Here is a 72,089-nt window from a genome sequence, read left to right as displayed (position 1 = left end):
CTGGCACGGTTCTTCTTCAATAAGACAAGAATTTTTAAATATCAATTATACTGACGTGATAAAGGAAAATTAGAAATACTATAACTGTGCAAGAAAACCAAAATTACACTCTAATACAAGAACACAAGCCAGATGCTTTGTTGACTGAACCTGTAATGAAGCATTATTCAGGACACACAATAATAAGAAAATAAGAACAGTAGTTAGTTACCTTAATTTATATTGACGAAAAACACTCAGATCATTACAATATCTGCATTGGAACAACATCTGCTATCTCTCCCATCAATAACTGCATAAAACATGGAACAACACTCTGCACTACCACATCTCATCCCACTTCAGCTACAAGCTGTGTCCACCACAACTACTCGGCAAGAACTCTCGGCAAGAACTGTCTGCCGCTACCTCTCAACACGCACTGCCAGTGGAGGCGGCGAAAGAATACTCTCTCTGGCGCGATTTTTGGCGCTGTGGCTCAGTGTAGCCACCTTTCAACACACACACGACCCACAGCATCGCCCTCCTGAAGTCCACATAATTTAGGATTTTTATTAACTGAAGCCGTCAACGTACTAAGCTCTGATGTCCCCCCCCCCCCCTTTCCTGGGGAACGTCTCACACCAGACGAATGTAACCCCTATGTTTGCGTGGTAGAGTAATGGTGGTGTACGCGTACGTGGAGAACTTGTTTGCGCAGCAATCGCCGACGTAGTGTAGCTGAGGCGAAATAAGGGGAACCAGCCCGCATTCGCCGAGGCAGATGGAAAACCGCCTAAAAATCATCCACAGACTGGCCGGCTCACTGGAACTCGACACAAGTCCGCCAGGCGGATTCGTGCCGGGGACCAGACGCTCCTTTCCAATCCGGAAAGCCGTGCGTGAGACCGCACGGCTAACCGGGCGGGCACATTTATTGGTACTGGAAACCACATACAGCAGACTTACTACTGCTTATCGCATTATGAACTAGACATCAAAGCTTAGTACAATGACTGCTTCACTTAATAAAAATCCTACGTTTTGTGGACTTCATGAGGGCGATGTTGTGGGTCATGTGTGTGTGTGTGTGTGTGTGTGTGTGTGTGTGTGTGTGTGTGTGTGTGAGTGCCTGAGAAAGTGCTTGGATTTACCGCTGGTAATAGAAAAACAACGTTATGGAAGGTGACTGGTTGCAATAATTTCTGAAAACTTATATTTGTTTCAAATTCATAACAGATAAAAGTTTTACTAGATTTTTAATTCAGTTGGTCGCGACTGGGTTGTTCTGAAAAGTGTAGAAGTGATCCTACTATTCACGTGGGGGAGTTGATGTAGCTATAGTGAGGGTCTTCAAAGGAACTACTCAGTCGATACATGCAGCCTACCACCAGCCACTTCCAACCATGCCTTTCAGCAGTGATCCATTTAGCTATTAGAGTCTGTAAATGTTGAACTTGGGCAGCGCCAACACTGAGCTACCAAGCGACGAGTATGCATTAATTACACTGATGACATCGCGAGTTGCCAGTGAGTGAGGATGAATGGAAACAGGCTCAGCTGCTCACTTGGAGCTTGCACGCTGATAGCTACGGCACGAAGCGAATGTACTACAATGAGGTGTGGTGTGTGTGTGTGTGTGTGTGTGTGTGTGTGCGTGTGTGTGTGTGTGTGTGTGTGTGTGTGTGTGTGTGTACGCAGCTTCTCTAATTCCCTAACGTCAAGAGAAACATAGATTTCATTTCAGCTGTAAATCTGTATGACATTAGTCCACAGCTCTTTAAGCTGACCTTTTTGTAACATCTTGATTTTTCATTTGCAACACAACTCAATGAAAAAATAAATAACAAAATCAGTAAGAAGCAAATCGAAATCCTTGTATGCAGCGTAGGTCCAGTCGAAACTGACTTACGTCTGAATGGAGGGAATCTGAAGCAAGTCACCAGCTTTAGAAATCTGGGCAGTAGAATAACAGAGGACGTTAGATAAATGATGTTAGCACAAGCTTAAACAGCATCCAACAAGAAGAAGCTACTAACATGGAAAAATATTAATTTAAACGCCATCGTACTGGAGAAGAGTCCAGAAGATTTCATGGACAGAGAGAATGACCAACTAAGAAGTTTTCAACAACATAGGAGAGAAAAGATCATTGGGTGGGACCAGTAAGGAACGATGGGATCGACGGGTTGTACAACTATACAGACATTGACCCTTCATTATGAAATTACTAGAAGGAAAAATTCCTGGATAGAATGCACTAGCAATGCCAAGACTTCAGTGCATCAGGCAGATAAAACAAATTCTGAACTTGACAACATACTCAAAACTGAAGAGAGTAGAGGGAGGTTTCCTGCCGTATGAGACAATAACACCAAAAGTGATTCATTACGTACTTACCTCTTAGAATAGATGAAAGCGGATACAGCAGTTTCGGGTTCCACTATGTGCTCGCAGTGCTGAGAGAAAATATTACTTACTGTTCTTCTAGTATCATATCTGAATACTGGTTTGCTTCTGCTCTCCACGTTAGTCTCTCCTGTAGAATCCGCATCATCTCTGCATAACAACTGCAATCTACGTCAACTTAAACCTGCTTACTGTAGTCATACCTGTACTCTACCTCAAAAAATTGTAATGCGCATACTTTCCTCCATAATCAAATTTACTATTCCTTTATACCTCAGGACGTCTCCTATTCACCATTCCATTTTTACTTTACTTGTGGCATAAAGTTCTGTTCTTCCTGTTTCGATGTATCAGGCCTACTTATTGATCAGTTACTCAATCTATTCGTCTAATCTTCAGCACCGTTCTCTAGCACCCCATTTAAAATGCTTCTGTTCTCCTCTTGTGTGTCCTGGTTTATCGTCCACTTTTTTAAATCCAAATAGGACAGCTCTACAGACAAATACATTTAGAAAATAAGAAACGCTTTTCTTGATATTGCCAGTCTGCATTTTACATCTAGAAAAAAAAAAATTAAATACAATGTGTGCTTTTCCTCTTTCTTTTTGGAACCACTGTTTGTCTCGTGTAATTCTCTACCTGTTTGGTATGTCAGCTGATCCCTTCTCCGTTTGAAAATTACGAGTTACATCCAAAAACGGGGCACCCCAAAGGGCCACCATGTTGATAACATATCCTTACGGGTTTTCCCCTTCTCCCATCTCTCAATACTTTACTTTAAATTTCTGTTTTTGTTTTAGAAATTTGGTCCAATGGCTATCGACCACCCCATGTATTATACTTAAAGTGTCAACTTGAGCTGTTGAACTGTTTTCTTTAAAAGGGTTCGTAAAGTACTCATTGCGAATTACATCTGTTGTTGGTCATTGATGCACCGTAGAATTGCTCTGGTGGATATACCGCACAAGGAGCTGTTGTTTAGAACTTACATGTTCTAAACCCTGAGCTGGCATCAGTGTGTTCTCAGCGACATACGTACCACTCTGCTGCTTTTTGTCTCTCGCAGATGTAGCGCACATTGCTTATTTGCATTTGGCTGAAAATATGACTCGTGGTTTGTCGTGCACTAGACTTCCATACTAATAATGGATGCCATTGACTGATATGTAATCGAGGAAACCAAATGTATTGCCCTGGATAGAAAAAAAGCTGTACAAACTCTCATTTCTTCAAACGTGCTCATCATCGCTCCAGCAACATATATTACACAAAAATGGCATAATTCAAAATTCCCCATCCTCTGTCTAAAGTACTGCTTAGCTCAGCTTCCCACTAAATCGAAACGTGAGGGAAGACTGACTTCCTAACACACTAAATTTCAATACTAGAATGTCGACAATCTGCGTGCCTCCCTCGGCTGAATACGTCTCTGTAGCATGCTAGTAATTGCTTTATAAACTTTTTACTTTTCAGGTAATCAAAACTAAAATTAATGTAGGAAATTTATAAGGAAATTTACCCTCGGTTCACATATTGGCGTCGTGTAAGTTAATATCTCTTCTCGAAGTTTTCCATTCTGTGCTCAAACTACATATGCGTTTCGCTGTCTCGTTGTTAGCTGCACCTGATCTTCCTAATAAGACCGATGTCGCCCACTCCACTACGCTCTGCTTCCGTAATAGCTGCTGCAACAGATTAAATGATTACCTATGGGAACGACCACTCGCTGCAGACCTTCTCCTGTACTATACTCGTAAGACTTTATAACTCGTGGTTATTACTTACAACAGAGCTTTCCTCGTACTTTCTACTTTTTTTAAACAGTTGGTTTCCTGGTGAAAGTTTGTTGAGTGTTGACTACACTTGCATCTACCTGCACCTGTTCCTTAGTTAACTGATGTAGCAAGGCAAGATCTGTTGTTGGTGCTAATGATGTAACTGTCAGACTCGGTCCTCTTTCTGTGGCCCCTGTTCCATGCTACCACTTCCCACCTGTCTTCACCCTTTTCCCCCCTTAATCTCATCAGTTCTTCCCTATCCGCCGCCCGGGTGGCCGAGCGGTTCTAGGCGCTACAGTCTGGAACCGCGCGACTGCTACGGTCGCAGGTTCGAATCCTGTCACGGGCATGGATGTGTGTGATGTCCTTAGGTTAGTTAGGTTTAAGTAGTTCTAAGTTCTAGGGGACTGATGACCTCAGAAGTTAACTCCCATAGTGCTCAGAGCCATTTGAAACATCTGAACCCTAGCACTATCCAGTTCGGCCTTAAGGGCTCTAATCCTCCCTTCCCGTTCTACTGTTTTCCTATCATTTGAACGTACTCTGCAATACCACGGAAGAGGCCCATAGACCCATTTACTTCCCCAATTCCCATGCCACTACATTCCCCCCCCCCCCCCCCTAAAAAATATTGTTGATACTGTTCAGATTATGATGTATGAAGTTTTGAAAATAATTACAGTTGGTAGAATTAATGCAATTTCTACATCAAAGATTACAAAAATTACTTCACCAATGTAACCAAATGTCACAACAGCTGCGTAGAACTCTAATCATGGCAACAGTTAGCTGTTCAACTATTTGCTGCGCAACTGGCCGTCGTCGTCTCCCAACAGCAATTCCAAATCGTGAGTTAATTCGAACTTCCGAATCATATTCTTCAACACCGGTGCGGAACGAGGACGTCTCCGTATTCCTTTGATGTGTCGTTACTCGCGAAGAGCAACAGAGTTGCTCCCGTTGTTTTGACAAAACAGCTTACGAGTAAAGCCCTGCTCCCGTATTCCAGACCCATGCTCACTGTCTCCAACTGTAAGGCTGGATCCAACCTGCGTGCATCGTCGCGTTAATGTTGGTGACGTTACACACTGTCAAAAACCCTCGTGCTTTCCCACTGGACCGAACCGCAGTAGTGGCAAACATTAAATTTAGTATTGAAGAACTAGCTATGTTTGCCGTTGCCTTGGATGACGAGGAAAGAGAGCAGAAATTGGCCAGGAGATTAAGACGAACGTGGGTTAAGAAAATGCTTTCGAAGAGAATGCACGAAGAAGAATTTCACACACTGTGTAGAGAACTGGAAGAAAAGGAACCCACATTTTACAAATACCTTCGAGTATAATTTTTTAATTTACTGCCTCTGTTAAGCTGGAGTATCAAGAAAGGAGATGCAAACATGCGACAGGCAAGTTCTCCACGAGGAAAACTGATGGATTGTTTGAGGTGAGTCTGATGTTTCAGCTTACCAGTCCCCGTATGGGCTTCCAGTTCGGTACCTTTATGTGTTTTATAGAACATAATTTCTATTTTAAGCAGCGCGCTATCAAAAAACTGATCTATTAACATTGGCAATTTGTCAATTGTAAGTTTAAGCCCCTAACTAGAATCGGCTTTATAAATAGCTGTTTGCAGTGTTTAACATACCATAAATACGTGATATAAGACAGCAGTACATCAGTGATGATGATATGTAGGTTATATCTGCTGCAGTTCGTCCTGCATAAACTTTTCCGCTGTAATAATAAAGTTTGAAATAGTTTTCGAAGCTTAAGTTGCATTATTTACAATTCCTCAATATTTTGTTGCAATGTATAAGCTCTTACGATATAGAGTATTTTCAAGATTCTTATGTAGACCTGTATGAGTTGGTGGACAATATAGTCTGACTTCAGTGTTGGTTCATATCCTATTCAAAGAAAGCTACCTTCAAAGAAAGTTGTATCCCTTGACTCAGCACACTTCCATTAGTGAATATACAAGGTTCTTGAACAATATTAACACATGTTAGTCCCCGAGTTAGCTAAGATAGTGCTTTGCGTAGTATGAACGCTTGGAAGCATGTTTTTTTCGCACCCCAGCTACTCATGTCATATCCAGTTACTGATTATGCTTACCGTAACTAAAAATTATTTGACAGTCAATTCAGTGACAACAATTTCAATTTACATATTGCAAAAAATACTGTCTAACTGATTTAACATATTCCACGTGATCATTCTATTACAAATTCTTATTTACATTAACACCAAGAAGTTGGACAAATTACGCAATAATAAGTTCTCTATTTGTATTAATTTATTTTCACGTAGTCCCTGCACTGTATTTCTTGACCTAAAATTTAGGCCTATAATTTGCAATTTTATGCATTTTATTTTCAAAATAATTCAGACTCTGTGTGTGGATTTTACACTTATTTATTGCTGTTGATTGTGTCTGAATGTATTTTACATGGCATGTAATACAGTCAATATAGTCAATATAGGAGCAGTAAGAGGCAAAGTACCACTCCTTGTTTCGGCAAAGACAGGCCATTACACATGTTGCATCATCCCGTTTTTCTGCATAAGCTTATAAAGTCGCAGAATTCTGTCAAATTGACCAAAAATTAATGACTGGAGATTATATTAGTTTGTTCGTTTTTCAGTAAGTAATTTCAGATGTCATTTATTATTTATGTTAATTCTCCTTTCCTTTCTTAGAGGGTCCTGACTACAGGGGCTTCTTCGCAGACAACTGCCTCCAGCTTTTGGCTAGGACACTCTACAGTGCACAGGACTGACTATGAAGTGTGCCAAGCAATTATTGATACCACGCTCAATACTGTAATTCCTCCACCCACAAGAAACCAGTGGCTCACAATTGCTGACGAATTTTGGAAATCAAGGAATTTCTCCCTTTGCATAGATACAATTGATGGAAAGGGTAGTTGCACCTCCAAATAGTGGCTCCCTTTTCCACAATTACCACCACACATTTTCTGTGATGTTGCTAGAACTTGTAGATGTAAATTATAAATTCATAGCAGTGGATATGGGACCATACGGCAAAAACAGTGATGGTCAGATTTATGCTTAGTCCAGTCTCGGCAAAGCATTGGAAAGCAACAGCTTATGTGTGCCCACTGACAGAGACCTGTCACCTACAGACACGTTGGCGCCCTTTGTGATTGTGGGACACGAGGCTTCCCACTTAAGAAATATTTGATTAGACTCTTTCCTCGAAAACAGCAAAGTGACAACCCAGAGAAATAAAACTTTAATTGTATGCTTTCTCTAGCCTGGCTAGTTTCAGAGAGTGCTTTAAAAGTTCAGAATATGTTTTAGGAAAATTAATGCACTTGCCGAAAATGTAGAAACAATAACTTTGAGTACATGTATTCTGCATAATTACGTAAAAGGCAATAACCTTATAAACTACCATACTTATGCACCGAATGGAGAACTAAAATTGTATTACCTTGGAAGTCAGGGATAGAACGCTGGTGATGCAGTATTTGGGGTACACCAAAAATTCACAGACTTTTTTTAATTCTCCAAATGACTCAGTTCCACAGAAGTATCATACAATTACTTTTTTATTTACTAAACAGACAAAATACACCGGACACTGCAGTTATTACTACTCTAGAACTGCCAAACAAAACACTTTATTAATGTTTCAGAGCGCTTACATGGAGCTGTATGTAATTTTGGTCCCATGTAGTTTGCATTAACAGGTCATTCTTATGCTGGCAGTTGTGACTTATGTATAGGCTTCATTTAGAAAACAAACACGAGAATCCAAAGAAAGCACGAAAACACATTTACTAGTGTCTCAATAAATGGCGAAATAAGTGATCTGCTGTGATATCACTTGCTTGGTGATAATTGAATATAAACAGATGTAATGGCTCATATCTTTAACTGTAAGTATATTGCTAACTCACCTTTCCCTTGTTGCACGTGTAGAAATAGTTATCAACAGATCTTCAACAAAATTAAAAAAATGTAATTTTCCAGACAGCTGAGTACAACACTTTATTTTTTAAGAATGTTGAGGTAGAAAGAAGTGTGATATAGAATAGCAGTTCAGGTAAAAATTTGCTTCAACAAGTATTACCTGTTTCTAAAACGGAAGATGCTATTTTACTCCTCTATAGGTATTGTTGTTCACTGAGGAAGCACCCCCAAGTATCAGGCTGAAAACCACGTAAGTTTCAAGTACCCCAAATACTGCACTGTCTGATTTTGCGTATACTTTCAATAGTACGTTACTGCACTATAGTACTCCACTTTACTATAACACTATGACACTTCATATTCCTCCCGCACATATTACTGCACGTACCCCATGGGTAACGTTATCTTTTACTGTTTGTGATACCTTAATACAATTTTGTTCCAGATATTCTTCTGACTTAGAATATAATTTTTTTCCCTAAAACATATGAAGAATCATGTCACCCAATACCGCAGTCCTTTGCACAGTAGATGTCCATGAACGGTCATTTGATGGGACAAGGTTATCTTCATTCTAATAAACTGCACTGATAAACTGCATCAATTTTGGTTTTCAGATAGCTTGAAAATATTCCTTTCTTTCGAATAACATGTATTTGATTGTAATACAGGAGACGGAATGCAAATATTTATGTCCAGTACAAAGTCCTTAGCATATTCAAAGATGTATTGTAAATAAATGTTCAATTGTTACTAGATCTTGCCATCTCTCCTCTCAAAACTGCACAAGCTACTAATGGAATCGCATATGAGCGAACGAATTTCCAACTTTTATTTTCATAATAAGACTCGTAGAGCAACACCAGTTAGTACAAAACGTATTAATTACCAAGTACATGTTTTTGTTACTTGTTACGACAGTATCAAGCAGGCTAACAGTAGCCTACCTTCATTGCTGATCGACTGCTTGTAAGTGCTTTAATTTTCTTTTAACATTGTTTCCCACTTCCAAATTTGAGCATAAACTTTCCCCACAAACTGATGTCCCAAGGCATTAAGTTCTTAACTTTTGTCTAATTCTAAATGAGTGCAGAACACGCCACTTCTGTAACTTTTACACTATGTAATCCACCTACATCGAATAAGAAGATATTTTTACAGTGCCAAAGCACCATGCCTCTCTTACCGATAACGAATTCTGCATAAAACAGGCAAACAAACACTTCTTAACTTAGAGTTTAAACTGGAGAGAGACCCCTTACATGCTGACATCTGGCATCAGAATACCTCTTGTAGTCTGAATTTCTGAAAAGTCTCTGTTGACAGGGAAGTAAATCCCTCAACTATGGTCAAAGTTGTTCGACACATTTTGATTGCCTCTCACTTAGTGGGTTTCCAGATCACCTATGTTCTGAAAAACTTTATTTTTTGCTTCTGATTGCCGTAATGGCGAAAATTATGCTGCTGTCTCTGTCATGCTCTAGAAAAACTATTTTAGTCCCGCTGTATCATTTTCTTCATTTTTTTCAGCGAGTATTGCATAGGCAATTTTGGGGCACTTTCTTGTTCACGTTGTTTGCCCATTTTTTCCTACCCTTGGGAGTCCACACAACTGTTTATGAAGTGTTACGTGTAGGACTAGGATTACAGCAGTCATCATCTTCGAATGTCTCCATTTCCTGTACGAATGACACATGTGAATGCGTGTCACGTTCTTTGAAACGTGGCTTCCGAAAGCTCATTTTTTGTTCATATTTCCTCTCTTTTCCTGAAGCGGCAGCCTGCCCACTCTTTGTCTTGTTTCGAATGTCCTTCCTGAACGAAGAGACTCCTAGCAGAGTCTACATTCACTTCCTGTAATCACAAATAAAATATAATTCTCGATTTAATGAAGCAGAATACATGCATTTTCATTTACAAACATTGACAACAGAATAAAAGAACAGTTAATGTCTGTTGTCATAAGACAGTACAAATGTCTACTGGTATACCTCTTTTGACACAAGTACATGGAATTTGAGTTCGTTGGCAACAGTACTCTATCTTCTCAGGTTTCTGGCTGCTTGGGATACCGCTGTATAATAAAGCGTGTAGCTTCAGGCTGGCACATAAACAGTTGAAGTAACTGACAACCAGTGAGTCATGTTCTATTACGTTTCAATTAGAAACTATTTTTGGTTTAGTATTGCTGATACTTCGAGGTGAAAACTGATGATTAGACTCACAGTAATAGATACAAGGTCTCATTCTTGAAACAGCAGTGGTGTTAGCACTTGCACTATAAACTGTCTTGACAAAGCAAATGTAGCTTGCCTGGTGCCGTAGAGCCAACTATATAGTGTATACGAACGGGGAACATCGAACTTATTCCGGTAGTTGTATTTTAATAAGCTATTTCTGTACGCAGTCTTGAGTGAGAATCAGTAACAGCAAATATCTAAACAAATACTACACACAAGTAAACGAATAGCCAAACGACTATGTGGGGTAGGATATTCATATTTGCTTCGGAATGATAAGTATTACACATATACGCGATCGAAATAAAAGTTCACGACTCATGAAATGAGGAAAATAATTGTGAAACTGAAAAGCAGGGAGGCTCTACCATCTAGCCGCTAAGCACTTTCATCCCGTAACAGTAATCGATTTTTCGATTCCACAACATGCTTATTTTATTTTATTCTCTTCACAGCAGTTACAATCATAACTAGCAACCGCACTGTATTTTTTTATTCTGTACTATCTAGCTGCTTCGTTATGGAGGGTGGAGGAGCGGAGTGGGAAACTGTCCCTAAAGGCGGAAGAATCAGCCGTGATCAATGGCATGAGAAAGCAGAAGCCAGTTGAAAACCCTGCATTAAGGACACACAATGTGTATCCACAGGACGAGTGGCCTGTTACTGAAAAAGTGTCATGATGAATTCTCCATTGGCAAAAGATTCAGGAGAAGCTCCTCACTCGGATCTCCGGGAGGGGACTGCCAATAGGGAGGGGACCATGAGAAAAAGACTGAATAATCAACGAAAGGATAACGTTCTATGAGTCGGGGCGCGGAATATGTGGTAGGGGCTATAAAATCTGAAAAGGGAAATACTCAGGCTGAATCTAGATACAGTGGGGTTCATTGAAGTGAAATTGAGGATCACATGGCTTTCTGGGCAAACGAGTGTAGGTTAATATCATCAACTGCAGAAAATGGTATAACAAGAGTAGGATTCATTACGAATAGGAAGATAGAGCAGAGGGTGAGTTACCGTGAACAGTTCAGTGTCAAGGTTGTTTCCATCAGAAATGACCGAAAATCAACACCGGCAACAATAGTTTAGGTATACATGCCGACGTTGCAAGAAGAGGACGAAGAAATAGGGAAATTATTAGAGGATATCGAACGGGTAATTCAGTAAGTAAAGGGAGCTGAAACTGTCATAGCCGTTTGGGATTAGAACGCAGTTGTAGAGGAGGGAGTAGAAGAAAGGGTAACGGGAGAATATGGACTTGGTAGTAGAAACGAGAGAGGAGAAACAGTAATTCAATTCTGCAATAAATATCAGTTAGTAATAGCGAATACTCTGTTCAAGAGTTACAAGAGGAGGAGGTATAATTGGAAACGGCTGGGAGAAAGGGGAAGATTTCAGTTAGATTACATCATGGTTAGGCAGAGGTTCCGAAATCAGATATTGGATTGTAAGCCGTACAAGGGAGCGGATATAGACTAAGATCCCAATTTAGTAATGATGAAGAGTAGGCTGAAACTTAAGAGACTACTGCACTCAGTAAGAGTCAGTGCGCAAAGAAGTGGAATACGGAAGTACTTAGGAATGAAGAGGTAGGCTTGACGTTCACTACGGCTGTAGATACTGCATTAAGGAATAACACAGTGAGCAGTTCAGCTGAAGAAGAATGGACATTTCTAAAGAGGGCAATCACAGAAGCTGGAAAGAGAACTGTAGGTACAAGGAAGGCAACTGCGAACAAACCATGGATAACAGGTGAAATATTTCAGCTGATCTTCGAAAGAAGGAAGTATAAAAATGTTCAGGGAACTTCAGGAATTCAAAAATAAAAGTCAGTTACGAACGAAATACATAGCAAGTGCAGGAAAGCTAAGGCAAAATGGCTGCATGAAAAAGTGAAGAAATCGAAAAGAAAATTATTGTCGGAAGAAAAAATTTGGAAATTTGTGGTAAGGTATTATGGGACCAAACTGCTGAGATCATCGGTACCTAAGCTTACGCACTACTTAATCTAACTTAAACTAACTTACGCTAAGGAAACACACACACCCATGCCCGAGGGAGGACTCGAACCTCCGACATGGGGAGCCGCTCGGACCGTGACAAGGCGCCTTGGAGCGCGTGGCTACTCCGCGCGGCTCGGAACAACAGATTCAGTATATGGAAAAGACAAAACAGTCTCCCGTCAAATTAAAATCAAGGGCGGTAACATTAAGACTTCAATGGGAATTCCACTGTTCAATTGAAGAGGAGAGAGCGGACACATGGAAAGAGTCCATTGAAAGCCTCTATGAGGGAGAAGATTTGTCTGATGACTTGATAGAGGAAGAAACAGGAGTCGAGAGGGAAGAGATAGGGGTTCCAATATTAGAATCAGAATTTAAAAGAGCTTCGGAAGACTTAAGATCAAATAAGGCAGAAGGGATACATAACATACTATCATAATTTATAAAATCATTGGGGCAAGTGACAACAAAACGACTATTCATGTTGGTGTGTAGAATGTACGAGACTGGCGATATGCCATCAGACTTTCGGAAAAAAAATCATCGACGCAATTCCGAAGATAGCAAGAGCCGATAAGTGCAAGAATTATTGCACAATCAGCATAACAGCTCATGTAATCGTGTTACTGACAAAAATAATGTAACGAAGAATGGAAAAGAAAATTGAGGATCTGTTAGACGACTATCAGTCTGGCTTCAGGAGTGGTAAAGGCACCAGATAGTCAACTCTGACGTTGCGGTTGGTAATGGAAGCAAGACTGAAGAAAAATCGAGACTTGTCCATAGGATTTGTCGACCTGGTAAAAGCATTCGACAGTGTAAAATGGTTCAAGATGTTGGAAATTCTGAGAAGAAAGGGGTAAGGTATACGGAAAGGCAGGTGATATACAATATGTACAAGAACCAAGACGGAACAATAAGCCTGGAAGACCAAGAACGAAGTTCTCGGATTAAAAAGGGTGTAAGACGGAGATGTAATCTTTCGTCCCAACTATTAAGTCAACACATCGAAGAAGCAATAAGGGAAATAAAAGAAAGTTCAAGAGTAGGATTAAAATTAAGGATGAAAGATAACATTGTTATCCTCAGTGAAACTGAAGAACTGCAGGATGCGTTGAATGGAATGAACAGTCCAATGAGTAATGGCTTCAAATGGCTCTGAACACTATGGGACTTAACATCTGTGGTCATCAGTCCCCTAGAACTTAGAACTATTTAAACCTAGCTAACCTAAGGACATCACACACATCCATGCCCGAGGCAGGATTCGAACCTGCGACCGTAGTAATCGTGCGGTTCCGGACTGAGTGCCTAGAACCGCCGGCCACCGCGGCCGGCATCCAATGAGTACAGAATATGGATTGGGAGTAAATCGAAGAAAGACCAAAATAATGACAAGTAGCAGAAACGAGAACAGCGAGAAACTTAACATTACAACTGAGGATCACGAAATACACGAAGTTAAGGAATTCTACTACCTAGGCAACAGAATAACCTATGACGGACGGAGCAAGGAGGACATAAAAAGCAAACTAACTAGCGAAAAAAGCATTACTGGCCGAGAGAAGTCGGTTTGTATCAAACACGGGTCTTAACTCGAGAAAGAAATTTCTGAAATGTACGTTCGAACCACAGTGTTGCGTGATAGTGAGGCATGGCCTGTGGGAAAACCGGAACAGAAGACAATCGAAGACATTGAGCTGTAGTGCTACAAAAGTATGTTGAACATTAGGTGGACCGATAAGGTAAGGAATGAGAAGGTTCTCCGCAGAATCGGCGAGGAAAGGAGCACATGGAAAACACTGACAAGAAGAAGGATATCAGGGGATAGCTTCTATAGTGCTGGAGGGAGCTGTAGAGGGTAAAAGCAGAAGAGGAAAACAGAGACTGGAATACATCCAGCAAATAACTGAGGATGTAGGGTGCAACTGCTACTCCAAGATGAAAAGAATAGGACAGAAGAAGAATTCGTAGCGGACCGCATCAACAGTCAGAAGGCTAACGATTATTTCACGTTAACTTTAGTTCCTGGTGAGTATATAAATGCACACAGGTGCGATATTATACATGTAAATTTGTTACACACCAACATTAATATAAACTGCAGTAGGACTACCACATTAATAAAGTGATTAACCTGAGCGACCGAAAACCGTACAGTTTCCTTCCACATTTCTTCTTTCAGCAAAAGTGTAGCTGTACTTTTGCTGCTCATATTATAGAGTTCCACATGCTGGTGAACAAGCTCACTTAACAAGTTCAATTGACATTTATTCGTTCATTTTTAATAGAAAATGTAAGTATAACGAATAGCTCAGCAACGAAAGGCACTTTAAATGCGAAGAACACAGCTGTGAATCATACGCGAGCCGTGCGAACAGCCACAAACTAAACAAAGCTGTAACAGCCAATATTAAGCAGTTGATCGGCAGCGTGATCCTCACCGTCAACGGGAAACTGTTCTTTAGAAGGATACTTACCGACAGGCAAATTGACATTGACGTGACATTGGCCACCGTTTCAACCACGCCATTTGAAAGCATGGGAGAATATTTTGACGTCATTTGACCACACTGCAATTGACGCGACGTTGCTTGCCGTGTGAATCGGGTCTAATGCACACTGATGCTAATGTTTCAACCTTACGTCACCGTATCAATACCGGCGTCTAATGGCAACTCACAACAATAACATTACAAAGGACGCAAATCCTGCAGCGCATAGTCTGTACATCATTCCTATAAAGTTACGTACCCATACGTTAAATAGCTTTTCATCTAGACTGGCTCAAGAAGCGGAAGCTTAATTATAACCATTCTCTCTTCAAGCTGTCAACGTTTTGTGCCTGATCATTTCCATTAATAATAATAATAATAATAATAATAATATATGACCAAACTATATAGTAGCCATTACATGGTTACTGTTGCGCTGAGCTGTCAATTAGTTAGTTTATCTGCTGCGAAATTAATAACGAAGCAATTTCTGGTCAATTGTAAGAATTATCTATAACTTGGAGAAAGCTTTTCGCGAGATACATGTACATGTACATGTACATGTACATGTACATGTACATATCTCAGTTTTACTGTCATAGACATACGGTAACAGTACAAAGTACGAGTTATGTTGATAAACTATTTCAGAAACAAGGAAGGTATCATAAATGCGTTTTTGACTACCACCATATTGTGCTTCACGTTAATTCTAGTGTTTGAGAAAATGTAATTCCTCGAAGAACGTGTCACAGCAATTTATAGCTGTTTCCATTCGTTACTATGTGGGCAAGATATTTTAGTTTTCTGTATTTATGGCTTCTTTTTTTCTTCATTTTTCCGAGAATGTCATCGTCAGTAATTTCATCTGTCCATGACACTTTTCGCATTCTCTCGTACCACCATGTCTCAAGTCATCGCAATAAAAGCCTTGGTCTCAGCTCCATAAAAAACGATGGGAAAATATGTAGAAATATAGAAATCTTTAATTGTGTTTCGATTGAGAGGTGAACGCTCTTGAACACGAGTCATTTTACAAAACACGGATATGGTTTCTGAATACAGATTTTAATTTATAGCGAGTTATCCCATTTATATTCCACAGATATGTCTATTGGTTCACTTGTTCGGTAAGTTTACGATTAAAATTTAGATCAGTGTTTATTAAGTCTTTCTTTGCTGATGACCATTAATTTTGTTTTACCTATGTTCATTTCTGTGCCATAATATTCACTACTTTCGTTGATTCGGGATACAAGACGTTGAAGGCGATATAAGCTGCAAGCAAATATTACAGTATCATCAGCGTAGCGAATATTGTTCAGATTCTCTCCACTGAAGATGTTTCGTTCTTTGGCATTTTCAAGGGCTTCTTCGAAGGAAAGTTCTGAATCAAGACTAAATATTAGTGGCTACAAACTACAGCCCTGTCTCATTCTCTGGCATACTTTTAATGTAACAGATTTCTCTTCTTCTACGCTCACAGCAGCCTATAGACTCCAATATAGATTAATTATGATCCATAGGTCTTCGTCGTGTATCTCACCATCTTGTAATGTTGCACTCTGTCAAAAGCCTTTTGATAATCAATAAAAGAGGCATAGACGTCACCATTCATGTCTCTACACCTATGGAATAAGATTTGAATGCAGAACAGACTGTCTCGAGTACCGACAGCATTTCTGAAGGCAAACGGTGTACGTGCAATGTGTTCTTTAGAAATTTTGTACATTCCTTTGTGAATAATTTTTCGAAGTATTTTCAGGAGATGGTTCATCAAAATTATTGTTCTAACATCACTAGATTCCTTAGCTCATGGTTGTCTTAGGAAGATTACAAACGTTCAAACGGTATGGAATAGGTTTGTCAACCAGTCTGTTCGTTCTTCATCAAACGAATTGTGGAATTCAAAGTGCATCCCATCTGATCCTGCTGTTTTTCCATCTTTGATTGTCCTTACTGATCATCTCATTTCATCTGATATAGTATATGCTCCTCTTTCTCCAGAAAATTCAGGTGGAATTGGTCTGTCGTCTTGAAGAAATTCTTCCCTATAGTTCTTCTAAGCGCGTATTGTTTCCTTTTTGTCGATTATAAGCTTACCATCATTATCTATTAATGTAGACGAAGTTCTTGCACGACAGTCCCAGTCATTTGCTTCAGTTTCTTATAAACATTGAAATTGTCATACTTACTTTGTGAAGTTTCAACGTCTGAGCGTTTTTGCTTCAGTTATTTTTCTGCTTTTGCTTCTGTGATTTTTTTCAGCCTTCTATATTCACCTGAGTTCGCTTTGAAGCTTTTTCTTTGATCCATTATTTGAAATATCAGTCATCCAGTACTAATATAACCTCAGACATTTTGGAGCTAATCCACTTATCCGTAACGAAATACAATACGGGAAAAGCTGCACAAATATCCAGTCAAATCGTGATAATATTTCAAAGTGGTTCAAAGACTGACAACTTGCTTTAAATATCGGACCAAATCTTGATCATTTTTTAAAGTGGTACAAAGATTGGCGACTTGCTTTAAATGTTCCGAAATGTAAAACTATGCGCGTCACGAAACACAAAAACATATTATCCTGTAGCCTCAGTATCAACGAGTCGCAACTGAAATTAGTCATTTCATACAAATACCTCTGTATAATAATGTGTGATGGTATAAAATGTAAAGACCACATAGGCTAAGTCATAGGTAATGCAAATGGCAGATGTTAGTTCATTAGCAGAATACTGAGAAAATGCAAGCAGTGTACAAACTAGATTCCTTACGAAAACTTGTGTGACCCATCCTAGAGCACTGCTCTAGAGTTTGTGGCTCGTACCAAATAGGATTAACAGGTGATATGGAACCTAAACAAATAAGGGCACCACGAATGGTCACAGCGTGGCTATTCATCAAAACAACACTTTCCTATCCTATTATTTTTATTTAAAGTTTTTACATTGGGTCAAGTCACGTTCAGTCTAGCCAAGCAAGTCATTTAAAAGCTACATGAAGGACGAGCTGCCAACGACGAAGTCCTGCTAGGCAGAAACTGCTCTAGCGTCAGGACGCCGACGTGGGAAAGCACGCACCTGTCATAACGGTGCAGTCGCTGCAACCTCTGAACAGACAACTAGATCTATATAATTATATTTAAACAAATTCAGAATTAAGAAGGCAAAATCAGGAAAAGTCTCAGTATTAATAAAAAGACGCCGCAGTGCTACGGAAATCCATAATAAATACAATTTTGTAGTAAAGAATGGGGATCTTTTCGTAAATGCGAACACTTACGAAAGATTACAAAGAGCAATTCAAAACCATAACAGTACCGATCTTAGAATCAGTTGTGTTGGGGCCTCCACAGGTATTGGATGCAACAGGCGGTGTACCTCGGAAACGAATGCAATATTTGAAATGTTTCACTTTAGATGATTCAATCTACAATATCTATGCAAACACAATGAGACATAGAATAATATCATGTCATTTTAGTGGTGTGATAATTACGCTCTATACCTCATAATTTATCGTTGATGTTGAACTGACATCGGCGAAGGATGCAATGAAAAGTTGTGTTGTTGTGGTCTTCAGTCCTGAGACTGGTTTGATGCAGCTCTCCATGCTACTCTATCCTGTGCAAGCTTCTTCATCTCCCAGTACCTACTGCAACCTACATCCTTCAGAATCTGCTTAGTGTATTCATCTCTTGGTCTCCCCCTACGATTTTTACCCTCCACGCTGCCCTCCAATACTAAATTGGTGATCCCTTGATGCCTCAGAACATGTCCTACCAACCGATCCCTTCTTCTGGTCAAGTTGTGCCACAAACTTCTCTTCTCCCCAATGCTATTCAATACTTCCTCATTAGTTATGTGATCTACCCATCTAATCTTCAGCATTCTTCTGTAGCACCACATTTCGAAAGATTCTATTCTCTTCTTGTCCAAACTACTTACTGTCCATGTTTCACTTCCATACATGGCTACACTCCATACAAATACTTTCAGAAATGACTTCCTGACACTTAAATCTATACTCGATGTTAACAAATTTCTCTTCTTCAGAAACGCTTTCCTTGCCATTGCCAGTCTACATTTTATATCCTCTCTACTTCGACCATCATCAGTTATTTTGCTCCCCAAATAGCAAAACTCCTTTACTACTTTAAGTGTCTCATTTCCTAATCTAATTCCCTCAGCATCACCCGACTTAACTCCACTACATTCCATTATCCTCGTTTTGCTTTTGTTGATGTTCATCTTATATCCTCCCTTCAAGATACCATCCATTCCGTTCAACTGCTCTTCCAAGTCCTTTGTTGTCTCTGACAGAATTACAATGTCATCGGCAAACCTCAATGTTTTAATTTCTTCTCCATGGATTTTAATACCTACTCCGAAATTTACTTTTGTTTCCTTTACTGCTTGCTCAATATACAGATTGACTCTTATAACTGCCATCTGGTTTCTGTACAAATTGTAAATAGCCTTTCGCTCCCTGTATTTTACCCCTGCCACCTTTAGAATTTGAAAGAGAGTATTCCAGTGAACATTGTCAAAAGCTTTCTCTAAGTCTACAAATGCTAGAAACGTAGGTTTGCCTTTCCTTAATCTTTCTTCTAAGATAAGTCGTAAGGTCAGTATTGCCTCACGTGTTCCAGTATTTCTACGGAATCCAAACTGATCTTCCCCGAGGTTGGCTTCTACTAGTTTTTCCATTCGACTGTAAAGAATTCGTGTTAGTATTTTGCAGCTGTGGCTTATTAAACTGATTGTTCGGTAATTTTCACATCTGTCAACACCTGCTTTCTTTGGGATTGGAATTATTATATTCTTCTTGAAGTCTGAGGGTATTTCACCTGTCTCATACATCTTGCTCACCAGATGGTAGAGTTTTGTCAGGACTGGCTCTCCCAAGGCCGTCAGTAGTTCCAATGGAATGTTGTCTACTCCGGGGGCCTTGTTTCGACTGAGGTCTTTCAGTGCTCTGTCAAACTCTTCACGCAGTATCGTATCTCCCATTTCATCTTCATCTACATCCTCTTCCATTTCCATAATATTGTCCTCAAGTACATCGCCCTTGTATAGACCCTCTATATACTCCTTCCACCTTTCTGCTTTCCCTTCTTTGCTTAGAACTGGGTTTCCATCTGAGCTCTTGATGTTCATACAAGTGGTTCTCTTATCTCCAAAGGTCTCTTTAATTTTCCTGTAGGCAGTATCTATCTTACCCCTTGTGAGATAAGCCTCTACATCCTTACATTTGTCCTCTAACCATCCCTGCTTAGCCATTTTGCACTTCCTGTCGATCTCATTTTTGAGACGTTTGTATTCCTTTTTGCCTGCTTCATTTACTGCATTTTTATATTTTCTCCTTTCATCAATTAAATTCAATATTTCTTCTGTTACCCAGGGATTTCTACTAGCCCTCGTCTTTTTACCTACTTGATCCTCTGCTGCCTTCACTACTTCATCCCTCAAAGCTACCCATTCTTCTTCTACTGTATTTCTTTCCCCCATTCCTGTCAATTGTTCCCTTATGCTCTCCCTGAAACTCTGTACAACCTCTGGTTCTTTCAGTTTATCCAGGTCCCATCTCCTTAAATTCCCACCTTTTTGCAGTTTCTTCAGTTTTAATCTACAGGTCATAACCAATAGATTGTGGTCAGAGTCCACATCTGCCCCTGGAAATGTCTTACAATTTAAAACCTGGTTCCTAAATCTCTGTCTTACCATTATATAATCTATCTGATACCTTTTAGTATCTCCAGGGTTCTTCCATGTATAAAGTATTGTTTACAAACAGTATCATACATTACTTGTTGTAATATACCCGCTTATCTACCAAAGTCATTCATGTATGTCAAGTGAAAATAATAACAGTTTACGGGACTAAGAAACAAACGCCGCACAGTAAGCGGCAAGATCAGTGCAGCACGGCAGCATCAGCAGAAAGCGCTGAAACGCACATTCAGTACGTAATAATACAGATTGTTTTGTTGTTCCACTTATCGGGCTCTTGAGAGCAAGTAAATTATCGTCGCTTATATATGGTGGTTTAAGGAATGACTGATACAGCGCGTAACCTTGCTAGGCATCAGAAACGTTAGATGCGGCATAACCTAAAGGGACTGAATAACTGCCAACAATGTTATAACGGTTGTTTGACCCTCGGAAAAATGTCACGGAAATGCTGAAAATCTCAACTGGAAGACGCTTGAAAGTAGAGATCAAATACCCCGTGAAATCTTACCTACTAAGTATCAAGATCCAGTATTAAGTGACGAGTCCGCGAATTTACTAAATCCCCCAACGCATTGCTCCCTTAGAGACTGCTAAGACAAGATTACACTACTAGAGTAATAAACCTTTCATTGCACCACTTCCTATTAAAATGAAAGGAAAAATTCGCGACTAAAGTACGGTGCAGCACTCTATCGACCTTAATGCATCGCGTCTACATCTGAACCAAAAGAGGGACTATTCTTCAAGATTAGAGCAGTATTGTATTCATTCATTTGGCTTTGCACTTTGTAATCCGTGTATCAAATGGCTCTGAGCACTATGGGACTTAACTGCTAGGGTCATCAGTCCCCTAGAACTTAGAACTACTTAAACCTAACTAACCTAAGGACATCACAAACACCCATGCCCGAGGCAGGATTCGAACCTGCGACCGTAGCGGACGCGCGGTTCCAGACTGTAGCGCCTAGAACCGCTCGGCCACTCCGGCCGGCAATCCGTGTATTCTTGGAAGGAGCCCGCATCTCGTGGTCGTGCGGTAGCGTTCTCGCTTCCCACGCCCGGGTTCCCGGGTTCGATTCCCGGCGGGGTCAGGGATTTTCTCTGCCTCGTGATGGATGGGTGTTGTGTGATGTCCTTAGGTTAGTTAGGTTTAAGTAGTTCTAAGTTCTAGGGGACTGATGACCATAGATGTTAAGTCCCATAGTGCTCAGAGCCATTTGAACCATATCCTTGGAAGGAATAAGAAGAAAATAAATTCAAACCAAACTTGACACGTTTCTAAACAACATTTAAATTAATTATTACTAAGAGTATTATAATTATATATAAAACTAGTACTCACTGTAGCCTAAGTAATTGTTGTTCTTATTTCTATAGAGAAGTTTCGAAACATGATAAATACGGTACCTTAAGGAACAGCAATGGAAAGTGCCATCGCTGCCAACGGAAAATGTGACAGAGTTTTGAATGATACAGTACGCACCTACATCTACATGACTACTTTGCAATTCAAAATTAAGTTGCTGGCAGAGGGTTCATCGAACCACCTTCAAGCTATTTCTCTGCCGTTCCACTCTCGAACAGCACGCGGGAAAAACAAACACTTAAATCTGTCCGTGCGAGTTCTCATTTATATTGTTTTTATTGAAATGATGATTCCTCCCTGTGCAGGTGGGCGCCAACAAAATATTTTCGTATTTGGAGGAGAAAATTGGTGATTGAAATTCTGTGAAAATATCGTGCTACGGCGAAAAACGCCTTTGTTTAAATTATTGCCACCCGAACTTGCGTATAATATCCATGACACTCTCTCCCCTGTTTCACGACAATACAAAACGAGCTGCCCTTATACGACGTTTCTCGATGTCCTCCGTCAATCATGTCTGATGCGGATCCCACACCTCGCAGTAGTACTTCAGAAGAAGACGGACAAGCATAGTGTAGGCAGTCTCTTCAGTACACCTATTATATTTTCTGAGTGTTCGCCGGCCGCGGTGGTCTCGCGGTTAAGGCGCTCAGTCCGGAACCGCGCGACTGCTACGGTCGCAGGTTCGAATCCTGCCTCGGGCATGGATGTGTGTGATGTCCTTAGGTTAGTTAGGTTTAACTAGTTCTACGTTCTAGGGGACTGATGACCACAGCAGTTAAGTCCCATAGTGCTCAGACCCATTTGAGCCATTCTGAGTGTTCGGACAAAAAATCGCAATCTTTGGATAGCTTTCCGCAGAACATTATCTATGTGATCTTTCCAATTTAAGTGATTAATAGTTGTAACCCCTAAGAATCTAGTTACCTTGACAGCCTTTAGATTTAGGTGCTTTATCTTGTAACAGAAATTTGGCGGATTCCTTTTAGTACTTATGTGGATGACTTCACACTTTTCACTATTTAAAGTTAAAAAAATGGCTCTGAGCACTGTGGGACTTAACTTCTAAGGTCATCAGTCCGCTAGAACTTAGAACTACTTAAACCCAACTAACCTAAGGATTCGGCCGGCCGAAGTGGCCGTGCGGTTAAAGGCGCCGCAGTCTGGAACCGCAAGACCGCTACGGTCGCAGGTTCGAATCCTGCCCCGGGCATGGATGTTTGTGATGTCCTTAGGTTAGTTAGGTTTAACTAGTTCTAAGTTCTAGGGGACTAATGACCTCAGCAGTTGAGTCCCATAGTGCTCAGAGCCATTAGAACCATTTGCACCTAAGGATTCGAACCTGCGATCGTAACGGTCGCGCGGTTCCAGACTGTAGCGCCTAGAACCGCTTTTTGTAAATCTTATTTTGTTCGTTATAGTTCATATACATCTACATCTACGTGACTACTCTGCAATTCACATCTAAGTGCTTGGCAGAGGGTTCATCGAACCACAATCATACTATCTCTCTACCATTCCACTCCCAAACAGCGCGCGGGAAAAACGAACACCTAAACCTTTCTGTTCGAGCTCTGATGTCTCTAATTTTATTTTGATTATCATTCCTACCTATGTAGGTTGGGCTCAACAAAATATTTTCGCATTCGGAAGAGAAAGTTGGTGACTGAAGTTTCGTAAATAGATCTCGCCGCGACGAAAAACGTCTTTGCTTTAATGACTTCCATCCCAACTCGCGTATCATATCTGCCACACTCTCTCCCCTATTACGTGATAATACAAAACGAGCTGCCCTTTTTTGCACCCTTTCGGTGTCATCCGTCAATCCCACCTGGTAAGGATACCACACCGCGCAGCAACATTCTAACAGAGGACGAACGGGTGTAGTGTAAGCTGTCTCTTTAGTGGACTTGTTGCATCTTCTAAGTGTCCTGCCAATGAAACGCAACCTTTGGCTCGCCTTCCGCACAATATTATCTATGTGGTCTTTCCAACTGAAGTTGTTCGTAATTTTAACACCCAGGTACTTAGTTGAATTGACAGCCTTGAGAATTGTACTATTTATCGAGTAATCGAATTCCAACGGATTTCATTTGGAACTCATGTGGATCACCTCACACTTTTCGTTATTTAGCGTCAACTGCCACCTTCCACACCATACAGCAATCTTTTCTAAATCGCTTTGCAACTGATACTGGTCTTCCGATGACCTTACTAGACGGTAAATTACAGCATCATCTGCGAACAACCAAAGAGAACTGCTCAGATTGTCACCCAGGTCATTTATATAGATCAGGAACAGCAGAGGTCCCAGGACGCTTCCCTGGGGGACACTTGATATCACTTCAGTTTTACTCGATGATTTGCCGTCTATTACTACGAATTGCGACCTTCCTGACAGGAAATCACGAATCCAGTCGCACAACTGAGACAATACCCCATAGGCTCTCAGCTTGATTAGAAGTCGCTTGTGAGGAACGGTGTCAAAAGCTTTCCGGAAATTTAGAAATACGGAATCAACCTGAGATCCCCTGTCGATAGCGGCCATTACTTCGTGCGAATAAAGAGCTAGCTGCGTTGCACAAGAACGATGTTTTCTGAAACCATGCTGATTACGTATCAATAGATCGTTCCCTTCGAGGTGATTCATAATGTTTGAATACAGTATATGCTCCAAAACCCTACTGCAAAACCGACGTCAATGATATAGGTCTGTAGTTCGATGGATTACTCCCACTACCCTTCTTAAACACTGGTGCGACCTGCGCAATTTTCCAATCTGTAGGTACAGATCTATCGGTGAGCGAGCGGTTGTATATGATTGCTAAGTAGGGAGCTACTGTATCAGCGTAATCTGAAAGGAACCTAATCGGTATACAATCTGGACCTGAAGACTTGCCTGTATCAAGCGATTTGAGTTGCTTCGCAACCCCTAAGGTATCTACTTCTAAGAAACCCATGCTAGCAGTTGTTCGTGTTTCAAATTCTGGAATATTCCATTCGTCTTCCCTGGTGAAGGAATTTCGGAAAACTGCGTTCAATGACTCCGCTTTAGCGGCACAGTCGTCGGTAACAGTACCATCGGCACTGCGCAGCGAAGGTAATGACTGCGTCTTGCCGCTTGTGTACTTTACATACGACCAGAATTTCTTCGGATTTTCTACCAAATTTCGAACAATGTTTCGTTGTGGAACCTATTAAAGGCATCTCGCATTGAAGTCCGTGCCAAATTTCACGCGTCTGTAAATTTTAGCCAATCTTCGGGATTTCGCGTTCTTCTGAACTTCGAATGCTTTTTCCGTTGCCTCTGCAACAGCTTTCGTTCCTGTTTTGTGTACCATGGGGGATCAGTTCCATCTTTTACCAGTTTATGAGGTACGAATCTCTCAATTGCTGTTGCTACTATATCTTTGAATTTGAGCCACATCTCGTCTACATTTGCATAGTCAGTTCGGAAGGAGTGGAGATTGTCTCTTAGGAAGTCTTCTAGTGACACTTTATCCGCTTTTTTAAATAAAATTGATTTGCGTTTGTTTCTGGAGGATTTGGAAGAAACGGTATTGAGCCTAGCTACAACGACCTTGTGATCACTAATCCCTGTATCAGTCATGATGCTCTCTATTAGCTATGGATTGTTTGTGGCTAGGAGGTCAAGTGTGTTTTCGCAACCATTTACAGTTCGCGTGGGTTCGTGGACTAACTGCTCGAAATAATTTTCGGAGAAAGCATTTAGGACAATCTCGGTGTGGTGTCACCGCCAGACACCACACTTGCTAGGTGGTAGCCTTTAAATCGGCCGCGGTCCGTTAGTATACGTCGGACCCGCGTGTCGCCACTATCAGTGATTGCAGACCGAGCGCCGCCACACGGCAGGCCTAGAGAGACTCCCTAGCATTCGCCCCAGTTGTACAGCCGACTTTGCTAGCGATGGTTCACTGACAAATTACGCTCTCATTTGCCGAGACGATAGTTAGCATAGCCTTCAGCTACGTCATTTGCTACGACCTAGCAAGGCGCCATTACCAGTTACTATTGATGCTGTAAAACATGTACCGTCAAGAGCGATGTTCACCATTTATGGATTAAAGTTAAGTATTCTACCAGTTACCTCCTTTTTTGCTATCCTCATTTCCTTGTCCTGTTCCAGACCTCACGCCAGCCTGCGTGAGCTTAAACGCGTGCCTTTCGGCTTTCTGTCATAGTGGGTTGGCTGTCTTGCCAATCCATAGCACTCGGAAGATGTTTTCTGCCTACCACCGGTTTTGAACAAGTATTTTTGCCAACATATCGAGGGATGGTTGAAGTCCCCACCAACTATAGCCGTATGAGTGGGGTATTTATTTGTTACGAGACTCAAATTTTCTCTGAACTGTTCAGCAACCATATCATCGGAGTCTGGGGGTCGGTAGAAAGAGCCAATTATTAACTTAGTTCGGCTGTTAAGTATAACCTCCACCCATACCAATTCGCACGGAGTATCTACTTCGACTTCACTACACGATAAACCACTACTGACAGACACAAACACTCCACCACCAATTCTGCCTAATCTATCTTTCCTGAACACCATCTGAGACTTCGTAAAAATTTCTGCAGAACTTATTTCAGGCTTTAGCCAGCTTTCTGTACCTATAACGATTTCAGCTTCTGTGCTTTCTATTAGCGCTTGTAGCTCAGGGACTTTCCCAGCACAGCTACAACAATTTACAACGATAATTCCGACTGTTCCTTGATCCAAGCGCGTCCTGTATTTGCCATCCACCCTTTGAGATTGCAGCCCACCCCGTACTTTCCCCAGGCCTTCTAACCTAAAAAACCGCCCAGTCCACGCCACACAGCCTCCGCTACCCGTGTAGCCGCCAGCTGAGTGTAGTGAACTCCTGACCTATTCAGCAGAACCCGAAACCCCACCACCCTATGGCGCAAGTCAAGGAAACTGCAGCCAACATAGTCGCAAAACCGTCTGAGCCTCTGATTCAGACCCTCCACCCAGCTCTGCACCAAAGGTCCGCAGCCGGTTCTGTCAACGATGCTGCAGATGGTGAGCTCTGCCTTCATCTCGTAAGCAAGACCGGCAGCCTTCACCAAATCAGATAGCCACTGGAATCCAGAGAGAATTTCCTCAGATCCAAAGCGACACACGTCATTAGTGCCGACATGTGCCACCTGCAGCTGGCTGCACCCTGTGCTGTTCATGGCATCCGGAAGGACCCTTTCCACATCAGGAATGACTCCACCCGGAATGCCGCCATAACCCTAAGGGGCCCCATTACGCGCCTAACATTGGAGCTCCCAACTACCAATAAGCCCACCCTCTGCGATTGCCCGAACCTTGAAGGCTGAGAATCATCCTCTGAAACAGGGCAGGCAGCTGCATCTGGCTCAGCCAAAGACAGTGCCTGAAACCTGTTTGTCAGACGCACCGGGGAGGCTTTCTGATCAGCCTCTGGGGACGTCTATCGCTGCCTGCCACGCCTTGGAACGACCTCCCAATCAACCACAGGCGAGGGCTCAGCCCCACTGCGGGCAGCAACCAGGGCAACCACAGCGGCAAACCGATCTGGGGACAGACGGGACGAGGTTGACATCCCCGTGATACCCAAGTCCGGCTCCCCACAGTGGTGCCCATTGGCAACAGCCTCAAGCTGCGCGACCGAAGTCAGCGCCGCTTGCAGCTGTGAGCGAAGGGATGCCAACTCAGCCTTCATCCGAACTCAGCAATCACAGTCCCTGTCCATTCTAATCGATGCTGAACAACAGTTACTGAAACACGAGTCCGTGCCTAGATAACTCAAGGGAAACACGCAAAGAATGTATGAACTAATCTGTACAAATGCCTAACGACTGCGCTACAATCTGCCTGAATTTACGATTACAGTAACTAAAACTCGAAATTACACCTCCTATACGAAACTCACACGCAATTTAAGTAAGAATATACGAAGTAAACACTAAAGCGCGATGCTACAACTCTCAAATACTATAATACGCCCGAAATTTATGAATTAAACAATGCAAGTACCCACAAACACGCAAAGAAATTAAGAATTAAACTATGTAACAAATAAGTAAGCTAAGAGTATACGACTTGCTGCTGGCAGCTGCTTATCCAGATAACCGCTGGAATCCAGAGAGAATTTCCTCAGATCAAAAGCGACACACGTCATTAGTGCCGACGGACGTCCCGTCACGCCCGTTGAAGTTCATTATTGAGCCATTCACTCAGTTTTTTTTTATTGCCGAAGGCTCCTAACCCTCTGACCGAACACGCTGAGCTACCGTGTCGGCGCGAACAGCTCGCCCACTCCGGCCGGCATTTAAAGTTAACTGCTACTTTTCACACCATACAGAAATCTTGTCTAAATCATTTTACATTTGGTTTTGATCTTATGATAACTTAACGAGACGGTAAAAGCGGGCATCATCTGCAAACAGTCTAAAAGCGCCGCTCATATTGTCTCCAGAATTACTTATGTAGATTAGAACAGCAAAGGCCCTGTAACACTTCCACGAGGAGGCCAGATATCACTTTTGATGACTTTCCTTCAGTTACTACACCTACTGAAAAGGTATGTTGATGGTGAAAATATTAAGACGGTAAGAAGTAAACAGTCATTAGGAAGAACTGCTGACCTTCCAGATGAATTAGGAAGAGACTTGATAGGCCATAGATTAACGTTGGAAGAAAAAATTTTCGATCCAACGAGAATGCATCTACGATGTCTTACGTTTAAAGTAGCGAAAGATCCAACCAAGAGGAGAAAATGACTGACGACAAATGATACTGCAACTTTTTCTCGTCAACCTGAAGTATCTATGCAGCAGCCTGAGCCGGTCTCAGTGGCCAGAGTTTATAAGCCAAAAAACTGCAAGAAGGTAATTGATGATTTATTTATAATATTACGAAACGTTGCAGACGAAAATAAATTGGTTGCGACACGAATATTCAACGTGAATGAAACTGCACTTTCAACCTTTCAGAAAGCTCAGAAAATTTCAACAGGGAAGGACAAGCGTCAAGTAGGTGGGGTAACAAATGGTGTAAGAGGAAACAAGGCTACGGCAACTTTTTGTAAGAGTGCTGCCGGGATGTATGCGCTGTCCCTGCTTATACACGTATTTAAGATATTGCGGGTTAAATTTGAGCTTCTTCCAGGAAATGAGTTTGCATACTTCGAAAGTGACTGGATCATGAGTGAGATTTTTGTGCTGCATCTCGAACACTTTATAGATGTAAACTGTTGATGGTGTACAGCAATCAGCCACAAATTGGTTTTAGGTTACTTTTTTCAAAAAGTATCGTTACTGGTTTCGAATTTTTCGCAGTTCATCAGACGGTTTTTTCATGCTTTCATCAAAACAAATTAGACATTGGCTTCCTGTCAGTTACCCTAGAGTAAACAATAATTCACCGTTACAAACGTGTAAACAATATGGTTGTGCTACATATTTGCGTTGGAATGCAACTTACGTTAAATATCCACCTGGTGCATTTGTTTTTGCAGCTTTCTTGCTATGAAATACGTTCTCAAGAATGTTTGTATTTTCACAGTCACAAACGTTGCACTGCATTGTTAATCACTTTCGCTCGGTCACAAAACGAATATTCAATGCGCACCACATGTTTTGATTTTACAGTTTCCAAAGTACATGAGTGTCGAAGATGCTGCAATGCAGTGGAACAAAAATACGGCGTTTTTTTGGGGAAGGAAGCGTAAGTGACTGTTATTTTAGATTGAAAAAGTGTTTTACATTAAATATATAGCACTAAATGCAAACATAAACGATAAATACATGGGATTTTATGAATTATAGCACTGCAAACTTATTTTATATAACGACAGAGATACAAATGTGGGCAATAACTGTACGAAATTCTTACTTGCTATCTGAACATCGGTGATGATAATACATTAAAATTTATTAGTGCTTAGTACCATAAATAATATCGACTATTGTAGGTACATACAATATTATCAGATCAGTTACTTGATCTGCAGACAGGTGTATAAATATTATTTACAGTATACTGGAGTACAGAAGTACTTTCCGGGAGTTTTTCAGGAAAAGACTGTTAGCTAATTCAGTCTGCTCATTAAGGATATTATCACCCGAAGTTTTCTGTGTGGACATATTTCCATTTCCTCTAACATATTCACAGTGGCCCCTTTTCCGCTAAATGTAATATTTTCAACTTGCTTTCAATGTTTGTCACTGAATATTTTTTTCTACAATATGGTCTGCAAATGCAGATTTGTTCAAGTTTCCAAGCATTAAGGCACAGAGGTGTTCTTTGTGCCTAATCTCATAACTTCTGTCTGTCTGACCAATGTAGAATTCTGGACACGAATCACATTGGACCTTGTATGTTCCTGATTTACTGTAGGGAGCCTTGGAAAAATTTACATCATGGATTATTTTTTGCTTTAATTTACTATTAGTAAAGAAGCTGATATTAACATTCTTCTTTTTAAGTAACTTAGGAATCTGATATGATATAGGGCCTGTGTGTCGGATAACGGTATATTTTGGATTGGCTTCAGCAGGAGGCTAATTTGTTTTCGATTAAATGCTGTGTGAACTGCTGTTATGTGGAGCTGTGGCTTTTGTTTTTATTTTGTTGTGGAGTTTGTCTATTATTGTAGGATTATAACCATTACTGTGAGAAACTGTTTTGTTTAAACAGGGATATTATTGATTTATCAGCAACAGACATTAGTAAAATGCATAAAAATATTAAATTCACAGTTGAGCATGAAACAATTAAGAGCATAAATTTTCTTCAACTTAAAATCTGTGACATTAACCATAAGCATCAGTCTAGCACATACAGGAAACAGACCACCACAGATGTCAGCACTGACAACTCCTCGTGTCATCCCAGAAAACACAAAATGTCATATTTCTGAGCCACGGTACAACGACTGCAAAAAGTACTTATGAGACACACAGATCAACAAAATGATACCTCTGGTCTGTGTGTGAGAGTTGTGTTAGTACCAAATGGTTCAAATGGCTCTGAGCACTATGGGACTTAACTGCTGTGGTCATCAGTCCCCTAGAACTTAGAACTACTTAAACCTAACTAACCTAAGGACATCACACAACACCCATGCCCGAGGCAGGATTCGAACCTGCGACCGCAGCGGTCGCGTGGTTCCAGACTGTAGCGCCTAGAACCGCTCGGCCACTCCGGCCGGCGTGTTAGTACCATTTCCCGTCATGCATACCTATATGATAGGCTGGCACTGCATCCACTCTTCACCCAACACGCACTTTCCTCACAACACTTAGTATTAACGTATTTTCTTTACTCAACACCTAACAACTTTACCTCTAAGCCCTCTCTACTCTTAGAATCTGACTACGCTACTCCTGTTCTTGGTACTTCTGGCGGCATTTTCACCCAATGACGAATTGGTCTGAAACCACGATCCCATTCGTCTGCATTGATGAATGACAACTGCTCCTGAATTCTCACATCTGAAACATGGAAATATCATAAGTATCCGCTTAGTTGTTGCTTTACATGTAAAAAAAAAAGCCTCCAATTTCCTCTTGTTGTATCGCCACTGTACTAAAATACAAGATATAAATTAGTTCTCCGATGTAGGTTGACCTTCATTCTCACTAATGCTCCCCTTCTTATGGCAGTCCTTTTCCTGGCCGCGCGGGGTAGCTGCGCGATCTAAGGCGTCTTGCCACGGTTCGCGCGGCTCCCCCCGTCGGAGATTGGAGTCCTCCCTCAGGCAAGGGTGTGTTGTGCTTAGCGTAAGTTAGTTTAAGTTAGATTAAGTAGTGTGTAAGCCTAGGGACCGATGACCTCAGCAGTTTGGTCCCATAGGAAATTACCACAAATTTCAAAAAAAATTTCCTTTTCCTGAACCTGAGGTACACCACACGACTCTGGCTCACGCTGTACGTGCTCATGCCTCAATGTGTTTTGGTTACGGCGCTCTCATGGCGCTGGCAAAATACAAAGACATCGAGAAAGGCTTCATCGCATGACTGTCGATGGCCCAGAATCCAAGCAAACTGCGTCTCTGCGCACCTAATGTGTGGGAAGCTGATCCAACTCACCACACCCTAAAATCGAGACAATCATGCGCAGTGGCGTGCCGCAATCTCGTCATCACTAAACAGCGGAAAACTATGTACACTTACCTTTTGGGCAGTGCATAAGATACCGCGGAAAAAGGACAAAAATACTCTCACAGGCCATAGTGGTATTATGGAAAACACTGCTACGAGAATTATACAGCTGAATTCGATAATCATAATGCGATAGTTTCTTGACTAACGTTCTTATACTCATTGGAGCGCGATAATGAACAACGACAGTGAGGTCCAAAGACATAATGGCCATTTATCACACAGGTAAATGCAGGTTGGACCCTGAGCTTAGTTCACTCAGCGTCCAGGGGTTATCATGTCACAGAAAAGGTGTCAGTTAATACGAGGAGCTGTCACTTATGACGAATTTCTATTCAATACTGACTTTGATTTTCCAGCAGGCAGTGAAAGCGTTGATACGATGATGTAATAACCACGTTACTCATTTGACTACGTTCCTCAAGGTGTCGTACCGTAAGCTAATAAATGACAGTTACAAATACAGTACATCAATGACAGAAATTCAGTAAATGGATAATCTAGACTGCGCTACACAAATGCACCTAGAATTTGCTTGTCCTTTCTAGTTCTATATAAAAGTTGATTCTATCATAGCTGTACACCTATTCTACAAATTTTGTGTCTTCATACACGAGGACGTATTAACATGATTATTTTGCTCGTTCCAATAGTTCCTGCTACTTTGTTTTGAGCTGTATCCACAGCAGCCGAGCCTCAATTTCTATTTAATATTTGTGGTACGTTTCCCCTGTGACGGGGTGGCTGGCCTAATCTCGATATGATGATCACGTTGGTTTTCTTGCTGACATCGACTGTTGTTCTTCCTCTTGTTTCTTTACTGCTGTGGTACTTCAGTATCCTGCTGGTACTGCTTTGGGTTTCGCTGTTCTCTTCCGTTTCCGTTTTGTCGTTCGCTGCAATTATTGTTGTAATTGCCTCGTCTATCTCTGTTCTCCCCCGACGGCTATTTACTCCCCCATTTCGTCTGTTGCTTCTTTCTGACGAGCCTTGCCAACTGCGGTCATTGTTTCTGTTCCTCTCTCTTGAGTTTTGTATTCCGTTGACATAGTCTAATTCGCGTAGCACGCTCTTCAGTGATTCAGTGGAATCCTCGCACATTCCGATGAGGAGTTGTTGACAGTGCAGAGGTAATTTGACGTAACAGTGGTTCACAATTTCCTTGGGACTGTACGGACGGTCTAAAAACTGATTCTTCTTAACTAGCGACTCAAAGAACTTCACCAGACTACAGTATCCTGACGCTTCTAAATCTTTGCCTGGCAGTCTTCTGCTTGATTCTTTCTTGCGTGTACCGCGACCAGTATGTGTAAAGGAACGTATCATTGAACTCTTTATATGAGCGGCAGCTCTCAGCAACACTGCGCATACGTTCCGAAACCAATCCCTCCAAAAATCCGCAGATAAAAAATACAGCTTGTATTTCGGCGGCCACGATTCCGATAGCGCACTTTATCGTTCTGAGCTATCTAACTTTTTGCATGTAATGTATTGTTATCTTCTTTGTACATTAGGAAATTTTGAATGGATAAGAAATGTTTGTGGTCGAATTGTTCATTTCCTGCGAACGAATTTTCCCTAGTTTCTACAGCACGCGTCTTCGTAAATCGTTGTCCAAACGATCCTTGGCCACTTTAAGGCCTCCTCTTGCGTCGTCAGATTGACGGAGCAATATTTCGTCTGCCGTTCTGGTTCGATTTGTGCCATACTTTGCGTCACCGGCGGCGCGCGTTCTGAAGTGCGCCCTTTGGCGGCTGGTGTGTTCTCCTGCTGGTGATGTAGCCTCATACTGCCCAGCGAAATGTTGTAACACATGCTCTTCTCTCCTCCCTTCATCATGCAGGAGTGCTGCCTTACCAGACCGTGATTCTAATTGCTCAACCCGCTGACGTGCTTGCTGGACATCTTGCTAGCTCGTTGTGCTGTGAGGTGATCCGAGTCTGCTCTTGTTTAACTTCTGATATTTCTACTGTTTGTTCTCGATCTGTTCAGTGCGCTTCACGTTCTCGCTAATTTTTTCTTGCGTTTCCTGGACGATCCTTCTCCCCGTTTTCGGAGGGCGGCAAGAACGTATCTGGTTTTACACATATCGGTTTTGGTCTCTTTTACTCGTTCTTTAGCTAACAAAGCGCCCTTGCGTGCACCTTGAGCTACTACTCTTGCCGTTCTGGCATCGCATTGTGCCTCGTTAGCCACCTCACGCGCCTCTGTTGACGTTTTCTTGACGCTTTCTACTCTTCTTTGACACCCGCAGTTTCCTTTTGAACCTGCTTTATACTTACAACAAGCTGTTCACCTACCCTCCGTATCTCTTTCGTCTCCTTAGTGATTACGTCCCTCATCTCGTTCGTGGCTATCCTCTCTCTCTCCCCTGTCTTTTCCTCTGCGCTTCCTGCCTCTTCTTCTCCGCTTCCTGCATAAATCGCGTGAGGGCCTCAAACTGAGATCCTCCGCCAACCCCCAGGGCTAGACGAACGCGATTCCATCGCTTTGCTCGTGACTGTGATCCGCCACTCTCACTAACGGCACGTCTTGCCATGACTGCAAATTCTACATGGCGCTCTGCTACGATTCACTTTCGCCCTCATTGTCTGACTGAATTTCCTCCTCGTAATCAGAAAATTCCACATTCGACATATCCGAAAGGTCATTCGACTGAGAATTCTCCGCCATTTTCTCTTGATCAGTGCTACCTGTCTGATGGAAATGGAAATGAGCGTTTGGCGTCATTGGCCGGGAGGCCCCTTACTGGGAGATAATCTGCCTCACGTTACACGTTAACACAACGCCGTCAGGAATAATCAACAAATAACACAGAAATCACAACAAATGAATGAAAATACAAACAAACAACACACACAGATTTACAAATCATCAATGTATTTAGCGCCAGAAGATCTTATGGTTGGGCGAAACTAATTTACCTCAGTGCACCAACTGCAGGTCTTATTACATTCGACGCCACACTGGGAGACCTGCACGCCGGATGGGGATGAAATGATGATTAAGACAACACCACACACACTCCCTGAGTGGAGAAAATCCCCGACCCACCAACCCAGCCGGGAATCGAACCCGGGCTCCTTAGGACGGCAGTCCGTCACGCTGACCATTTTTTTTTTTTTTTTGTAGTCTCATTTTGTTCGTTTTATCTGCTCGGTGCGGACGTCGCAAGACACCCGTTTCAGTTCGTCGTTGATCCATTAACTCAATTTTTTTTATTACATAGGGCAGCTAACCCTCTGACCGAACACGCTGAGTTACCGTGCCGGCACCATTCAGCTATCGGGGCGGACACCTGTCTGACGTTGATCGGTTTGTGACGAGATTCGAATATTCTCACTACTTTGGAGCAAACGTTCCTTGCTTCTAGTCAGCATGCATCCAGGTTTCTGCCCCTGAGATGTTCCTATCGCTCCTTGTCACAGTGCCACACAAATCTACCGTGAAATTTGGTCTGGAGAGCCACAAATTCTAAATCCCTGACAGCATATATCAAATGAAAACACTCCTAATCTACGATAAAATGCAAGAGCCACAGATAATCTGCCTCACGTTACACGTTAACACAACGCCGTCAGGAATAATCAGCAAATAACACAGAAACCACAACAAATGAATGAAAATACAAACAAACAACACACACAGATTTACAAATTATCAATGTATTTAGCGCCAGAAGTTCTTATGGTTAGGCGAAACTGATTTACCTCAGTGCACCAACTGAATTTCAACATGGGAAAACAGAAACACTAGCGGAAATTGCATCTGACGGTCGTAGGAGGTGCCATCAGTTCAGGATCCTGGGAGAGATCGCGAAATTGCCAGACTATACACTGGTCTTGCGCTATGGTTTGAGAGGCTACAGGCCTGACAGCAATCACTTTAACTAGTATGCCTTCCGCTTGACTACCTGGCCCATGCATCTGCTAAATTGATTCGGAATATAAATGGACTTGAATGGTGAAATAATTTAATGAAATGTAGGCCCTGTCATTAAATGGCTCTGAGCACTATGGGACGTAACATCTATGGTCATCAGTGCCCTAGAACCTAGAACTACTTAAACCTAACGACATCACACAACACCCAGTCATCACGAGGCAGAGAAAATCCCTGACCCCGCCGGGAATCGAACCCGGGAACCCGTGCGCGGGAAGCGAGAACGCTACCGCACGACCACGATCTGCGAACGGCCCTGGCATTATTGTAGTCAATTTTTGATATGTGATTAATATATCAACACGGGATTGACATTTATTAAAAATTACGGTACGAGTTTATTGATCATAAACTAGGACAAACAACCCAAGTTAAGCGAGATGACAAATAAGTCATGAACTGTTGGCAACACAAATAGACGCAACAAAGAATTAACACTACACTGGGTGGCGATTGGTTGGGAAAGTCTAAGGTTTGTCTGATTAAACTATTTACTCTGGCTCAAAACATAGATAACGCAATCTGAAATTAACTAACACTGAATAGACTTTGATCGATTTATTCTATACAGAAGTTATACTATGTTGGTGCAGCGGAGAACAAGTGGTGAGGCTGTGATTATGTTTTCTCTAAGAAGCCAGAGCAGCAACACTATATCCCTTTCTTGATGTCTCAGAGCTGTCTCAGGTTACGGTCGTGGTTCAAATGTCTGCAGAACAGCGATGTGCGGCCCCTGAAATTCGTTATCGCGGTCGCGAAATGTGCTAAGTCGCGGCAGGCAGATTCCAGCGTGTGACACTCCTGCTCGCCTGTCGTATCATGGACCAGTTTGACTCACTTATATGGCCGTGCGCACAAGGAGATCAAACGTCAAGGCGGCAGAGCTGAAACGAATAAGATTGCCCTCGGCACAGCGAGTTGTCCGAGATGACTGAGGTCTAAACTGTCAGTACATTAGCTGTACCGACCACAGGCTCCCCAAGATCGACGCTAGTGCAAAGTCACGCTCAGCACATTGAGAGGCACCCACATGCCTTGCTCATACTGTGGCATCAAGCAGTCAGGCCTGCAAGATGAGTGGTCTGCCAAGCGAGTGGATTCATTCTTATTTATCGAGTAACATGAACTCTCGTACTCACAATTAAGTTACAAATTATCCTCCTGTATGATTAATACGCAACGGAAACACGCATCTGACTATCAGTAATTTACAGAACTCTTACTGTACACTACGCACTGGCAATACCACATTTTCTTTTTGTCTTTTATTTAACGGCTTTTGTCAACACGTGGCCACCGCACTGAATATGAATGGCGCACACATTATAAATTCGGGACATTATGGCAACATACAATTCAATGGAAAAGTCCACCAATCTTTTTCTTTTCACTATCTTATTTATTCCGATAAATTCTCTAACCTAAACACACAAATTCTATAACCTACAACAAGAACACATGAGAAATTCCGCCCAGTGGGCATGGCTTTACATTGGTGAATCTCTATATTATGGTCTCGTAATTATTTAACGCTAAAGTGCACTTTCTGGATAGGATGGTGGATCTTTTATTATGTCTCACACTTCGGCTCTCACAATCATCATCACGAAACTTTCCTCCAGACTGAGCGGTACAGAAGGAACAAGCATAACCCACTAATCTTTTGAAGCTACCTTGCTACTCCCTCATGCAAACCACACATACCCAAATTACATGACATACACCACACTACGACATGAAATGCTACACAGAGAATGGTCACAACATTATCACTTTCAGCTTTCCCACTTCAATTAATATTTATCCCAGTTTCACACGACACTGCCCCACTTCGTAATTCTACTTTCCTACTGTGAACTCTGGAGATATATGCACGTCTTCCTGTGCAATGCAAGCCAAGTGGCGTTGCTGGATAGACGGCCGACTCACCTTGATTCTCTCTCAGAGTTTAAATCTAGCGTCACACGGAATCATATCAAGCAAAGTAATATTAAGAACATATTCATCACACACGCGAGTCCTCAACTGATACAATGGACGAGTACTTCTCTTTATCCTTTGTCTCATACACAGATTGAGACTCACACAGTACTCACCACGTGGAAGTACTCGTCTCTAATTTCAAGTCCTGCACACGCCATTACTTAAATATTTCAGCTTATGGTACACACGCTATTTCTTAAATATTTCAACTTATTCTACACACGCTAGTAATTCAGCTTAACTTAAGCACACGGAAGTATTTCAACTTATTGCTACACGTGGTTTCATTGTGACCGTTGGTCACTTCCGAAGATTACTACAATCCCATTAATATTACCTGCCTGACATTTAATTCTCCCCACAAAAGTTCCTGAAATAGAGAAATTATTATTTCAAACTACTCTTAAATATTCCACATGCATACCATGACTCCACTCTTTCTTTATTACGGAGCGAAACTAAAACAGGTGTTAACAGCACAGGATCCAGCGGCAGAGTGCCGAAACATGGCCGTTCTCCAGGTCATCTCCCATCTCTGTCGAGGTGGGGGAAGCACCTTACTACCCTATTGGTCAGCCACATTTCAGGCGCTCAAAGCTCTGGTAAATTTCATCTCTTTGGTTCCACCAAAGGTGGCCAAAGGATCGACTCATAGATGATCATATATTCACATTCACTATCTGCGGTTAGCAGACGACCATACATTCATTCATTTCAAAAGATCTCACCAAACTGGATGTAGGGATTTATTTTGTGGGAATGCGCATATGATAAATTAAATAAATAAATTGTCATTCTTTCCTACATTGGTATCCGGCTTCGCTGTATTAATTGAAATTGAGTTATTTTTTAAAAAAAAGTGTTGTTCTGACAAAAATAATGAAGTATGTTGTACCTATTATCAATGTCGGGCGGTACTGTACCCTTTCAACATGTTTCCCAAGTGCAACCCACTCATACCCTCACTTTCCATTAAATCTCAGTGAACTCCAAAAAAGCACACATGCAACCACCTCCATAAGAGTTTTGTGCCACTGACAAGACTCTATGAGCTCCATGTCTCCCCTGTATCTCATCTGCTCTACCCATCGGCCAGTCATAACCAAAGTTAACAATATCCTTCTCTTTTCTGGAGAAGCACCCAGTCCCTGTCTCGTAAATTCCTGAGCAGAGAGGAGAAGACGTTGTGCTCCCGACTTGTTTTTTTTTGTTTTTTGTTTTTTTTTCACTCATGGCCACTTTACACATCATGTTTTGAGTTTCCATATAGCCCTAAAGTGAACAACACATTTATCACAGAGATCATTATCTGGATGACCCAAACGTTACAGTGTGTCCGACCAGGGGCCTTGGCTAAACTAAGAGAAGTGCTTTTGTGTCTCAACATAGACCATTTCAGAACCACCATAAATGTTGCGTTCCATTCTAAATTTTTTTTGAAGGCCTGAGACTTCCCAAAAACTTGGCAGGCAGGGCAATGACACCAACTGACAGACCCATTGATAGTGTGCAGTCCACGGTGAACAAGGAAACTTGCGAATTTTATCGACCCATTCCTGTTGAGAAACGGAGTTTACGGCACTATCGAAACGCCTTGGCCTGGCGACCTAAAAATTCTCTGGTACCCTTACCTCTGCCATGGGAAGAGGCGCCCAACACGGAGATCCTGGTAGGCACTTTTTCCACCTCTTTCGCCGAAAGCAGTGTCTGCACACCGGTGCGAGAAATTCTTGGGACCAGCATTCTGTCTCCGGTAAGTGTTTCAGGGTGTTCCTTTCCTTAATAGCTGCACGTGGCTTCCATGCCCCAAACGTTCACTGCAAGATTTACTGTTAAATGACAAAACGATCTCCATTTTTATTTGTGTTTTAGTAGGGAGAGGACGCATTCAGATTGTTCTCGAGTGGGGCCAATGAAAAAAGAAATGATTGTTATGAATGTAGTTAGTTTTTTCAAAAATTCAATTTCAGTGTTATCGTGATTTCCTTCGTAGTTTAGTTTAAAAACTAAAGGCCTAGTTGAATACTGTGGATTCCTAAATCGGATCAATTAATATATTTTAAGTACTTTCTAATTAATTGATAAATGCTGCTTTTATTCGCAATATGCAGATGTTCCCATATGCACAAAGTGGTCTAATTTGCCACTCTTCAAATTTTTTGTTGAAGTCCGAATGTTCTTAGGTGGTCCAATATAAGCATTCTTACTCGACAGGGCGCATAGAGGCATTCAAGCAGTAATTCTTCCTGTGCTCTATACGTGAATGGGACGGGAAGAAAGACTAACATGAACCTCACAGCGGTTTGCAGAGTATGGACGTAGATAAAGAGGTAAAAGTTTTCAAGCCTCTTTAAATTTGCAAAATACTTCAGTACTGTTATTTTAGACCAGTGATTACTTGGCACCATTTTCAACAACAAGCGTGTTCTAGGTTGGTGTGATAAAACGCATTGATTCATCTCCTCCTCACAAGGCCACCCCAATGGAAGTGCTGTTGGTCACCCTGGAACTATACTCTTTTGATGTCATCATCATCGTAAGGTGTTCTGTCTATTGGAAAGTTCCTGGCACTATTGTTGTCTCCATCTGGTTTTGTTCTAAGCTAACTGCTTCATAGTGATGTACGAGTGCATTTTCTTTTTAAATTCCGATCGGCCGCAAACGCAAACCACAGTGAATATCAAAAATATTTTATTTGCAAAATTTTGCTACGCCTTCCAGCTACTTCTCCCCATTGTCGCCGCTCCGACTCAGACATCTGTCGTAGCGTGGTACCAACTTTCCAATACCCTCGTCATAGGAGGCAGCCACGTGTGACTTCCACCAATTCCCTAAGCTGGTCTGCTGCTCGCTGTCTGTGCCAAAATGCTGTCCTCGTAGCCAGCGGTTCATGTGAACGAGGAAATGAAAGTGTGAGGGGCCTAAGTCCCGGACATATGGTGCGTGATCAAACACTTCGAATCGAAAACGCTGCAGGTGCGTCTAAGTTGCACCTGCAGTATGTCGCCGAGAATTTTCATGAAGAGGGAAACGAATGACAGTTACGTTATTTAGGCAGTGTGAAACCCGGTGAAATCCCTCAGCATGACTTCACACTTGACGGGAGACATTATTTTCTAGACATTGCGCAAAACATTTGCGCAAAGCTTCACTTGATTTTCACTGTGGGTTTAATTTCGCCACCGATCAGACGCTGAAAAAAAAAATCCCCTCGTATCTTTCCCTTTTCACTTCACCCAAAATTTTTATTCGTCTCCTTCCTATTTTCTTCTGTCCTTCCACTGGATCTTCGAAACTGTTGTCGGAATCCCTTTCCTTCACAATATACGCCCCACCCAGTTGGCTTTCATTTTGTTAACCAGGTTTTAGAGAGTTCCTAGTTCCCTTACCCTTTCTATTGCTTCACTATTCTTCACCTCATTCACCCATTTTATTTTCTCCATTGTCCTACAAATCAACGTCTCGGATACCTCAATTTTGTCTGTTTCTCTCTTATTAAACGCACAGCTTTTACAGCCACACAGAAAAGCACTTCATTCGAAACATTTATCGAATTTTTTCCTTGATTCCATCTCCATTTTGCTACATAATAAGTGTTTCTTTTTCTGAAAAGCTTTCTTTGCCATTTCAGTTTGTGATCTTACTCCCTTCTCGGTCGTTTGGTTATCATGCTCCCCAAATATCTGCACTGTGCCACCTGTATAATTTGACCTTCTGCAGTTTTCATTTTCATACCTTCTTTTCGTATTCTCTCATCATATTAGTTTTCTGTGTGTTAATTTGCATTCCGTACTCTTGCAATCCTTCTTATAATCTGGATGTTGTTCTTTGAAGAGATAACAATTTTTGAAAACTTAGAGATGCTCAATCCGGGGGCGAGTACTGGCTTCGTTGGGGATACATAGATCAAGTGCAACTGATCGCAGGGTACAGGCCGCGTAACAAGTTGGAAGCAAAAAGCTGGCTAGATAGAGTGTGGCATTCTGATGGGAATAGTATTACGACAGATAGAAGTACGCTACTGGCCATTAAAATTGCTACACCACGAAGACGACGTGCTACAGACGCGAAATTTAACCGACAGGAAGAGGATGCGGTGATATGCAAATGATTAGCTTTTCAGAGCATTCACACAAGGTTGGCGCCGGTGGCGACCGCATACAACGTGCTGACATGAGGAAAATTTCCAACTGATTTCTCATACACAAACAGCAGTTGACCGGCGTTGTCTGGTGAAACGTTGTTGTGATGCCTCGTGTAAGGATGAGAAATGTGTACCATCACGTTTCCGACTTTGATAAAGGTCGAATTGTAGCATATCGCGATTGCGGTTTATCGTATCGCGACATTGCTGCTCGCGTTGGTCGAGTTCCGATGACTGTTAGCAGAATATGGAATCGGTGGGTTCAGGAGGGTAGTATGGAACGCCGTGCTGGATCCCAAAGGCGTCGTATCACTAGCAGTCGAGATGACAGGAATCTTATCCGCAAGGCTGTACTGAATCGTGGAGCCGCGTCTCGATCCCTGAGTCAACAGGTAGGGACGTTTGCAAGACAACGACCATCTGCACGAACAGTTCGACGATGTTTGCAGCATCATGGACTATCAGCTCTGAGAGCATGGCTGCGGTTACCCTTGACGCTGCATCACAGACAGGAGCGCCTGCGATGGTGTACTCAACGACGAACCTGGGTGCACGAATGGGAAAACGTCATTTTTTCGGATGAATCCAGGTTCTCTTTACAGCATCATGATGCTCGCATCCATGTTTGGTGACATCGCGGTGAACGCACATTGGAAGCGTGTATTCGTCATCGCCATACTGGCGTATCACCCGGCGTGATGGTATGGGGTGCCATTGATTACACGTCTCGGTCACCTCTTGTTCGCATTGACGGCACTTAGAACAGTAGACGTTACATTTCAGATGTGTTACGACACGTGGCTCTACTCTTCATTCGATCCCTGCGAAACCCTACATTTCAGCAGGATAATGCACGACCGCATGTTTCAGGTCCTGTACAGGCCTTTATGGATACAGAAAATGTTCGACCGCTGCCCTGGCCAGCACATTCTGCAGATCTCTCACCGATTGAAAACGTCTGATCAATGGTGATCGAGCAACCGGCTCGTCACAATACGCCAGTCACTACTCTTGATGAACTGTGGGATCGTGTTGAAGCTACATGGGCAGCTGTACCTGTCCACGCCATCCAAGCTCTGTTTGACTCAATGCCCAGGCGTATCAAGGCCGTTATTACGGCCAAAAAAATGGTTCAAAAGGCTCTGAGCACTATAGGACTTAACATCTGAGGTCATCAGTCCCCTAGAACTTAGAACTACTTAAAAATAACTAACCTAAGGACATCACACACATCCATGCCCGAGGCAGGATTCGAACCTGTGGTCGTAGCTGTCGCGCTGTTCCAGACTGTAGCGCCTAGAACCGCTCGGCCACCCTGGCCGGCGTAAAAATATAATCACATGTCAGTTCTAGTATAATATATTTGTCCAATGAATACCGGTTTATCATCTGCATTTCTTGTTGGTGTAGCAATTGTAATGGCCAGTAGTGTATTTTATATTTTTTCTGAATGTTGGTGAGTGGTACATGTAGCCATCAAGTGGACTAATACGTGTCTTGACAAGTCACAGAGCTTATCTCAGGTACATATACAGAATAAATAGGAGAACAGACAGAAGATGCGTGTTTGGTACAGAAGGAAAGCAAGAGCTCGTAGTGCTGAAGTGTGCCAATCTGTACCCAATTAAAGACTATGAGAGTTACTATAGTCTATGCTATGTAGCATTGGCTTCGGCGCTAGACAGGCTATCAAGTCATTTCTGACAAAAGGAGAATGTGACGTACAAACAAAACAGCCTTGTAGGTAGGCAGCCGAGTAATAAGGAATCGTGATGAAACGAACATTTATTTATCAACACATTCATGCCCGTATCGCAGTGAATTCATACCGGGATGTATCTGCATGGATTAAATTATTCTACATTCGCGATACGTGAATGACTGTATCGGTATACAAATATTCAGTTCATCACGATTCTTTATTGTTTCTCGATCTGACCTACTCACGAATTCATAATTACGTTGTTCTTATTGTCATCATAATTGTTATTTCTGTCTTAAAAAAGTGATTCGTTATGCCGATACTGGCATTCCCGAAATCTGGGAAACAAAGAAAATGATGAGACTGAAATGCAATACGGAGAGACTTCTGCGATACCTCCAAAACGTTTGGGAAACGTGTCGTACTAGAACAGTACTAGTTACAGCTAAGTATGAACCACAATCATGTCCGTGACCCGTGGGTGTATGATTCCCTTGTAAAATGTAAGCACAACAGCGAATTAAATTATTCTACATTCGCGATACGTGAATGACTGTATCGGTATACAAATATTCAGTTCATCACGATTCTTTATTGTTTCTCGATCTGACCTACTCACGAATTCATAATTACGTTGTTCTTATTGTCATCATAATTGTTATTTCTGTCTTAAAAATGTGATTCGTTATGCCGATACTGGCATTCCCGAAATCTGGGAAACAAAGAAAATGATGAGACTGAAATGCAATACGGAGAGACTTCTGCGATACCTCCAAAACGTTTGGGAAACGTGTCGTACTAGAACAGTACTAGTTACAGCTAAGTATGAACCACAATCATGTCCGTGACCCTTGTAAAATGTAAGCACAACAGCGAAATTCGATTTTTGTCTTCTACAAATGGAGTCCCACGTATACGTGATAAATGGGAAATGAGAAACTTACTCAGCTGGTTTGTTTGTCCTACCAGTGCACCCACGAGCCGTCTCGGGTTTGTTGTCGGCAGCAGCTATGGTCAGCCTGCAGATACTCGCCTCTACTTGCCTGGCGGGGTTTCTTTTTATTTTGTTTGGTTTCAGGCAGAGCCCATTTGATTAGATACAATTATTGCACATAATGATACAAATAAGACATTGGTCTGGAGTGTTCTACTTTGCCGGTAAGCTCGCATCTACGTCCAAGTGGGCTAGCCCACAAGTGAGCGACAAAAAGGTGTTCCTGCAATTCTCTAGAATTCCTTGTCATTTATCAAATGTTTTCGAGGTACTTTATTTTCGAAAATCATCTAGGAACCTTGGAAATTGATATACACAGAAATACACTGCTGCAAAAAAAAAAACTTAGTATACCCTCTCAGTGGTTTCCAATTCATTCAAGATTTATTGTTGCAACAATGAATATGGAGTACATGAAATGATTACAATTACAGATCAGTAGCAAAAGCGGTACCAAATAACGACCCATGCTGAAACACCTATATTAACAGGTGGTGTAGCTTCCACGTGAGGCAATGCAGGCGCTGACTTTGGTATCTGGTCGAACCTACAGATGGCGAATACTGTCTTGGGACATGTTATTCCACGCCTGCTCGACCTATTCACGTAGTTCCATAACAGTCGTTTGCTGACGAGTTGCACGAGTTTCTTCTCGTCACATCACATCCCACACGAGCTCGATTGGAGGCAAGTCCGGAGACCGTGCTGGACAGGGAAGTTGCTGCACGTCTTTCGGAGCGCGTTGAGTTTCACGGGCGGTGTGTGGGCGAGTGTTATTCTATTGGAACCACACATACCTTACTGTTGCAAGAACGGCAAAACAGCTGGTCTAACAACATTCTGCATGTACCGAGCGCTGGTTAGCGTCCACTGCAGTAACATCAAAGGTTCAAATGATTCAAATGGCTCTGAGCACTATGGGACTTAACATCTGAGGTCATCAGTCCCCTAGACTTAGAACTACTTAAACCTAACTAACCTAAGGACATCACGCACATCCATGCCCGAGGCAGGATTCGAACCTGCGAACGTTGCGGTCGCACGTTCCCAGCGCCTAGAACCGCTCAGCCACACTGGCCAGCACAACAAAGGTTAACAAGAGTCGTAGCTCATCGCACCCCACATCATAAGGCCTGAGGTGGGGTAAGTGTGTCTTGGACGAATGCACTCTACGAGAAACGCCTACGTCGTACTTGCAAACGACTATCACTTGCGTGTAGGTAGAATATGCTTTCATCACTGAAGACCACGGCGCGCCATTCCATCTTTCAAGTGATCCTCTGACTGCACCAGTCGCGCCGTGTCTGTCGATGCTGTGGTGTGAGTGGAAGAATGGCTAGAGGTGTGCGTGCCTGTAGTCACACTGCTAAAAACCGGTTCGCAACAGTTCGTATTGACACGTCTGGGCTCACAAGCCCTCTGATCTGTGCTACGGTAGCTGTACGATCCGGCACTGGCGCCCTTGCACCAAGACTATCCTGGCGAGTGTTTGCGCTGCGTGAACGTCCAGAATGTCGTCTACGGGTGTGAGAATGCTCACGTGACCAATGATACCAGCACTGTTGCGCAACTGACGCAGCACGTCCAACTAGTGTGGCAATCCAACGTTTGCACCGCACTGACGTTTCTGGCTGTGGGCATTCTCTACATAGACACTCTGGTAGCTGCACCACTACGTTATCTGTTGGCGGAAGACGTTGAAACCATTATCAGTGCAGCTACTATCCCACAGGTGGCATACGCCGTCATCGGATCAAAATCGACTTCGCCTTTCCAGGTGTACTACTTTTTCTTTGTTCCAGCGGTGTATAAGTGCTTTTATTACAGGCAGGTTGTTTGGAAACAGATGGGTCCAACGGAACCAAAATGGTTGAAGTGGCTCTAAGCACTATGGTACTTAACATCTGAGGACATCAGCCCCCTAGACTTAGAACTACTTAGCCCTAACTAACCTAAGGACATCACACACAGCCATGCCCGAGGCAGGATTCGAGCCTGCGACCGTAGCAGCAGCGCGGTTCCGGACTGAAGCGCCTAGAACCGCTCGGCCACAGCGGCCGGCGCCAACGGAACTGTTCACTAAACTGAACGGAAGGATCGAAGAACGACTTCTAAGGAACGCTCTCTCTCCGTTCCCTTCATGTCGGCTTCATTCTCGCCTCGGTCTCGTTCGGTCGGTCTCGTTCTTCGTTCCAGTTTCGCCGTTCCTGGATCCAGGTCCGCCTTTTCCCCTTCCTGCCTCGGTGTCGTTCTTTACCGGTGGTCACTCGTTCCTCGTTCCTGTTCCAACATTCTTCGTTCAGTACTGACTTGCAGCTCGTGTCGTTCATTGCACTCGCCTCTTCTTGCTGAATTTCAAACTGTTCTGGAAATCTCGACTTCTAGTTCGTTGCGTACGCCGTTCAGCTTCCACGACAGAAAGTTTACAGCATTTTCTACATCTACATCTATACTCCGCGAGCCACCTTACGGTGTGTGGCGGAGGGTACTTATTGTACCACTATCTGATCCCCCCTTCCCTGTTCCATTCACGAATTGTGCGTGGGAAGAACGACTGCTTGTAAGTCTCCGTATTTGCTCTAATTTCTCGGATCTTTTCGTTGTGATCATTACGCGAGATATATGTGGGCGGTAGTAATATGTTGCCCATCTCTTCCCGGAATGTGCTCTCTCGTAATTTCGATAATAAACCTCTCCGTATTGCGTAACGCCTTTCTTGAAGTGTCCGCCACTGGAGCTTGTTCAGCATCTCCGTAACGCTCTCGCGCTGACTAAATGTCCCCATGACGAATCGCGCTGCTTTTCGCTGGATCATGTCTATCTCTTCTATTAATCCAACCTGGTAAGGGTCCCATACTGATGAGCAATACTCAAGAATCGGACGAACAAGCGTTTTGTAAGCTACTTCTTTCGTCGATGAGTCACATTTTCTTAGAATTCTTCCTATGAATCTCAACCTGGCGCCTGCTTTTCCCACTATTTGTTTTATGTGATCATTCCACTTCAGATCGCTCCGGATAGTAACTCCTAAGTATTTTACGGTCGTTACCGCTTCCAATGATTTACCACCTATGGCATAATCGTACTGGAATGGATTTCTGCCCCTATGTATGCGCATTATATTACATTTATCTACGTTTAGGGAAAGCTGCCAGCTGTCGCACCATGCATTAATCCTCTGCAGGTCTTCCTGGAGTACGTACGAGTCTTCTGATGTTGCTACTTTCTTGTAGACAACCGTGTCATCTGCAAATAGCCTCACGGAGCTACCGATGTTGTCAACTAAGTCATTTATGTATATTGTAAACAATAAAGGTCCTATCACGCTTCCTTGCGGTACTCCCGAAATTACCTCTACATCTGCAGATTTTGAACCGTTAAGAATGACATGTTGTGTTCTTTCTTCTAGGAAATCCTGAATCCAATCACAAACCTGGTCCGATATTCCGTAAGCTCGTATTTTTTTCACTAAACGTAAGTGCGGAACCGTATCAAATGCCTTCCTGGAGTCCAGGAATACGGCATCAATCTGCTCGCCAGTGTCTACGGCACTGTGAATTTCTTGGGCAAATAGGGCGAGCTGAGTTAATTATTAATATTAAAATTAAAACAAGAAGTCCCTATTCACTAGAAACCGATTTGTGACAAGTCCGGCTGGTCCCGGCGGAGGTTCGAGTCCTCCCTCGGGCATGGGTGTGTGTGTTTGTCCTTAGGATAATTTAGGTTAAGTAGTGTGTAAGCTTAGGGACTGATGACCTTAGCAGTTAAGTCCCATAATATTTCACACACATTTTAACATTTGTGGTATGTCAGTCTGTTCCTTTGAAAACAAAGTGCCCATAATTTTCAGTCTGACTGTTTTCGGATGTTACGAAATAACTTATACATTTGAAATGGGGAAGGGCTGTTCATGGTAATAGTTTTAGTGTTCTAGAGTATGATGAAGTCTACAGATGGACAACTTGCAAATATGTCGGTTATTTTTGACCAAGTAGAAAAATAAATAATGTTTGAAGCCAGCAAAACGAAATGTGTGCACAGGTATATGATTGAATTTTGTATAAAGATAGGCATCATATGCTGACACACAAAATTTGAAGCAAGGCGGAACACGTAATGGATACTGACTAATAGCAAGTGAACGCAGAACCATTGTCTTGAAATATCAAAACGATTTTGCCATTCACCGTGAAACTAATATGAGTTGCTAGCACTTCCTAGCTCAGATCCTGGGTACAGTACTTCTAGTTTTCCTTTTTGACGTTTTTAAATCTCATGCAGCATTACACAATACATAAAAAAAGGAACGAAGAAAGAGTAAAAATGAACGGTTGTGAGAAAGGATGTGTCTCTTGCGCTGTTGGAGAACGTTACCCTTGAAGAAAGGCAGCGACGATGGTTTATGCACGACGGGGCACCACCACCTTTCCCACGGCTCAGGCGGCAGTACATTAGGTAGCTTTTCATGCGCGGTGGGTTAGTCGAGGCGATCCGATAGTATGGCCTCCCCGTTCACTGGACATGACTCAGTCTGATTTCCAAAGATGAACGAATTTCCCCCTCCCCTCCCTGGCTTTTAGTAAAATGTTTCGTGTGTGTTGGAGGGGGGGGGGGGGAGCGGAGGGGGAGGGGGATGGCGGGAGGTCATGAGCCCATGACACACCTCTTTCGCACCTTGGACCCGCGCCAGTGCTCACTGTCAAGTTGTGTGGCCTACATGTTATGCTGAGTGTGTGTATATATGTTTGTGTGTGCGTGTGTGTGTGTGTGTGTGTGTGAGAGAGAGAGAGAGAGAGAGAGAGAGAGAGAGAGAAATCCTGCATAAGAACCGGAAAACGCGGCGAGCTCTAGAGCAGTGTCACACGAATCCACGGCCATTAATTAGCCTAAGTGGTGGCCTGCAAAGAACGCGAGGGAAAGGCAGCGGCCTGGTGAGTAAGCGTCGGAGCCCGACCTGCGCCATGGGCCTTAACAGCGCGCCGCGGCGGCGGCGGCGACGCCATAAAAGTCGAGTCTCTGCGTCGCCAAACAGGTTCCACCGTCTTTCTGCCGGCATTCTTTTAGCTGGCCGCTGCACAGTGGCGAGCCAACGACCTTACTGGGAAAATGTTTTTACCCGGCGGAAATGTAATAATTACGTTACTGGAAGCGCCTTTTGAAATACGCGGGGCCTATTTCGTCCTTTTTCACCCCCAGGAAACGGAGGTAGATAGCATTCTCGTCTTTGAAGCATCTCGTCATAAACTGATATCCACAACTGGTCAAAGCCCGTCTGCTCACTTCCTTAGTCCATCTAGACTGTCGGTCATTGGAACTGCAACACCAGGAAGGTTACCAAATAACGAAATTTGACTTATTTTGCATATACAAGGAGTTCCAAAGAACATCACACACTGAGGTGACAAAAGTCATCGCATACCTCCTAATATAGTGTCGGACCTTCTTTTGTCCGGCATAGTACAGTAACTCGACATGGCATGGACTCAAGAAGCCGTTGGAAGTCCCCTTCAGAAATATTGACCCATGCTGCCTCTGTAGACGTCCATAATCGTCAAAGTGTTGCTGGTGCAAGATTTTGTGCACAAATTACCTCTAGATTACTTCCCATAATTGTCAGATGGGATTCATGTCGGGCGATCTGTTTGGTCAAATCATTCGCTTGGATTGACCAAAATGTTCTTCAACCCACTCCTGAACAAGTGTAACCGTGTGAGATAGCGCATTGTCATCCATAAAGATTCCATCGTTGTTTGCGAATATGAAGTCCATGAATGGATGCAGATGGTCTCCATGTAGTCGAGCGTAACTATTTCTCATCTGACCACGGCACAATTTTCCAAGCTCCTAGACTGCAGGCGATATGCTCACACGACCAGGAGAGGAGCTTCAGGCGATGTCTGCTGTTAGCAAAAGTACTTGCGTCGATCGTCTGCTTCCATAGCCCCTAAAGCCAGATTTCACCGCACTGTCAAACGGATACGTCCTCCATTGATTTCGGCGGTCACGCGTTGTTGCTTGTCTGTTATCATTGACAACTCTACGCAAACGCTGCTGCTCTCGGCCCTTAAACGTTGGCCATTGGGCTCTACGTTGTCCGTGGTGAGAGGTAATACATGAAATGTGGTATTATCGGCACACTCTTGACACTGTGGATCTCGGAATACTGATTTCCCTAACGATTTCCGAAATGGAACGTCCCATGTGCCTAGCTCCAGTTACCATTCCACGTCCAAAGTCTATTAATTCCCGCCATCGGCTAGAATTACCTGTGTACAAACGACGACTCTATCAATGCACTGCCCTTTTATATCTTGTGTGCGCTGTAATCCCGCCATCTGTATTTGTGCATATCGTTGTCCCATGACTTTAGTCACCTCAGTGTGTATTCCTACAGCAAGTATTGATAGTCAAGCTAGAAGAAAAGTTCCTGTAACGATATGTTCTACACTACTGGCCATCAAAATTACTACACCAAGAAGAAATGCAGATGATAAACGGCTATTCATTGGACAAATATATTATACTAGAACTGACATGTGATTACATTTTCACGCAATTTGGGTGCATACATCCTGAGAAATCAGTACCCAGAACAACCACCTCTGGCCGTAATAACGGCCTTGATACGCCTGGGCATTGAGTCAGACAGAGCTTGGATGGCGTGTACAGGAACTACTGCCAATGCAGCTTCAACACGATACCACAGTTCATCAAGAGTAGTGACTGGTGTATTGTGACGAGCCAGTTGCTCGCCCACCATTGATCAGACGTTTTCAGTCGGTGAGAGATCTGGAGAATGTGCTGGCCAGGCCAGCAGTCGAAGATTTTCTGTATCCAGAAAGGCCCGTACAGGACCTGCAACATGCGGTCGTGCATTATCCTGCTGAAATGTAGGGTTTCGCAGGGATCGAATGAAGGGTAGAGCCACGGGTCGTAACACATCTGAAAAATGTAACGTCCACTGTTCTAAGTGCCGTCAATGCGAATAAGAGGTGACCGACACGTGTAACCAATGGCACCCCATACCTTCACGGTGGGTGATACGCCAATATGGCGATGACGAATACACGCTTCCAATGTGCGTTCACCGCGATGTTGCCAAACACGGATGCGACCATCTTGATGCTGTAAACAGAACCTAGATTCATCCGAAAAAATGACGTTCTACCATTCGTGCACCCAGGTTCGTCGTTGAGTACACCATCGCAGGCGCTCCTGTCTGTGATGCAGCGTCAAGGGTAACCACAGTCATGGTCTCCGAGCTGATAGTCCATGCTGTTGCAAACGTCGTCGAACTGTTCGTGAAGATGGTTGTTGTCTTGCAAACGTCCCCATCTGTCGACTCAAGGATCGAGATGTGGCTGCACGATCCGTTACAGCAATGCGGATAAGATGTCTGTCATCTCGACTGCTAGTGATACGAGGCCGTTGGGATCCTGCACGGCGTTCCGTATTACCCTCCTGAACCCACCGATTCCATATTCTGCTAACAGTCATTGGATCTCGATCAACGCAAGCAGCAATGTCGCGATACTATAAATCGCAATCGCGATAGGCTACAATCCGAACTTTATCAAAGTCGGAAAGGTGATGGTACGCATTTGTCCTCCTTACACGAGGCACCACAACAACGTTTCACCAGGCAACGCCGGTCAACTGTGTATGAGAAATGGGTTGGAAACTTTCCTCATGTCAGCACGTTGTAGGTGTCGCCACCGGCGCCAACCTTGTGTGAATACTCTGAAAAACTAATCATTTGCATATCACAGCATCTGCTTCCTGTCATCTTCGTGGTGTAGCAATTTTAATGGCCAGTAGTGTATATCTGGCGAAAAGACCATCGAGATAAAATTAGAGAGATGTGAGCCCACACAGAGGCTTAGCAGCAATCATTCTCGCGAACCATACGCGACTGGACCAAGAAAAGGGAGAAGCGACACTCGTGCACAAAGTACCGATGATCTTAGCAGTTTGGTCCCATAAGAACGTACCACCAATTTTACCACCTGCGACGTCAGCGTCGGGCTCGACGACGTTTCACACTGAAAACTATCGACATATGTAAAAAAAGACCACGTCTCAGACGTTCATGTAACTTGTGAAGTGGGTTAATGAAGTGTCATGGGCACCAAATTTCGCGAAAAATCTGCCCAACGCCGCAGTGTACGTGTCAGGTGGTGGGAACGTCGTCGCAGCTCGCCTTACCCAAATTGCACCCCTTCGTTTGACGGCTCTGCAACGGGGAGAAGAATCGCGACGCCCAACGTTGGAATGACGCAGCTTGCTAAACTTATCAGACACGCCGCTGCTCTGAATCGACATGAAAAGGCCTCGGGGACGGGGGCATAAAGGGCGTCAATGAAACCACCCTTGCGACCACACGGTCGCAGGTTCGAATCCTGCCTCGGGCATGGATGTGTGATATGTCCTTAGGTTAGTTAGGTTTAAGTAGTTCTAAGATCTAGGGGACTGATGACCTCAGAAGTTAAGTCCCATAGTGCTCAGAGCCATTTGAACCATTTGAAACCACCCCATTTCTTAGAACGTAAATTCCCACACATTTTGCGGTCGAAAATGACAGTTTGCAGTGTGACGAGCAAGAGGGAGACACTCTTGACAATCTTTGATATTGTTGGCATCTCCCTGACGCTTCAACCCCAGTCTAAGGACATCGTGGGCTAGAAACCCGACTGAACGTGATCTCTCCCCCTTTGGAGTGTAGTGAGATCTTAAATTTTGCTCTGGTGTGCATGGTGGGACCACTAGGGAGCATTCAGAATCATGCGAAGAACTTCGAACGTGATCCGAAGCAACCAAGGGGTCTTATTCATTTTCAGTACTCCTATTTTACGTCTTGCTGTGAAGCGATCACGGACGGGTGCAACATTGACACACGTCTGCATCTACGTGTCTACATCTACATGGATACTCTGCAAATCACATTTAAGTGTCTGACAGAGGGTTCATCGAACCATCTTCACAATTCTCTATTATTCCAATCTCGTACAGCGCGGAAAGATCGAACATCTATATCTTTCCTTACGCGCTCTGATTTCCCTTATTTCATCATGGTGATCATTTCTCCCTATGCAGGTCGGCGTCAACAAAATATTTTCGCATTCGAAGGAGAAAGTTGGTGATTGGAATTTAGTGAGAAGATTCAAAAATGGTTCAAATGGCTCTGAGCACTATGGGACTTAACTTCTGAGGGCATCAGTTCCCTAGAACTTAGAACTACTTAAACCTAACTAACCTAAGGACATCACACACATGAATGCCCGAGTCAGGATTCGAACCTGCGACCGTAGCGGTCGCTTGGTTCCAGACTGTAGCGCCTAGAAGCGTTCGGCCACCCCGGCCGGCGTGAGAAGATTCCTCCGCAACGAAAAACGCTGTTGTTTTAATGATGTCCATCCCAAATCCTGTATCATTTCAGTGACACTCTCTCCCCTATTTCGCGATAATACAAAACGTCCTGCTCTTCTTTGAACTTTTTCGATGTACTCCGTCAGTCATATCTGGTAAAGGTCCACACTGCGCAGCAGTATTTTAAAAGAGGACGTACAAGAGTAGTGTGGCAGTCTCCTTAGTAGATCTGTTACATTTTTTTTTAAGTGTCCTGCCGATAAAACGCAGTCTTTGGTTAGCCTTCCCCACAACATTTTCTATGTGTTCCTCCCAATTTAAGTTGTTCGCAATCGTAATTCCTAGGTATTTAGTTGAATTTACGGTCTTTAGATTTGACTGATTTATCGTGTAACCGAAGAGTAACGGATTCGTTTTAGCACTAATGTGGATGACCTCACAATTTTTCGTTATTTAGGGACAATTGCCAATTTTCGAACCATACAGATATTTTTCCTAAACCGTTTTGCAATTTGTTTTGATCTTCTGATGCGTTTTCTAGTCGATAAACGACAGCATCATCTGTAAACAACCTAAGACGGCTGCTCAGACTGTCTCCCAAATCGAATATATAGATAAGGAACAGCAAAAGGCCTATAACACTATCTTGGGGAACGCCAAAAATCACTTCTGTTTTGCTCGACGAATTTCCGTTAATTACTACGAACTGTGACCTCTCTGACGAATCCAGTCACATAAGTGAGACGATATTCCAAGGCACTCAATTTCACTGCAAGCTGCTTATGTGGTACGGTGTCAAAAGCTTTCCGGAAATCCTGAAATACCGTAATCAATTTGAAATGCTTTGTCCATAGCACTCAACACTTGGTGCGAGTAAAGGGATAGTTGCGTTTCACAAGAACGATGTTTTCTAAATCAGTGTTGCCTGTGTGTCAATAGAAAGTTTTTTGTGCTAAGTACTATGGGACCAAACTGCTGAGGTCATCGGTCCCTAGACCATTTTCTTCGAGGTAATTCATAATGTTCGAACACAATATATGTTCCAAAATCCAGCTGCGTATCGACGTTAACAATATGGGCCTATAATTTAGTGGATTACTCCTACAACTTTTCTTGAATATTGGGTGTGACCTGTGCAAGTTTCCAGTCTTTTGGATTTGATCTTTTGTCAAGTGAACGGTTGTATATGATTGTTAAGTATGGAGCTATTGCATCAGCATACTCTGAAAGGAACCCACACTACTGGCCATTAAAATTGCTACACCACGAAGATGACGTGCTACAGACGCGAAATTTAACCGACAGGAAGAAGATGCGGTGATATGCAAATGATTAGCTTTTCAGAGCATTCACACAAGGTTGGCGCCGGTGGCGACACCTACAACGTGCTGATATGAGGAAAGTTTCCAACTGATTTCTCATACACAAACAGCAGTTGACCGGCGTTGTCTGGTGAAACGTTGTTGTGATGCCTCGTGTAAGGAGGAGAAATGCGTACCATCACCTTTCCGACTTTGATAAAGGTCAGATTGTAACCTATCGCGATTGCGGTTTATCGTATCGCGACACTGCTGCTCGCGTTGGTCGTGATCCAATGACTGTTAGCAGAATATGGAATCGGTGGGTTCAAGAGGGTAATACGGAACGCCGTGCTGGATCCCAACGGCCTCGTATCACTAGCTGTCGAGATGACAGGCATCTTATCCGGATGGCTGTAACGGATCGTGCAGCCACGTCTCGATCCTTGAGTCAGCAGATGGGGACGTTTGCAAGACAACAACCATCTGCACAACAGTTCGACGACCTTTGGAGAAGCATGGACTATCAGCTCGGAGACCATGGCTGCAGTTGCCCTTGACGCTGCATCACAAACTGGAGCACCTGCGATGGTGTACTCAACGACGAACCTGGGTGCACGAATGGTAGAACGTCATTTTTTCGGATGAATCCAGGTTCTGTTTACAGCATCATGATGGTCGCACCCGTGTTTGGCGACATCGCGGTGAACGCACATTGGAAGCGTGTATTCATCATCGCCATACTGGCATATCACCCGGCGTGATGGTATGGGGTGCCATTTGTTACACGTCTCGGTCACCTCTTGTTCGCATTGACGTCACTTTCAACAGTGGACGTTACATTTCAGATGTGTTACGACCCGTGGCTCTACCCTTCATTCGATCCCTGCGAAACCCTACATTTCAGCAGGATAATGCACGACCGCATGTTGCAGGTCCTTTCTGGTTACAGAAAATGTTCGACTGCTGGCCTGGCCAGCACATTCTCCAGATCTCTCACCGATTGAAAACGTCTGATCAATGGTGGCCGAGCAACTGGCTCGTCACAATACGCCAGTCACTACTGTTGATGAACTGTGGTATAGTGTTGAAGCCGCATGGGCAGCTGTACTTGTACACACCATCCAAGCTCTGTTTGACTCAATGCCCAGGCGTATCAAGGCCGTTATTACGGCCAGAGGTGGTTGTTCTGGGTACTGATTTCTCAGGATGTATGCACTCAAATTGCGTGAAAATGTAATCACATGTCAGTTCTAGTATAATATATTTGTCCAACGAATACCCGTTTATCATCTGCATTTTTCCCTTGGTGTAGCAATTTTAATGGCGAGTAGTGTAACTGGTATACAATGGCCAGTAGTGTAACTGGTATACAGTCTGGACCAGAAGACTTGCTTTTATTAAGTGATTTAAGTTGCTTAACTACACCGAGGATATCTACTTCTACGTTACACATGATGACAGCTGATTCAAACGCGTGAATGAAACCGCAAAGGTTCTCTCTAAGGCGTCCCCAGTTCGTCAATAACGTCGGTGGCACCCCCGTCCCCACCATATATTTACTGAGAATCTTAAAAAATGTGTTTTTACAGGTGCCTGCAGGAAGCCAACTGGCACCGAATGTGTATCAAGTGGTGAAATATGGCTAAGACGGGGTATGGCGACCCTCGCATCGTGTGACACGTCCACGCCGGCGTTGGGCAGAATTGTGGTGAAATTTGGTGCCAAGGGACATTATTAACCCACTTTATACGTCACACGCCATATTAACATCTCAACTCTGTCCTTTTTTGTGGCATGTTTCACAACTTTCTGTTTAAAGCGTCGTCGAGACGGAGGGTGCGTCGCAGGGCAACTTTGAGCCAAATTTCAAACTTATCCGTCGCAATGGGAGACAGTTACGGGGTTTCGAAAAAGTGATCCTTTAATTCTGTTGAACAGTGTAGCATCAGGATTCGTCTGAAACGACGATGTGGTATCCCTCCTGCGTCCAGCGTAATCGCTGGGAGAACCGCTGTCTGTAAGCCTCTCTCTGCTGCCGCGTCGAGGGAAGCCGCAACAATGCTCGCAGTGCTAAAGTCTGTGGTGCTCCACATGTCGTCCAAATGTCCATATGGATACTTTCCTTGCTACAAAAACGTCCTGACCTAAGTTACGTGATATGGCTGTACGGTACTGCAAGACCGAGCAAGCAATATGCCTATCCTCTCGAACGCTAGTCGCGTGGGGACAGCGGATCCTGCATGTTGTTGAGTATGGCTCTCCTGAACCCAGGGATTCCACATTCAAATGACTGTCGTGGTATCCATACCAGCGCAACCAGCAATATCGCGGAAGGTTAAACGACAAACTCGATAGGCTACGATCACGCCACTGTCGAATTTTAATACTTGCTAAAAGACTTTTCTCCTTATTACAGCCGGCCGCGGTGGCCGTGCTGTTCTAGGCGCTACAGTCAGGAACCGCGTGACCGCTACGGCCGCAGGTTCGAACCCTGCCTCGGGCATGGATGTGTGTGAGGTCCTTAGGTTAGTTAGGTTTAAGTAGTTCTAAGTTCTAGGGGACTGATGACCTTAGATGTTAAGTCCCATAGTGCGCAGAGCCGTTTGAACCATTTGAACTCCTTATTACATGAGGCGTAATGCGATCTTCTCACAAACAAACAACGTACAAATATGATCTCTGAATGAGAAGATAGCTGCGTAATTGATTTAACTGCTCATGCTTGGGGTTCACTGTCGTGTAGAAGTTTTTTTTTAAAGGACAGCGCATTTACCGTTGACTTTATGACTTACCTATTACACAGTTGCTGTTTTTGCCTTAAGGATCTTATCAAGTGTCAAACGCCATAAAAGTCGGATATCTGCGTCGCCAAACAGGTACCACCGGTTTTTTGATGACATTCTCTCACACTGGCCGCTGCAAGTTTACAGTTTAAAGTAAAACTTTAAAACATATAAAGAGAATAGATGCCATTACTCGTACCTACTTCGTGGTGTTACGCCAAAATGCTAATCATTTACATGTTCAAGCATATAGTAAATATATACATGTCGGAGGATTTTAAAGTTTACATTTTAACGTATGCATGTATACAGGTCGAACGATTTTTAAGTCTGACGTGTTTTGAAGCAAAATTACAACTTGATAATGGTCATAAGGCTCAAATTTCAATTGTCAAATAAGTAATTTCTACAGTCAGCAGTAAAAAATATTTCGAACGTGGCTACACTTCACCAATGGTTAGAGGTCAGGAAATGAATCCAAAGCAGCCAACCAGTTGCAGCGAAAGGAAGTTTTATTCAACTTTGTACCATGGTTTCGAAGAATGTAAATCCGTCTTCTTCAGGATGACATGTAGCTCATAGTTGATATGTGGGGATGGATCCACGGAGCACGAAATACGGCAGCGCCGGCCGCGGTGGTCTAGCGGTTCTAGGCGCCAGTCCGGGACCGCGCGACTGCTACGGTCGCAGGTTCGAATCCTGCCTCGGGCATGGATGTGTGTGATGTCCTTAGGTTGGTTACGTTTAAGTAGTTCTAAGTTCTAGGGGACTGATGACTACAGATGTTAAGTCCCATAGTGTTCAGAGCCATTTGAACCATTTTGAAATACGGCAGTCTCCAGATGTTGAGAGCATTTGGAGAATTCTGCAGCTCCTGCTCCGTAGATTACCGTGGATCAGTCTCCACACATCAACTTCGAGTTCCATGTGTTTCTGAAGGAGACTGATTTACATCCTTCGAAACCACTGTAAAAAGTTGAATAAAACCATCTTTCGTTGCAGCTGTTCGGCTGGTTCAAATGGCTCTGAGCACTATGGGACTTAACATCTATGGTCATCAGTCCCCTAGAACTTAGAACTACTTAAACCTAACTAACCTAAGGACAGCACACAACACCCAGTCATCACGAGGCAGAGAAAATCCCTGACCCCGCCGGGAATCGAACCCGGGAACCGCTGTTCGGCTGTTTTGGATTCATTTGTTCCTTAAAAAAATAGCTGCCTAATGTTCTGTTATATTAAGAGCGCAGATGGCATTACTCGAACCTATTTTTTGGGGGCTACACTAAAATGTTAATCATTTGAATTTTCAAGCCTATAGTACACTTCATGCCAATTTTACATTTTTTGCATGTTGTCTTCATGGTGCTGCAATCTGCATGGGAAAATGTAGTCGATCTAGAAAGGAGACTGCTTACAGACAGCATTTGCGTCCCATCTTAGAATATTGGTCAAGGGTGAGGGACCTCACAGGAAATATAAGTAACTAGGGATACTAATTTTATACAAAGAAAGGCGGGACCAGTGGCCACCACAGATTTGTCTGAGTCGCGAAAGAGTGACATGGAACTGTTGAAAAACCTGAATTGGCAGACGACTGACAATTGACCGAAATTATCTCGCAAAATGCTACTTCCAAAACTTCAGGAACCAGTATTAGGTGATACCGTCCAGGATCCTCCATATTGTTTCCGTAGGGAAGGGGAATAAAAAATTGGACTAATTACAGCACGTGAAGGGTCATTCAAACAGTCATTTTTACGCCGCCCCATATGCGATTGGAACGGGAAGATGCTTCAAACAAGTGACAGCACGCTAACAGCGGGACCGTGCGAATTTCCCCCACCGATTTGGTTCATATTGACAGCGTGCGTAGGGAACGACTAGGACTTCAACAGGAAGACGCAACTCTCAACCGTTTGCCAGAAAATATAGTTTGAAAATTTTATCTGCAGATGTACTTTGTATCGTCGCAGCTGAGCGAGTAAGAGGTGAGTTTCATAAGCTCTAAGAGCCTGGAATACTCTCTTTCAAATACTGAAGGTGGCAGGGGTAAAATACAGGGAGCGAAAGGCTATTTACGATTTGTACAGAAACCAGATGGCAGTTATAAGAGTCGAAGGGCATGAAAGGGAAGCAGTGGTTAGGAAGGGAGTGAGACAGGGTTGTAGCCTCTCCCCGATGTTATTTAATCTGTATATTGAGCAAGCAGTAAAATGGCTCTGAGCACTATGTGACTTAACTTCTGACGTCATCAGTCGCCTAGACCTTAGAACTAATTAAACCTAAGGACATCACACACATCCTTGCCCGAGGCAGGATTCGAACCTGCGACCGTAGCGGTCACGCGGTTCCAGACTGAAGCGCCTAGAACCGCACTGCCACACCAGCCGGCCCAGCAAGCAGTAAAGGAAACAAAAGAAAAATTCGGAGTAGGTATTAAAATCCATGGATAAGAAATAAAAACTTTGAGGTTTGCCAATGACATTGCAATTCTGTCAGAGATAGCAAAGGACCTGGAAGAGCAGCTAAACGGAATGGACATGGTCTTGAAAGGAGGATATAAGATGAACATCAACAAAAGCAAAACGAGGATAATGGAATGTAGTCGAATTAAGTCGAGTGATGCTCAGGGAATTAGATTAGGAAATGAGACAGTTAAAATAGTAAAGGAGTTTTGCTATTTGGGGAGCAAAATAACTGATGATGGTCGAAGTAGAGAGGATATAAAATGTAGACTGGCAATGACAAGGAAAGCATTTCTGAAGAAGAGAAATTTGTTAACATCGAGTATAGATTTAAGTGTCAGGAAGTCGTTTCTGAAAGTATTTGTATTGAGTGTAGCCATGTATGGAAGTGAAAATGGTTCAAATGGCTCTGAGCACTATGGGACTTAACATCTGTGGTCATCAGTCCCCTAGAACTTAGAACTACTTAAACCTAACTAACCTAAGAACATCACACACATCCATGCCCGAGGCAGGATTCGAACCTGCGACCGTAGCGGTCACGCGGCTCCAGACTGAAGCGCCTAGAACCGCACGGCCACACCGGCCGGCTATGGAAGTGAAACTTGGACAATAAATAGTTTAGACAAGAAGAGAATAGAAGCTTTCGAAATGTGGTGCTACAGAAGAATGCTGAAGATTAGATGGGTAGATCACATAACTAATGAGAAGGTATTGAATAGAATTGGAGAGAAGAGAAATTTGTGGCACAACTTTACTAGAAGAAGGGATCGGTTGGTAGGGCATATTCTGAGGCATCAAGGGATCACCAATTTAGTATTGGAGGGCAGCGTGAAGGGTAAAAATAGTAGAGGGAGACCAAGAGATGAATACACTAAACAGAGGTACTGGGAGATGAAGAACCTTGCACAGGATAGTGTAGCATGGAGAGCTGCATCAAACCAGTCTCTGGACTGAAGACCACAACAACAACAAGACCCTGCATCGCATCTGGCAACCAGTGCTTTTCTTTCTTCTTTCCCACGTTATCCTGCCAACATGCAGTATTAGAAAAACCCTCCCAGATTTACTCCGCTGGTGCAGCCTTGCGACATTTATTTTTATATGTAGGCCAAAAACCTTATGAAACTTCTACGAAATTGCTCGCGTCTCACAGAACAGAAAGAGAGAGAGTAATTACAGAGAAGAATGCAAGGAAAGTAAATCAGTCATGCACCATTAGTCATCTGTATCAACATTCAATTATGTGCTTCGATACGTGTGTTACGCCGCTAAATTGTTTCATGATGAAGAAGTGTTTATGGATGTAGACCAAATCTGGACACATTGAAAAATTTTGCACATGCAAATATCCGGAGTTCATCGCAATAGCTGTATGGCGCAATAACCCCCCACCCGATCCATGAAGGTTTTTTCTTGTGTTTTTTAAAACTTGGATTTAAAGTCGCTCTCTTTAAAATATGGCAGATATTAGTATGAGTATGAGATGCATATGAGATTCAGTTTTCCTGTTGAACACTTGCAATGACCGTTCGCAATGTTTGACAGCAGTAAGAAGTGGATCGATGTCTACGAGTATAACGCTGGGCTTCAGTTTATACACTGTTATCAGTACATGCCGGTACACTTCGTGTCTACCGTCTTATGTTTACGACTGCTGCCAACTTCAGTGATCTAACAACTGTAGCACTTTAATAGTGCGACGAGCTAGTCTGGTGTGTAAACTGAAACATGAATAGCGTAACGAGCGTGTTTGAACATCAACAACTCTACAATAGCCGCGCGGCGTAGCTGCACGTTCTGGGGGACTTGCCACGGTTCGCTCCCCCCTGTCGGAGGTTCGAGTCCTCCCTCGGGCGTGGGTGTGTGTGTTGTCCGTAGCGTAAGTTAGTTTAAGTTAGATTAAGTAGTGTGTAAACCTAGGGACCGATGAATGGTTCAAGTGGCTCTAAGCACTATGGGACTTAACATCTGAGGTCATCAGAGACCTAGAACTTAGAACTACTTAAACCTAACTAACCTAAGGACATCACACACACCCATGCCCGAGGGGACCGATGACCCCAGAAGTTTGGTCCCATAGGAACTTACCACAAATACAAAAAACTCTACGATATGCTTTCACATAAACTTGTTACTTCCGTGTTTGATTTACACTATAGTCGGTGACGCCGTGTGGACAGGGTCTCCCGTCGGGTAGACCGTTCGCCTGGTGCAAGTTTTTCGAGTTGACGCCACTTCGGCGACTTGTGTGTCGATGGGAATGAAATGATGATGATAAGGACAACACAACACCCAGTCCCTCAGAGGAGAAAATCTCCGATCCAGCCGGGAATCGAACCCGGGCCGTTAGGTATGACATTCCGTCGCGCTGACCACTCAGATACAAGGGGCGGACTAGTCGGTGATTATCTGTGCTTATGCTTGTCTAAAGTTGCATAACTGCATTATTTTACAGCAGACAGACAACTTTCCCTCCTTTACGTTGTATGATCCTGAAGAGTATTACTAAAGGGCGGTCTTTATGCCATTTTTAGATTTTTTTATAAAATCATATGAAAGAGCTGCTGGATTTTCTTCACTGTTTCCGATTTCAGCCAGTAGAGTACTCTCAGACAGCGAAGAATGAGAAGAGCTCAAGTCCTTAATGGAATTCTGCACTGAAGATATGGAATGATGAGATGAATTACATTTATGGGGAAGAAGTCTGTGACGTGAATATGATATTAGTAAACTGCAGGAGCAGTTATGGTAAAGTCCCAGAATTATTATCGTTTATTGATGGTTATAATGTCCCTATAGTACTAGGAACAGAAAGTCGGTTGAAACTAGAAATAAATAACAACGAAATCCTAAATATAGACTGGAATATTTTTCGTAAGGACATGTTAGTCCCTAATGTTGCCGGCGTAATTATCGCAGCAAAGAATTCAATAATATCAATAATATCTAGAGAAGTTATCACTGATTCGGAATTCGAATTAATGTGGGTAAAATTAAGTATCAAAAATGGATAAAAAATCGCAATTGAATGCTTCTATAGACCACCTGCGTCAGAATCTGTAGCGGTAGAGAGCTTCAGAAACAAAAATTTCGTGAATATGTTTCTTGATCATGTCGTTGTAAGCAAGTTGACTTCAACTTGCTAGATATGGATTGGGAGAGTCGTGCTATAAAAACTGGTGCCAGAGACAGGGGTTCGTCTGATGTTATTCTGATTATTTTGTCGGAAAGTTACTTCGAGCGGATATTTAGAGAAACAACGCGTGAGAGTAACGTCTTACATCTCATAGCAACAAACAGACTTGAACTTCTCATATTAGTTAACGTAGATGACGGTATCAGTAAGCATAAGGCTGTGATTGCATCTATGAGTGCTGGTATTACAGGTATTGTTAAGAAAGGTAAGAAGGTATTTCTTTTTGCAAGAGTGACATGATACAAATGCACAGTATCTGACTAGTCATATCAAATGTTGATTGCTGAGGACAATGATGTGGAGCGCAAATGGAAAAAGAATCAGAAACAAGTATATCCGGATCAGGATCTTAAGGGATGGCAAACACTCAGCGTGGTTTAATAGCCGCGTTAGAAAATTGCTACATGAACGAAGAGAGCTTCATCTTAGATTCAAGAGACGTCGGAACCTAGCTGACTAACAAAAGCTGAACGAAATGAAAATAAGCAGAAAGAGAGCAATGAGAAAAGGCTTCAACGACATTGAAAGCAAAATTTTTCAACCAATCTGACTAAAAACATTGAGAGGCTTTGCTTTTACGTAAAATCGAGTGATCATAGTGGCACGGAAACGGAGAATGACAGACAAAAACTGTTTCACCGAGGAAGATCGTAACACGGTCCCTCATTTCAATCATCGTACGAACTTCGAAGTGGCATATACTGAGATAACTGATGGCGGGATAGAAAAAAAAAAAACTACACTCAGTTAATAGTGGAAAGGTGTCAGGACCAGATGAGAGACCTGTAAGATTCTACAGCGATTATGTGAAAGAACGTGCTTCCTTTCTAGCAGTAGCTTACCATGTGTACCTGCAGCAACGAAGAATATCTAGTGATTGGAATAAAACGCAGGGCATTCCTGTTTTCTGGAAGGATCGTAGAACAGTTGGACATATTTATATGTCAATATCATTGACGTCAGTCTGTTGTGGAATTATGGGACATGTCTTATGCTGAGGTGTTATGACGTTTTTGGAGAACAAAAAGCTCCTATATAAAAATCTACAGGTATTGCGTGAACAGAGATCGTGCGAAACTCAGCTCGCTTTGTTCCTTCACGAGATCCACAACGCTGTAGATAGCACCATTCAGGTTGATGCCGTATTCCCCGACTGCACTGCACTGCCGTTTAGTGAAAAAAAAGAAAAAAAACGAGCTTATAGAGTATTGGCCCAAATATGTGACTGGACTGAATACTTTCTTGCAGACAGAACTCAACACGTCGCTCTTAAAAGAACAAAATCAACAGACGTAAACATAGTTTCTTGGGTATCCCAAGGAAGTGTGATAGGACCTTTACAGTTTACAGTGTATATAAATGATCTAGTACAATGCGTTGGAAGCTCTTCAAGGCTGTTTGTAGATAATGCGGCTGCCCATAAGAAAGTAGCAACGCCACGAGACTAACGATTTGCAGAGGGGACTACAGAGGATTGATTAATGGTGCAGTCACTGGCAGCTGAGCCTGAATGTAGATAAGTCCAACATATTAAGCATGCATAGGAAAGGAAAACCACCGCCGTGCAACTACACTTTTGATGACAAATTGCTGGAAACAATAACCACCGTAAAATATTTCGGAGTATCTATCCGGAGCGGCCTTAAGGGGAACGACCACATAAAACAAATTGTAGGTGAAACATATGCCGACTGAAATTGGAAATTTGTGGTAATATCTTATGGGACCAAACTGCTGAAGTCACACACTACTAAACTTAAATTAACTTACTCTAAGGACAACAGACACACCCACGCCCGAGGGAGGACTCGAACCTCCGACGGGACGAGCCGCGCGAACCGTGACAGGACGGATGCCGACTGAGATTCATAGGAAGAGTATTAAGCAAATGTAATTCATCTAGCGAAGAATTGGCTTACATGGCAGTTGTTCGACCGATTCTTGAGTATTGTTCACCAATCTGGGACCCTTACCAGGTGGGACTGATAGAAGATGTAGAAAAGATCCAGCGAGGAGGGGTGCGTTTCGTCGCAGGATCCTTTAGGCGGTTCGAGAGCGTTACAGACATGTTCAACAGACTCCAGAGGCAGAAGCTAAAAGAGAGGCGTTGGGCATCACGGTGAAGTTTACTACTGAAATTTCGAGAGAGTACTTCCCGAGAAGAGTAGAACAACATATTACTTGCTCTCTCACCCGTCTCGCGGAATGACCAGGAAGAGGTAATTCGAAGAATCAGAACCAGTACAGAGGCTTACCGACGATCATTCTTCCCTCGCGCCATCTACGAGTTGATCAGGGAAGGGAGGAAAAGTAAGTGGTACCAGCATCAAGTGGCTTGCAGAGTATTGATGTAGATGAAGAGCTGCCATGGAAATACTGCAGTTATGCAATAAAGACATGTATCCAAATACCAACAACCCTCTGCTCGTGGTCTTGCGGTAGCGTTCTCGCTTCCCTCGCACAGGGTCCCGGGGTCGATTCCCGGTGGGGTCAGGGATATTCTCTGCCTCGAGATGACTCGGTGTTGTGTGTCTTCCATCATCATTTCATTCTCATTCCCTCGCAAGTCGCCGTAGTGGCGTTACAGAACTTATGGAGCGGCGGCCGAACCGCCCCGCGAGGGGTCTCCCGGCCACCAATGCCATACGCTCGTTATTATTAACAACCTTCTGAAGATATCGGCCACACTAGCAGAGAGGTCATTTCACACTTTAAATAAAATCAAAACATACCTGCGAAATTTAACAGGACAGGAGAGTTTGAAAGTTTATTAAGTCACATAACAGTTAGTAGATTCACATTTATTAATATTTACAAGTTTTAATAATAAATTATTTATGCCGCTGTATCAGTTGAATTAAGTTGACAATTTAGTTTTATCCTTTTGGAGAAGACTAAATGGATTAACCTTCCTGTTCATTCGTCGTTCAGTATCTAGACACCACTGAGGGTGACAGACAACCTCGGCGAGAAGAAGGAGGAAACTGGGTATGTCATTATAGAGAATATGCGTGTTACTTACCTTTGTTACACTTTTAATTACTTTGAGCCATGATTTAGAACGCTTCATATATTTAGTCGCAACACTTTCGAAAACACTAAGGCTCAGGTTGACTAATGATTTACCCCTTTAATCAGATGCATGCCATCTTTTGTAAAGTGCTTTCTTTTCAGATCAAAGTGTCAGATCAACGTGTCAGTTGAAAGTGGCCCTGTCCATATGCAGATGTAACTGATTGTTCTGCAACGTAATTTCCGTTTTAAAGAGAAAGCTTTTTACGTTAAAACTGTCCACGAAGCCTAGACTGTTTTCCTCAGGTTGAGTTCCCACGAGTGCATAATGAGGTTGCAAAAGTACTACAATATTTCCATAAACATATGTGTATGGAAGAAATTTTTCCATTATGAAACTATATAATTCGCAATTACGTGGCAACCTGTGTGCAAAAATCTGTAAAATTGTCTGCGTCTGTCCTATCCCAATAGTTTCTACCAGATAAAAGTTATATGTATTATGTCTGAAGTGCACCAAAAATAATTAAATAATACTGAAAATTTGTCTCGTTATATTGATCTATTGCACATTACTGAGAAATATGAAATAGGAAACCAAGTCATATGCGGAGTGACTACATTGCCATCTAAATAAGGCGGGTTCGCAGTTTCTCCCTCTTCCTCTTCCTCCCACGTAGACAATGTGGCGTGGCAATGGGGGAAGCGTGCACCCGGGCAGGGCACTACGGCATGCGAGCCAGGCCACAGGTCGTGAGCCGAATTCTTGGCCGCCTCTGTCGTACTTGAATAGAAATGAGCCCCCCACCCCCGGAAGAAAAAATTATCTACACCCCCGGCCACTATAAATGGCTGAACATTGTTTTTGCGCTTACTAAATGACCCTGCGACGAAACACGTCGACATTCTCGGTACTTTCTACATTTCCTCTGTCAAATCTACCCGGTACATATCTTACACTGACGAGCAGCATTCAAGTACTGGTTCAACGAGGGTTTTGTAAACTACCGCCATTTTCGAAGATCTAAATTTCAGGAAAACAACCACCGGAAGGTCATAGCACCGGAACCTCTTGTTTACAAATGAAGCACTCTTGCGTTTGTTTGTGTTGAGTGTCAAGTGCCAGTCATTACACTAACAAGGGAACCTCCCCATCGCACCCCCCTCAGATTTAGTTATAAGTTAACACAGTGGATAGGCCTTGAAAAACTGAACACAGATCAATCGAGAAAACAGGAAGAAGTTGTGTGGAACTATGAAAAAAAAAGCGAAATATACAAACTGAGTAGTCCATGCGAAAGATAGAAAACATCAAGGACAATCTGAGCTTTGGAGCTCAGTGGTCCCGTGGTTAGCGTAGCAGCTGCGGAACGGGAGGTCTTGGGTTCAAGTCTTCCCTCGAGTGAAAACCTTACTTTCTTTATTTTCGCAAAGTTATGATCTGTCCGTTGGTTCATTGGCGTCTGTGTTCACTGTAATAAGTTTAGTGTCTGTGTTTTGCGACCGCAGTGCAAAACCGCGCGATTAATAGACAGGCATTGGAGAGGCACGTCCTTTCGTCTACTAATCGCATGGTTTTGCGGTGCGGTCACAAAACACAGACACCAAACTTATTACAGTGAACACAGACGTCAGTGAACGAACGGACAGATCATAACTTTGCGAAAATTAAGAAAGTAAAATTTTCACTCGAGGAAAGACTTTAACCAAAGACCTCTCGTTCCGCAGCTTAATTATATATACATATAATTTCGTGTGGCCTAACGCCCTGGTGCAAGTCTCTTAATTGGCCGCCACTTCGGCGGTTTGCGTACCCCTGACCTACCTCAGTAGAACTACCGGGGATAAGCGACCTATAACGTGGAAACCGAACAAGAAATTACTTTTAAGTCTGGAGATTTGTCTCGTTAAGAAATATATATCGTATTCTGTTTGACAGGATCGCTTCAATTCAGTAAGAAAGCTGGTCTCATTCTCCGAGCAAGACAGGAAAGGGCTGTTTCAGATTGTCCTCTAAGGACTCTCGGTGTCGTTTGGTGAGCTTTTCTTCTTCCTGTACTCTGTGCTTAAATGTGTGTGTTTTGGCAAGAGTTAGGGTTGGCGAGACGGTTCAGTTCAGTTCGGTAGATTACGTAAGATAACTGACCTCACACAACTGGAAGCCATTCCCTCGTCGCCAGCATTTCAACGAAGCGTCGATCAATGGGCGCGCAGGCAGCAGGACGTGTTTTGTTTCCCGCGGGCTGCACAAAAGACTATTTGCCGGCATGTCGGGCGGCGCGAGCGCTGGCCCGCCGTACGTCAGCCGGCCAGGAATGTGCGCACGCGCTCACGAATAATGGATGAGCGGGGATCTGCTTTCTCGCTGGCATGCCGTCAGCTCCGCGATGGGGATGCAGCGCAGGGCACATTCCCACCGCCGCGCTACGCCAAATGCTGCGTGCACCACTTAAAAGCAGGCACCGATCCAAGGCGGGGGTCATAAACAACAACACCCTTCCTACCGCACAGACCCCCCCCCCCACCTCAAAAATATAGTAAAAGCGTTTATAGTTTTACATCAATTGAGTTCCACATTCCTCAGCTGGATTTAGGAGAATAAACTGGCGTGAAAATAAAATGCCTGTTCACACTGGACGTCAACAGAACGGCAGGCAACGCCACCGTCAATGGAACCTCAACATAACGTCACGTTGCTTGGCCCAGCACTAGTGTTAAGAGGAGACAAGAAGAAACACTTTTTTATGTGACAAAAATATCACAGGTGCACCACTTCCCTATAAGAGTTCATTAATGTTCTGATGCTGGTGACGTTCATAGACGGTGTTCAGACTTCCGGGTTATGAATATTGCTTTAGAGATGTTAGTGATAGTGTGACCCACCAGGATAGCCGAGAGCGTTAACGCGCTGCTTCCTGGACTCGGGTAGGCGCGCCGGCCCCGGATCGAATCCGCCCCGCGGATTAACGTCGAGGGCTGGTGTGCCGGCCAGCCTGGATGTGGTTTTTAGGCGGTTTTCCACATCCCGCTAGGTGAATACCGGGCTGGTCCCCACGGTCCACCTCAGTTACAAGACTCGCCGACATCTGAACATGTTCGCACTATTCCATGAATTACACTAGATGCAGACAGCTGGGGTACACTAATTCCATCCCAGGGTGTACGGGGTGGCGGCAGGAAGGGCATCTGGCCAACCCTTCATCCTAACCTCGCCAAATCCGTTCCTAACAATGCCGACCCTGTGTCAGTGCGGGACATGGCACCAGTGAAAGAAAGGAAGAAAGATGTTAATGATAATGTCGTTGGTGTACATTACCTCAGAACTGTCTGCCTGCTTAGCTGGGTGGTATTAGTGCTTGCCTCCCGTGCAACGGGCCTGAGTTCAATTGCTGGCCGGGTTGGAGATTTTCTCTGCTTGTGGGCTGGGTGTTGTGTTGTCCTCATCATCATTTCATTCCAGTCACCGGCGTGCAAGTCGCCCAATGTGGCGTTGGCTGAAGTAAGACTTGCACTTTGCAGCTGAACTTCCCTGGACGGGGACTCCCGGCCAATGATGCCATACGCTCACTTCACTTCCACTGCAGAACTGGCACCTGTAGGCGTTATGTGTGGTCTGATATTGTTCATCTTATTGGGTCGTGTATTCTGCCTAACACGCTCAGTGGAGGAAATTACCGTATCTTTCTCCGCAAAGTACAACCGGAAATGTTTCAGAATGTCCCACTAACAGTAAGACAGCTATTATGGTTTCAGGATGACGGGATTTCACACACTTTACCGTTGATGTCACAGAACATCTAAACTACGTTTTCCTCTATTGTTGGATTGGAAGGGGTGGACCAGCAGCGTGTCCAACGAAACTCGCTCTCCCTACCTCGAGATTTCTTTTCTGGGGGAGATGAAACCTTTGGTTCACAAGACCAGAAGCATTGGTTGCCCGTTTGGCTTAAGCTGCAGCTATTATTCGTGAAACACTTGGTTGTTTGGAGCGTGTTATACAATTATTAGCAAAGAGATGCCAGTTGTGCATCAATGTAAATGGATGACATTTCCACACAAAAGCAATGTTCATCACAATTCAGTTTGAAAATCGATTCTGAAGATCAGTAACATCAAAATCTTCACGGATCCTTAACAGGAAATCAACGCATTTGTGACATTTTTGTCACGTAAAAGGTGTTTTTTTATCTCCTCTTAACATTCTAAAAATTTTATACGTAACTTTTTTACACTCTACAGTATCAGAATTAAGGAACTAGAATGATAAAGACTACTGATGGCCAAAGCAAAGTTTATAATGTATTCTGGATAATATTTGTTTGTTAAACTGCTGAGAATTGAAAGAGCCGGAAAATTGTACTCCAGAGAGTTCAGAACGTCGATATTTATTTGCTAGAGTAAATATATACATGAAAACACAACAAACAATATTTAGAAGATAATACAGGGTGTCACACTCAAACCTCCCTGATTTCAAGGACCCAGGAAAGATACGACAATGAAAAACGCACTACATTGTACAGCATCTCAAAGAATTTATATTCCCGCGTCAGAAGTGCCAAGTATCGTCTCCAGAGTGCAGCATGGTCGCATGAAAATGGAGACCCCACAGCAGTGCGCACAAGCAGTAATGTGATTTGCAGAAACAAAATCGCCGATTACTGTGCAAACAAATTATCGTCATGTGTATGAATCTGATCCACCTGATGTGAAAACAATTAAGGAATGTTGTAGGAAGTTTCTAGCAACAGGAAGTGTTCTGAAACATTCTGGCGGTGCACGTTATGGAGTTTCAAAAAACAATGGTTCAAATGGCTCTGAGCACTATACGACTTAACTGCTGAGGTCATCAGACGCCTAGAACTTAGAAGTAATTAAACCTGACTAACCTAAGGACATCACACACATCCATGCCCGAGGCAGGATTCGAACCTGCGACCGTAGTGGTCGCTCGGCTCCAGACTGTAGCGCCTAGAACCGCAGGCCACTCCGGCCGGGACGGAGTTTCAGAAGAGACAGTGGAGGACGTCAGACAAACGTTTCTCAGAAGCCCGTGTAAGTCAATTCGTCAAACATCTATAACATTGAAACAGCCAA

The sequence above is a fragment of the Schistocerca cancellata genome, chromosome 4, assembly GCF_023864275.1.
Source record: "Schistocerca cancellata isolate TAMUIC-IGC-003103 chromosome 4, iqSchCanc2.1, whole genome shotgun sequence".
NCBI lineage: Eukaryota > Metazoa > Arthropoda > Insecta > Orthoptera > Acrididae > Schistocerca > Schistocerca cancellata.
The sequence above is the reverse complement of the archived record's forward strand: the minus strand, read 5'-3'. Positions refer to the sequence as shown.